Source organism: Oncorhynchus mykiss, chromosome 5, assembly GCF_013265735.2.
Source record: "Oncorhynchus mykiss isolate Arlee chromosome 5, USDA_OmykA_1.1, whole genome shotgun sequence".
NCBI lineage: Eukaryota > Metazoa > Chordata > Actinopteri > Salmoniformes > Salmonidae > Oncorhynchus > Oncorhynchus mykiss.
The window spans coordinates 99,048,808-99,120,896 of NC_048569.1; the positions used below are offsets into that span (position 1 = coordinate 99,048,808).

The following is a 72,089-nucleotide window of genomic DNA, read 5'->3' on the forward strand; positions in this document are numbered from 1 at the left end:
CCATTCTCTTGCCTACCCCTTTTGGATGTAATAAATATCAAAGACTCAAACACAGTACTGTACCTAAATATATATATATATATATATATATATATATATATATATATATATACTGTAGGGCTGCTGATTTCGGGCTGCTGATTATGGGCTTTATTCAATCTGATCCCCTTTAGTCGACGTCTGCACAGCAGTTGTTCTGACGGTGTCGGAGGTGAAACTGCCTTAGAGCTGTCAAATACACAAGCGGCTCCCGGCATTACACCTAAAGCGGACGTTGCCATTGGCTGCATGGAGTCGTATTAACAGAAATCTCATGCAGCCTTTTTTACACTGTTCCAACACTGTCATGTGAGATGTAATCCACACCTCGATTAGGATGCAAGAAATCCTTATTATTTAGTTGAATATTTTTTCAATTTGAGCCCAATTATTTCTATACAACCTATTGGTTCTGGTTCTGGTTCTGAACTTCTAACGGCGTCCGCAAGCTTCCCATCCGAAACACTTCGGAAGCGTATATACAGTTCCTTCTGAAAGGATTCAGACCCCTTGACTTTTCCCTCATTTCGTTACAGCCTTATTCTAAGATTGATTCAATTGTTGTTGTTTTTCACATCAATCTACACACAATGACTCATAATGACAAAGCAAAAAAAGCTTGGCACACCTGTATTTGGGGAGTTTCTCCCATTTCTTCTCTGCAGATCCTCTCAACCTCTGTCAGGTTGAACATTTTGTGTCGATTATCACTCCTATTGAATAGGTAATATAATGGGGACCTGGCCTAGATTATCACTCCTACTGAATAGGTAATATAATGGGCACCTAGCCTAGATTATCACTCCTACTGAATAGGTAATATAATGGGCACCTAGCCTAGATTATCACTCCTACTGAATAGGTAATATAATGGGGACCTGGCCTAGATTATCACTCCTACTGAATAGGTAATATAATGGGCACCTAGCCTAGATTATCACCCCTACTGAATAGGTAATATAATGGGCACCTGGCCTAGATTATCACTCCTACTGAATAGGTAATATAATGGGCACCTGGCCTAGATTATCACTCCTACTGAATAGGTAATATAATGGGCACCTGGCCTAGATTATCACTCCTACTGAATAGGTAATATAATGGGCACCTAGCCTGGATTATCACTCCTACTGAATAGGTAATATAATGGGCACCTGGCCTAGATTATCACTCCTACTGAATAGGTAATATAATGGGCACCTAGCCTAGATTATCACTCCTACTGAATAGGTAATATAATGGGCACCTAGCCTAGATTATCACTCCTACTGAATAGGTAATATAATGGGCACCTAGACTAGATTATCACCCCTACTGAATAGGTAATATAATGGGCACCTGGCCTAGATTATCACCGCTACTGAATAGGTAATATAATGGGCACCTAGCCTAGATTATCACTCCTACTGAATAGGTAATATAATGGGCACCTAGCCTAGATTATCACTCCTACTGAATAGGTAATATAATGGGCACCTAGCCTAGATTATCACTCCTACTGAATAGGTAATATAATGGGCACCTAGCCTAGATTATCACTCCTACTGAATAGGTAATATAATGGGCACCTGGCCTGGATTATCACTCCTACTGAATAGGTAATATAATGGGCACCTAGCCTAGATTATCACTTTTACTGAATAGGTAATATAATGGGCACCTAGCCTAGATTATCACTCATACTGAATAGGTAATATAATGGGCACCTGGCCTGGATTATCACTCCTACTGAATAGGTAATATAATGGGCACCTAGCCTAGATTATCACTCCTACTGAATAGGTAATATAATGGGGACCTAGCCTAGATTATCACTCCTACTGAATAGGTAATATAATGGGCACCTAGCCTAGATTATCACTCCTACTGAATAGGTAATACAATGGGCACCTAGCCTAGATTATCACTCCTACTGAATAGGTAATATAATGGGGACCTAGCCTAGATTATCACTCCTACTGAATAGGTAATATAATGGGCACCTAGCCTAGATTATCACTCCTACTGAATAGGTAATATAATGGGCACCTGGCCTAGATTATCACTCCTACTGAATAGGTAATATAATGGGCACCTGGCCTGGATTATCACTCCTACTGAATAGGTAATATAATGGGCACCTAGCCTAGATTATCACTCCTACTGAATAGGTAATATAATGGGCACCTAGCCTAGATTATCACTCCTACTGAATAGGTAATATAATGGGCACCTAGCCTAGATTATCACTCCTACTGAATAGGTAATATAATGGGCACCTAGCCTAGATTATCACCCCTACTGAATAGGTAATATAATGGGCACCTAGCCTAGATTATCACTCCTACTGAATAGGTAATATAATGGGCACCTAGCCTAGATTATCACTCCTACTGAATAGGTAATATAATGGGCACCTAGCCTAGATTATCACTCCTACTGAATAGGTAGTATAATGGGCACCTAGCCTAGATTATCACTCCTACTGAATAGGTAATATAATGGGCACCTAGCCTAGATTATCACTCCTACTGAATAGATAATATGCTGGGGACCTGGCCTAGATTATCACTCCTACTGAATAGGTAATATAATGGGCACCTAGCCTAGATTATCACTCCTACTGAATAGGTAATATAATGGGCACCTAGCCTAGATTATCACTCCTACTGAATAGGTAATATAATGGGCACCTAGCCTAGATTATCACTCCTACTGAATAGGTAATATAATGGGCACCTAGCCTAGATTATCACTCCTACTGAATAGGTAATATAATGGGCACCTAGCCTAGATTATCACTCATACTGAATAGGTAATATAATGGGCACCTAGCCTAGATTATCACTCATACTGAATAGATAATATAATGGGGACCTGGCCTAGATGATCACTTATACTGACCTGGAAATATGCTGGGGACCTGGCCTAGATATTCACTCCTAATGAATTGGTAGTATAATGGGGACCTGGCCTCGATTATCACTCCTACTAAATAGGTAATATGCTGATGACCTGACCTAGATTATCACTCCTACTGAATAGGTAATATAATGGGGACCTGGCCTAGATTATTACTCCTAATCAGTAGGTCATATAATGGGGACCTGGCCTAGATTATCACTCTACTGAAAGATAATATAATGGGGACCTGGCCTAGATTAACACTCCAATTTAATAGATTGTATGCTTGGGACCTGGCCTATATTGTCACTCCTACTAATTAGATAATATGCTGGGGACCTGGCCTAGATTATCACTCCTAATGAATAGGTAATATAATGGGTACCTGTCCTAGATTATCACACCTACTGAGACAGCTGATTTATGTCTGCTCTGGTCTCCTCAGGCGACCCACAGGGTTTAATGCTGATACCACTACACTACAATTCAGATCAAACTGTATTGAAACCAATTACGTGTGATCATTCACGGAATAAAATTTCAAAGCTGACATTTATTCACGAGTCCTCGGGGGACAGAGTGAGGTTGAGTTTGTCTAATGTCAGTGGATACAACCCTGTGATTCTATGAGACGACAGTGCCTCCCAGTGGCCATGTGGAGAACCGCAAGGTTTCTTTCTCACTGCTTATTAACACCATGATCATACAAAGGACAGAAAGAGGGGGGGGGGGTACCTTGTCAGTTGTACAACTGAATGCATTCAACCGAAAAGTGTCTTCCGCTTTTATCCCCTCCCCTCTGAATCAGAGAGGTGTGTCTTCCACATTTATCCCCTCCCCTCTGAATCAGAGAGATGTGTCTTCCACATTTAACCCCTCCGAATCAGAGAGATGTGTCTTCCACATTTATCCCCTCCCCTCTGAATCAGAGAGGTGTGTCTTCCACATTTATCCCAACCCCTCTGAATCAGAGAGATGTGTCTTCCACATTTATCCCAACCCCTCCGAATCAGAGAGGTGTATCTTCCACATTTATCCCAACCCCTCCGAATCAGAGAGGTGTGTCTTCCACATTTATCCCCTCCCCTCTGAATCAGAGAGGTGTGTCTTCCACATTTATCCCAACCCCTCTGAATCAGAGAGGTGTGTCTTCCACATTTAACCCCTCCCCTCTGAATCAGAGGAATTATGTTGTTACAGTTGATCCATTTATATTCATACTGTGTTTCAATGATTACCTCCTATTTTGATATGTTCTGTCCTTTCTCATTTTTGTCCTGCAGGGGTCAGTACTGGACCAGTACGTTTTACTGTATGCAACATTATCGGTTTGTCTGTAAAAAAAAAAAAAAATTTGACATGCACCTGTATATGGACAATACTGCTGTGTATTCTGTTGCCCGTACGGTTGACCCGGAACCTATGGTTGACCCGGAACCTATGGTTGACCCGGATCCTATGGTTGACCAGGATCCTATGGTTGACCCAGATCCTACGGTTGACCAGGATCCTATGGTTGACCCGGATCCTATGGTTGACCAGGATCCTATGGTTGACCCAGATCCTATGGTTGACCAGGATCCTATGGTTGACCCGGATCCTATGGTTGACCAGGATCCTATGGTTGACCCGGATCCTATGGTTGACCCGGATCCTATGGTTGACCAGGATCCTATGGTTGACCAGGATCCTATGGTTGACCCGGATCCTATGGTTGACCCGGATCCTATGGTTGACCAGGATCCTATGGTTGACCAGGATCCTATGGTTGACCCAGATCCTATGGTTGACCAGGATCCTATGGTTGACCAGGATCCTATGGTTGACCCGGATCCTATGGTTGACCCGGATCCTATGGTTGACCAGGATCCTATGGTTGACCCAGATCCTATGGTTGACCAGGATCCTATGGTTTACCCAGATCCTATGGTTGACCAGGATCCTACGGTTAACCAGGATCCTATGGTTGACCAGGATCTATCTGAACTACAGTCTGCTTTCATTGTTTTACAGACAACCTTTATTTTCCTTGGTATTGAACACAGGTATAACAACATCTATGTTGTTTTCTAGAGCGCGCACAAGAAAATGGCTAATGATTTAAGCGTACGTACCTTGAATGGTGCCCACATTGATCGTCTCCCTGCTTACAAATATCTGGGCATTTGGAGAGACAATAAACTGTCTTTTTTTAAAGTATATTGATGAGTTAACTAAGAATTTGTGCATAAAAATGGGCTTCCATAGAAACAGGTCATGCCTCTCACTAAATAGTAGAATGCAGATAATTCAGTCAACGTTCCTTCCTGTCCTAGATTAGGGCGGCATTGTCTACATGAATGCATTTGCCACTTCATTAAAGCTAGTAGATACAATTTACCATAGTGCAAATTAGTTTTATCACTGGCGACACCTCCCACATTACCTGACTTGTTCACTTACCTACAGTAGTAGGAGTCACCAGATCACAGGCTAATACTGTCTGCTGCTCCAGAAACAGCTTTTAGTTTCTTTGCACCCCATGTATGGAACAATCTGCAGAGTTCCCTAAAAATGTATGTATTAGTGCCTTCGGAGCAGTTCAGAGTGCTGATTGAGCACCTCTTCGCTGAGGAATCGTATTTCATGAGTTTTATTGATTTATTTGTGTATTTCTTTTTGTATTTTTTGTTTGTATGTGTAATTCGTTGTGTTTTCAGATTTTAAATATATATATATAAAGGTTCTATTGATGAACAAAAAGATGCTTCTGGAAACCAAGGTGCAGCGTGGTACATGTCCATATTTATTAAATGAACACGGAAATAACAAAATAACAACGAGAAAAGACCGAAAACAGAAAACAGTTCTGGCTGATGCAGACACACAACAGAAAACAGAAAACAATCACCCACGAAACACAATAGAAAACAGGCTCCCTAAATATGGTTCTCAATCGGGGACAACGATTGACAGCTGCCTCTGATTGAGAACCATACCAGGCCAAACACAGAAATAGCAAATCATAGAAAAACTAACATAGACAAGCCACCCAACTCACGCCCTGACCATACTGAAACAAAGACATAACCAAAGAACTAAGGTCAGAACATGACAAACCGGTCCCTGGATGGCTAGATGGCTGGATGGCTGGATGGCTAGATGGCTAGATGGCTGGATGGCTAGATGGCTAGATGGCTGGATGATTGGATGGCTAGATGGCTGGATGGCTGGATGGCTAGATGGCTGGATGGCTGGATGGCTGGATTGCTAGATGGCTGGATGGCTGGATGGCTGGATGGCTGGATGGCTAGATGGCTGGATTGCTAGATGGCTGGATGGCTAGATGGCTAGATGGCTGGATGGCTAGATGGCTGGATGGCTGGATGGCTAGATGGCTGGATGGCTGGATGGCTAGATGGCTGGATGGCTAGATGGCTGGATGGCTAGATGGCAACAATGAAATGAAACTGCTATGTGGTGGATCGTAAGTGGCTTGTTTGATCTTGTTCTTGATACCATAATGTAGGGTGTCCAATCAAAAACACATATTTTTCCCAATGGGTAAAATAATATGATACTTGTGTAGATAATCGTCTGTACAAACCTCTTGTCTCTTATCATAATCCCGAGTGGCACAGTGGTCTAAGGCACTGCATCTCACTGCTAGAGACATCACTGCAGACCCTGGTTCAATTCCAGGCTGTGATTGGCCAAGATTGGGAGTGCAGACCCTGGTTCGATTCCAGCCGTGATTGGGAGTCCCATAGTGCACAATTTTCCCAGGTTACAGTTTGGCCAGGGTAGTCTGTCATTGTAATTAAATATTTGTTCTTAAGTGACTTGCCTAGTTAAATAAAAAATGAAATGTATGTTTTCAATAAACATTGGAGATTAACTATAGTTTACAAGTTTACAGTTTACATTAGACTACATCTTAACTGTGCCCAAATACTATAGAATCCTATAGAATCCCCATGTAGTGTCAGAGCAGTGTGAAACATTAAACCTCTCTAGAGTCTAAAGGTCTGAGCAGAACATTAAACCTCTCTGGAGTCTAAAGGTCTGAGCAGAACATTAAACCTCCCTAGAGTCTAAAGGTCTGAGCAGAACATTAAACCTCTCTGGAGTCTAAAGGTCTGAGCAGAACATTAAACCTCTCTAGAGTCTAAAGGTCTGAGCAGAACATTAAACCTCTCTGGAGTCTAAAGGTCTGAGCAGAACATGAAACCTCTCTAGAGTCTAAAGGTCTGAGCAGAACATGAAACCTCTCTGGAGTCTAAAGGTCTGAGCAGAACATTAAACCTCTCTGGAGTCTAAAGGTCTGAGCAGAACATTAAACCTCTCTAGAGCCTAAAGGTCTGAGCAGAACATTAAACCTCTCTAGAGTCTAAAGGTCTGAGCAGAACATTAAACCTCTCTAGAGCCTAAAGGTCTGAGCAGAACATTAAACCTCTCTAGAGCCTAAAGGTCTGAGCAGAACATTAAACCTCTCTAGAGTCTAAAGGTCTGAGCAGAACATTAAACCTCTCTAGAGCCTAAAGGTCTGAGCAGAACATTAAACCTCTCTAGAGCCTAAAGGTCTGAGCAGAACAGTAAACCTCTCTAGAGTCTAAAGGTCTGAGCAGAACATGAAACATCTCTAGAGCCTAAAGGTCTGAGCAGAACATGAAACCTCTCTGGAGTCTAAAGGTCTGAGCAGAACATTAAACCTCTCTAGAGTCTAAAGGTCTGAGCAGAACATTAAACCTCTCTAGAGACTAAAGGTCTGAGCAGAACATTAAACCTCTCTGGAGTCTAAAGGTCTGAGCAGAACATTAAACCTCTCTAGAGTCTAAATGTCTGAGCAGAACATTAAACCTCTCTGGAGTCTAAAGGTCTGAGCAGAACATTAAGCCTCTCTGGAGTCTAAAGGTCTGAGCAGAACATGAAACTTCTCTAGAGTCTAAAGGTCTGAGCAGAACATTAAACCTCTAGAGTCTAAAGGTCTGAGCAGAACATTAAACCTCTCTAGAGTCTAAAGGTCTGAGCAGAACATTAAACCTCTCTAGAGCCTAAAGGTCTGAGCAGAACATTAAACCTCTCTAGAGTCTAAAGGTCTGAGCAGAACAGTAAACCTCTCTAGAGCCTAAAGGTCTGAGCAGAACATTAAACCTCTCTAGAGCTTAAAGGTCTGAGCAGAACAGTAAACCTCTCTAGAGTCTAAAGGTCTGAGCAGAACATGAAACCTCTCTAGAGCCTAAAGGTCTGAGCAGAACATGAAACCTCTCTGGAGTCTAAAGGTCTGAGCAGAACATTAAACCTCTCTAGAGTCTAAAGGTCTGAGCAGAACATTAAACCTCTCTAGAGCCTAAAGGTCTGAGCAGAACATTAAACCTCTCTGGAGTCTAAAGGTCTGAGCAGAACATTAAACCTCTCTAGAGTCTAAATGTCTGAGCAGAACATTAAACCTCTCTGGAGTCTAAAGGTCTGAGCAGAACATTAAACCTCTCTGGAGTCTAAAGGTCTGAGCAGAACATGAAACTTCTCTAGAGTCTAAAGGTCTGAGCAGAACATTAAACCTCTCTAGAGTCTAAAGGTCTGAGCAGAACATTAAACCTCTCTAGAGCCTAAAGGTCTGAGCAGAACATTAAACCTCTCTAGAGTCTAAAGGTCTGAGCAGAACATGAAACCTCTCTAGTCTAAAGGTATGAGCAGAACATTAAAGCTTTCTAGAGCCTAAAGGTCTGAGCAGAACATGAAACCTCTCTGGAGTCTAAAGGTCTGAGCAGAACATTAAACATCTCTAGAGTCTAAAGGTCTGAGCAGAACATTAAACCTCTCTAGAGCCTAAAGGTCTGAGCAGAACATTAAACCTCTCTAGAGTCTAAAGGTCTGAGCAGAACATTAAACCTCTCTAGAGCCTAAAGGTCTGAGCAGAACATTAAACCTCTCTAGAGTCTAAAGGTCTGAGCAGAACATTAAACCTCTCTAGAGCCTAAAGGTCTGAGCAGAACATTAAACCTCTCTAGAGTCTAAAGGTCTGAGCAGAACATGAAACCTCTCTAGAGTGTAAAGGTCTGAGCAGAACATTAAACCTCTCTGGAGTCTAAAGGTCTGAGCAGAACATTAAACCTCTCTGGAGTCTAAAGGTCTGAGCAGAACATTAAACCTCTCTAGAGTCTAAAGGTCTGAGCAGAACATTAAATATCTCTAGAGTCTAAAGGTCTGAGCAGAACATTAAACCTCTCTAGAGTTTTAAACCTCACAGAATTTGCACACTTGTGGAATAGTTTTCGTAGCCTAGGATCCCGAAAATGTGGCCTTTTATCAATTAATTTCATGCTGTTCTAAGTCATTTTACATGACTGGAGACTTTGGGCAGAATATTTTTTAGTACCGAACAAATTATGGAATTGACAGGCTACTTTGACACTTACAAACTGAGGATCTGCGATCAATAAAAAACACCTTGTCTTGATCCATCAACAGCCCAGGCCTTGATGTGTGTGGAGACGCATATTGTAGACTACAATATGAGGAGGAAATTATAGTCTGAAAAATGCTTTCCAGTTTCACTGACTCACCCAATTATGCGCAGCTCACTCGCCGGTGAAGGCCGATACAATTCCTGTCAAAAGCCTGTCTCAAAATAATTTATCGAATATGTTGGCAGCCTACAGCATAAGAATTCGACATGCCTTGTTATTGGGCTATACACAATCCACAGCTAAGCAAGAAGCTACTGAGCCTCTGGCTAAATTACAGGCCTTAGCTTCGACCATAGCCCTCATTGTTAAATATGCCGTCCTTAAAAGGCCATTCAAACTAATGTAGAGTCATAGAGAACCTGATAAATATAGCTGTCCTCTCGAACTGAAAGGTCAATGGTAGCATGTTTCAACATGCATTTTAAATAGGAGAGGAGGAGGAGGTGGGGGGTGGTTGATCTTTATTTATGTTGTTCTACAGCAGTAATCCTCATAACCTGATGGATTCCCCTCCAAAATAACTCAACACTCCCCTCCCAACTCCTTGTGTTTTCCTCTATTTGACCATAGTCTCGGAAGTCCAAAGTTCTCACACACCATGAGCGGAGCCTGGAAGCCGAGGCTAATTTGACCACAGCCCTTTTGAGGTTCTCTGTTTGACCAGACCTCCAGAAATTGATAGCAGAGCTGAGATCAATTGATTGCCAAGTTACTGTCACAGACCATGGTTCCTGTCCAAGTTACTGTCACAGACCATGGTTCCTGTCCAAGTTACTGTCACAGACCATGGTTCCTGTCCAAGTTACTGTCACAGACCATGGTTCCTGTCCAAGTTACTGTCACAGACCATGGTTCCTGTCCAAGTTACTGTCACAGACCATGGTTCCTGTCCAAGTTACTGTCACAGACCATGGTTCCTCATGGTTCCTGTCCAAGTTACTGTCACAGACCATGGTTCCTGTCCAAGTTACTGTCACAGACCATGGTTCCTGTCCAAGTTACTGTCACAGACCATGGTTCCTGTCCAAGTTACTGTCACAGACCATGATTCCTGTCCATTGTGGATGAGTGTAGGGACTGAGTTTACTGATGTAAAAGTCTAATTACTGTGGGATATGATTCCCTATATGAATCTCTGGGTTGGAATGAGATTTAGAAAATGTACAAAGTGAAATCTATTTCAATGACAACTGGAGCCATCTAAATGTTTTTTATTTATTTTGTTATTTTTTATTTAACCTTTATTTAACTAGGCAAGTCAGTTAATTAAGAACACATTCTTATTTACAATAAGATACTAATTATTTTAGCAAAAATGTTTATCTTTAATTTACAATCTGTAGAAATGAGAAATTATGAGAATAGAAAGGTTCAGTACTTTTGTGAAGCAGCACAGTTGAAAAATATATGGCCAATAGAAATCCAAAATGGATGGTGTTGAGAGATAGATGGGAGGGGTTGAATGAAGCTGAAGGTTGGGACTAATAACAAGATAACCAATGTAAAACATACGGGTCTGTGAAATGTATATTGGTTCAGAACCTTTGTGAAATAGCACAGTTACAAATATATGGCAAATAGAAATCAAACTGGATGGACATCAGAAATAGAGGAAGGGACTAAAAACAAACAAAATATAAGTACTGTGAAATAGATTGTCTGTAAAACGTGTATAGTATGTATAAGCTGGACGTAGAAGCCTGAGTGTTGTTGTTTATTAGTTTACTCCAATTGGGGGAGGGGTGGTAGGGTTTGGGGAATAATAAAGGTATATTCAAGAAAAGAAAGTATGTGTGTATATATATGGGTATGTGAATGTATGTATATACAGTATTTCAATTGACTGATTTCCTTATATGAACTGTAACTCAGTGAAATGTTTGAATTTGTGTATGTATATATATATATAGATATATTTACCCCAAAAATAAATGGGGGATTGGAAATGGCACAGACAATTACATTGATGGAAGCAACAATCTATCCTTAATATCAAAGCTGATCCACCCCCTAAAAAAATAAATATATATATATATGTATATATATATATATATATATATATATATGTATATATATTTTTTTTTAATGAAGAAAAACAAATATATGAATACATTTTTTAAATAAATAATAAAATCTTATTTATAATTACAGCCTAACCTGGACAACACTGGGCCAAGTGTGCGCAGCACAACGGGACTCCCAATCACGGCCGGTTGGGATTTAGCCTGGAATCGAACCAGGGTCTGTAGTGACACCTCTAGCAATGCGATGCAGTGCCTTCGACCGCTGCGCTACCCGGGAGCCCAGAGCATAGGCCTGTAACTGTGCTGCTGGCAACAATTTAATTCCGTATTTTTGCCAACGTTTACTGGTCATATTCAACAGGTGTTAAACGTTTGTAAATTCTTCAGTTATTCTGCTCTCTGGAAAACTCAGACCAGAATGCTCTGTAATCGGAATAGATAGCCAGAGTAAATTAACGACCGCAAACTAAAGTGCTGGGAAAGTAGTCAAAAATGACAAAAACAGCAGTATCATTAGATCTGTACAATATATTTCTGTTCCGAAATGCAGAGAAGTAGACGGAGATGTCATACCCTCTAATTTGTTGTGTAAGTGTTTGGCAAACTGGTCGAAAGTGATTTGTTACGGTGAACGGATGTTGGAAGTGATGATGTCACAACGGGGAGATTTAGAATGTCGCAACAACAACAAAAATCCCATTAAAGTGACTGAAGACAAAAATAGAGACAAACAAATGTATAGTTTAAAAAGTATAAATCACATGAAAAAAAAAGTTGTACTGCTAGCACACTATTCCAGATGAGTCTGCACGCTTTGAAATGTTGAATGGCATTTCTAGTTTACACAGTGTAAGAGCAGTAGCATGCAAAACAATAAGGAGAATAGTGCGTTGCAAGTCCCACCTAACTATGAAGTTGTCTAGTGTCCATTGACCACTTTACCTCATCTATTGATTGCATTGTTTGAACAGAGTCTTGGCAGTTAATTAAAAACATGAATGGAATCATTCTTCTAAAATTGTCTGGCTAGCTAACAAACACAAAGGTCAAATGCATTGTTATCACAAATGTTTTATCACAGCACTGGCAAATTAATGGTTGACCAACTCCCTGACCAAAATGGTTTACATCCTGTCATAACAAGGTTCATGACCCTTCTAGTATTCTAATTCCAAATGTTCTGTTTGGGGGATGACCATGCGCTGCATGCCGGGATACATCTCCGTGTTGACACAAAATGGTCGAGTATATTTTGTGACCTGGGAGTTTAGCAGGCCTAAAAGCCAATCTTGTATCGTATTATTTGGCACGCAGAACATCCATTGGAATAGTATATAGTAAGGGCCGAATATAGTGTTCTAGGAAGGACACGTGAGAGCAAGACTGTCGAAGGAAAGCTGATTTGGCCACAGACAGAAAGTCCGCCCCTGAATGACTCGGCTACCGCTCACAGGTCGGTAGTATACATTCTCTATCTAACGCTAGCTAGCTAACACCGGGGATACCGGGATTGGACTGCCATTTACTGTCCGAGGTGATTCCGTAAACAGCGTGAAAAACATCTCCAAAATATTCATACACGTTTGCAGTGATTTGACTTTTTTCTTCTTTTTTTAAAACTCAGTATCCACCCTCCAGTTGTTGACATGTCCAGTTTGACATAATATGGGTTTCACTTCGATTGAACTAGAATCATCTAGCGTCTTCTCAACTCGCTGCTGCTGTGGTGACAGTTCAGGGGCCCGTTTGATGTGAACTAACGTCCGACTAGCTTGTGTTTGTCAACAATGTAACAATGTCGCAACATTGTAATCATTACGCCGATACTGTTGCAACATGACATGTAACCAGGGGTGTAATCATTACGCCGATACCGTTGCAAAGCATTTTGGCAACAGAACCCGTTTACTCTAAATGGGAAACGCAAACGAGAGTTTCCATTGGACAAATTCCCCAGTAGGTCCCTCCCCGTGTCGTTCCGTTTGGTTCTTAAACGGTAAACGGTTTCCGTAATTAATACACCCCAACCTAAATAAAATAATGTTGCAACAATTGTAATGAGTTTGTTGACATCCGGGTGCTGTAGAATATTATCTTCCATGTCAGCACGAACCATATTCTGAATGACGAAGCAAGACTTACTATGTCGAAGGAAGCAAATTAATATGAGGTAGTTGAACTGTATACCTGTTTTATTTCTTGTCTTTTTCATGACTTATTATTCCCGAAACAGAAAGCCTAATATAAAGATGATCCTCAAAGGTTAGTTCTCTAACTTCCTCCCATCTCGTCCGTTTCAGAGTACAGTTACCTACATCACAGAGGACACTAAACCAAGCCGAATGTAAGTGACAGGTACAGGCATGTTACTACTACTAATGCCCCATATTCCCATGAGACACCTCATTTGGCACACAGTTTTTTGAAAACAATTGTTCTGCAATTCCTATTTGGACTGAACATGTCTTGTGAAATATCATTCTGATAAGACACTGTGGTGTAAGGATAGATAATATAATTCTGATATATAAGGATATATATTATCATTCTGATATGTAAGGATATATATTATCATTCTGATATGTAAGGATAGATATTACCATTCTGATATGTAAGGATAGATATTATCATTCTGATATGTAAGGATAGATATTATCATCCTGATATGTAAGGATAGATATTATCATTCTGATATGTAAGGATAGATATTATCATTCTGATATGTCATTGTGATGTAAGGATAGATATTATCATTCTGATATGTAAGGATATAGATTAGCATTCTGATATGTAAGGATAGATATTATCATCCTGATATGTAAGGATAGATATCATTCTGATATGTAAGGATAGATATTATCATTCTGATATGTAAGGATAGATATTATCATTCTGATATGTCATTGTGATGTAAGGATAGATATTATCATTCTGATATGTAAGGATAGATATTATCATTCTGATATGTAAGGATATATATTATCATTCTGATATGTAAGGATAGATATTATCATTCTGATATGACATTGTGATGTAAGGATAGATAATATCATTCTGATATGTAAGGATAGATATTATCATTCTGATATGTAAGGATATATATTATCATTCTGATATGTAAGGATATATATTATCATTCTGATATGTAAGGATAGATATTATCATTCTGATATGACATTGTGATGTAAGGATAGATATTATCATTCTGATATGTAAGGATAGATATTATCATTCTGATATGTAAGGATATATATTATCATTCTGATATGTAAGGATAGATATTATCATTCTGATATGACATTGTGATGTAAGGATAGATATTATCATTCTGATATGTAAGGATAGATATTATCATTCTGATATGTAAGGATATATATTATCATTCTGATATGTAAGGATATATATTATCATTCTGATATGTAAGGATATATATTATCATTCTGATATGTAAGGATAGATATTATCATTCTGATATGTAAGGATAGATATTATCATTCTGATATGTAAGGATAGATATTATCATTCTGATATGTCATTGTGATGTAAGGATAGATATTATCATTCTGATATGTAAGTATAGATATTATCATTCTGATATGTAAGGATAGATATCATCATTCTGATATGTAAGGATAGATATTATCAATCTGATATGTAAGGATATATATTATCATTCTGATATGACATTGTGATGTAAGGATAGATATTATCATTCTGATATGTAAGGATAGATGTTATCATTCTGATATCTAAGGATATATATTATCATTCTGATATGTAAGGATATATATTATCATTCTGATATGTAAGGATAGATATTATCATTCTGATATGTAAGGATATATATTATCATTCTGATATGTAAGGATAGATATTATCATTCTGATATGTAAGGATTGATATTATCATTCTGATATGTAAGGATAGATATTATCATTCTGATATGACATTGTGATGTAAGGATAGATATTATCATTCTGATATGTCATTGTGATGTAAGGATAGATATTATCATTCTGATATGTAAGGATAGATATTATCATTCTGATATGTAAGGATATATATTATCATTCTGATATGACATTGTGATGTAAGGATATATATTATCATTCTGATATGTAAGGATAGATATTATCGTTCTGATATGTAAGGATAGATATTATCATTCTGATATGTCATTGTGATGTAAGGATAGATATTATCATCCTGATATGTAAGGATAGATATTATCATCCTGATATGTAAGGATAGATATTATCATTCTGATATGACATTGTGATGTAAGGATAGATATTATCATTCTGATATGTCATTGTGATGTAAGGATAGATATTATCATTCTGATATGTAAGGATAGATATTATCATTCTGATATGTAAGGATATATATTATCATTCTGATATGTAAGGATAGATATTATCATTCTGATATGTAAGGATATATATTATCATTCTGATATGACATTGTGATGTAAGGATATATATTATCATTCTGATATGTAAGGATAGATATTATCGTTCTGATATGTAAGGATAGATATTATCATTCTGATATGTCATTGTGATGTAAGGATAGATATTATCATCCTGATATGTAAGGATAGATATTATCATCCTGATATGTAAGGATAGATATTATCATTCTGATATGTAAGGATATATAATTATCATTCTGATATGACATTGTGATGTAAGGATAGATATTATCATTCTGATATGTAAGGATAGATATTATCATTCTGATATGTCATTGTGATGTAAGGATAGATATTATCATTCTGATATGTAAGGATAGATATTATCATTCTGATATGTAAGGATATATATTATCATTCTGATATGTCATTGTGATGTAAGGATAGATATTATCATTCTGATATGTAAGGATAGATATTATCATTCTGATATGTAAGGATAGATATTATCATTCTGATATGTAAGGATAGATATTATCATTCTGATATGTAAGGATAGATATTATCATTCTGATATGTCATTGTGATGTAAGGATAGATATTATCATTCTGATATGTAAGGATAGATATTATCATTCTGATATGTAAGGATATATATTATCATTCTGATATGTCATTGTGATGTAAGGATAGATATTATCATTCTGATATGTAAGGATAGATATTATCATTCTGATATGTAAGGATAGATATTATCATTCTGATATGTAAGGATAGATATTATCATTCTGATATGTCATTGTGATGTAAGGATAGATATTATCATTCTGATATGTAAGGATATATATTATCATTCTGATATGTAAGGATAGATATTATCATTCTGATATGTAAGGATAGATATTATCATTCTGATATGTCATTGTGATGTAAGGATAGATATTATCATTCTGATATGTAAGGATAGATGTTATCATTCTGATATGTAAGGATATATATTATCATTCTGATATGTAAGGATAGATATTATCATTCTGATATGTAAGGATAGATATTATCATTCTGATATGTAAGGATAGATATTATCATTCTGATATGTAAGGATAGATATTATCATTCTGATATGTAAGGATTGATATTATCATTCTGATATGTAAGGATAGATATTATCATTCTGATATGACATTGTGATGTAAGGATAGATATTATCATTCTGATATGTCATTGTGATGTAAGGATAGATATTATCATTCTGATATGTAAGGATAGATATTATTATTCTGATATGACATTGTGATGTAAGGATAGATATTATCATTCTGATATGTAAGGATAGATATTATCATTCTGATATGTAAGGATAGATATTATCATTCTGATATGACATTGTGATGTAAGGATAGATATTATCATTCTGATATGTCATTGTGATGTAAGGATAGATATTATCATTCTGATATGTAAGGATAGATATTATCATTCTGATATGTAAGGATAGATATTATCATTCTGATATGACATTGTGATGTAAGGATAGATATTATCATTCTGATATGTCATTGTGATGTAAGGATAGATATTATCATTCTGATATGTAAGGATAGATATTATCATTCTGATATGTAAGGATAGATATTATCATTCTGATATGTAAGGATAGATATTATCATTCTGATATGTAAGGATAGATATTATCATTCTGATATGTCATTGTGATGTAAGGATAGATATTATCATTCTGATATATAAGGATAGATATTATTATTCTGATATGACATTGTGATGTAAGGATAGATATTATCATTCTGATATGTAAGGATAGATATTATCATTCTGATATGTAAGGATAGATATTATTATTCTGATATGACATTGTGATGTAAGGATAGATATTATCATTCTGATATGTAAGGATAGATATTATCATTCTGATATGTAAGGATAGATATTATCATTCTGATATGACATTGTGATGTAAGGATAGATATTATCATTCTGATATGTAAGGATAGATATTATCATTCTGATATGTAAGGATATATATTATCATTCTGATATGTAAGGATAGATATTATCATTCTGATATGTAAGGATAGATATTATCATTCTGATATGTCATTGTGATGTAAGGATAGATATTATCATTCTGATATGTAAGGATAGATATTATCATTCTGATATGTAAGGATAGATGTTATCATTCTGATATGTAAGGATAGATATTATCATTGGATAATATGGATCAATTTGCAACATTGGAGCCAAATCATAGTCCTGCTACATTTTCCTCCGAATGCATGCAATGCTGTGATTAACTTACGATTAGTACATTTAGCATAACTGTTGCATCGCTAGTTTATTCTGACTGTTTTGATTGTTTTTGTGCTTTTTAAATAACATTGTATCTTCCATGTGTGATTTGTTAGTCATGTGATGAGCAAGCTTCCTTTTCAATGGTCATCGTACTAAAACCTTGTCACTTCCTGTTTGAATGTCCTGTACAGGAAGAGAGCGGCTGCAAAGCATCTAATTGAGCGCTACTTTCGGCAGTTAACAGAGGGCTGTGGAAATGGGGCCTGCACGAATGAGTTCTGTGCTTCGTGTCTTGGTTTTCAACCGCTGGATCACAACGCGGCGGCTATCAGAGCCCTGGAGCTCTATAAAATGAATGCCAAACTGTGTGGTCGTCACTCTGCTGCCTTCCCTGACAACAGCAGTGCCAAAGAAACCCACCCTACCTTATTGGGCGATCGTCACGGGAAGATGCCAGACCACGAAGACAACCTGTTTCCTCCTAGGGAAGACTTCAGAGGTAAACACAATACTTTTCACAGTCCCAAAATGACACCCTGTATAGTGCACTGCCCTGTGTGACCTTTTTTCTCGAGAGAATCAAATGGTTGTTCATGCCTTCATTTTAGAGAGAATCAAATGGTTGTTCATGCCTTCATTTTAGAGAGAATCAAATGGTTGTTCATGCCTTCATTTTAGAGAGAATCAAATGGTTGTTCATGCCTTCATTTTAGAGAGAATCAAATGGTTGTTCATGCCTTCATTTTAGAGAGAATCAAATGGTTGTTCATGCCTTCATTTTAGAGAGAATCAAATGGTTGTTCATGCCTTCATTTTAGAGAAAATCAAATGGTTGTTCATGCCTTCATTTTAGAGAGAATCAAATGGTTGTTCATGCCTTCATTTTAGAGAAAATCAAATGGTTGCCCATGCATTCATTTTAGAGAGAATCAAATGGTGGTTCATGCATTCATTTTAGAGAGAATCAAATGGTTGTTCATGCCTTCATTTTAGAGAAAATCAAATGGTTGCCCATGCATTCATTTTAGAGAGAATCAAATGGTGGTTCATGCATTCATTTTTAGAGAGAATCAAATGGTGGTTCATGCATTCATTTTAGAGAGAATCAAATGGTTGCCCATGCATTCATTTTTAGAGAGAATCAAATGGTTCTTCATGCATTCATTTTAGAGAGAATCAAATGGTTGCCCATGCATTCATTTTAGAGAGAATCAAATGGTTGTTCATGCCTTCATTTTAGAGAGAATCACATGGTTGCCCATGCATTCATTTTAGAGAGAATCACATGGTGGTTCATGCATTCATTTTTAGAGAGAATCAAATGGTTGTTCATGCATTCATTTTCCCTGTGATCTCTCTGTGTCCAGAGGTGCATTACCTGACCGAGGAGAAGGTGTATGAGATCCTGAGTATCTGTGAGGGGAAGAAGGACTACTCTCCTCTGATCCGAGTCATCGGGAGGATCTTCTCCAACGCTGACGGGCTGGTGCAGAGCTTCAGGAAAGACAAGGAGCAACACCCCAACACCAAGGAGCAGCGTAAGACCCACCAGGCCAAAGATGAGGACAAGGACGAGGACGATAAGGAGAGAACCACCGCCATGGAGCAGGAATCGGAGGCCTCGGCGTCCGTGGAGGGAGCGACGGGAGCGACGGAGAACAGACTGGGTCCTGTGGAGGTCTCAGTGGACATAGAAGCTGTGAGGAGAGTGTATGACAGACTCCTCTCCAACGAGAAGATGGAATCGGCCTTCCTCAACGCCCTGGTCTACTTAACTCCCAACGTAGAGCTGGATCTAACCTATCTAGACGTGTACGACACCAACCCAGACTACCTAAACATCTTCATCATCGTGATGGAGAACAGCAGCCTCCACAGCCCAGAGTACCTGGAGATGGCCATGCCTCTGTTCTGTAAGTGTATGAGTAAACTCCCTCTGCCTGCCCTGGCCAAGCTGACGCGCCTGTGGTCTCAGTACAGTGTAGAGCACATCAGACGTATGATGGAGACCTTTCAGCAGCTCATCACCTACACGGTAATGTTACATTCTTTATTTGATTTTCAGCTTTTTATTTCATTCATGCTCGCAGTCGACCAGACTGAATTATACAGAATGCACAGTTACATGCTCAATATTCTCTATTCGTTTTTGTCATTTTCTACTTACCTAGAGTTTGATTCCTCCGTAATGAATAGTGCTAACTCGATCTAAACCAGAAGTCATTTGTCACATGCACAGGATACAGCAGGTGTAAACAGTACAGTGAAATACATAGCTGTTATACGCATTTTTAAATGTATTATTCTCATTTATTAAGGTAATCAGCAACGAGTACGACAGCGACAGTCTGGTCAACGATGACGAGTGTGTGGTGGCTGCAGCCAAGTGTCTGAAGGTACTGTTCTGATTTGATACTGCCTTGGTCAATCTGATCTGACGGACATGCTCGTTCCATACAAACTATTAGCAACACCTAGGAGTAGTAGAACCAAGGTCCATTAGCAATACCTAGGAGTAGAACCAAGGTCCATTAGCAATACCTAGGAGTAGAACCAAGGTCCATGGCTTGCAGCCAAGTGTCTGAAGGTACTGTTCTGATTTGAAACTGCCTTGGTCAATCTGATCTGACGGACATGCTCGTTCCATACAAACTATTAGCAACACCTAGGAGTAGAACCAAGGTCCATTAGCAATACCTAGGAGTAGAACCAAGGTCCATTAGCAATACCTAGGAGTAGAACCAAGGTCCATTAGCAATACCTAGGAGTAGAACCAAGGTCCATTAGCAATACCTAGGAGTAGAACCAAGGTCCATTAGCAATACCTAGGAGTAGAACCAAGGTTTATTAGCAATACCTAGGAGTAGAACCAAGGTTTATTAGCAATACCTAGGAGTAGAACCAAAGTCCATTAGCAATACCTAGGAGTAGAACCAAGGTTTATTAGCAATACTTAGGAGTAGAACCAAGATCCATTAGCAATACGTAGGAGTAGAATCAAGGTCCATTAGAAATACCTAGGAGTAGAACCAAGGTTTATTAGCAATACCTAGGAGTAGAACCAAGGTCCATTAGCAATACCTAGGAGTAGAACCAAGGTCCATTGGTATTATCTCAGAGTAGAACCAAGGCTGGGAGCAGAACACTCTCGCCCCACAGCTATGGAACGACTTGCCCTGTCAGGTAAGAGGTACAGACACAGTCAAGGTTTATGAAAAACACACCTTTTTAGCCTTTAAACAATGATGTTACTGTCCTTTTAATTAAAGATTTCTGTATTATTATTTTTTTTCGTATATTTATATTTTATTGTAGACTTTTTTAAAATTTGATTTAATTTGTATTTTCAAACAATAACAACCATATAAGAGACAATAAACAGACTACCACATCAATGACATCACACCTGCTCAGACCCACATGTTCTCTCTGCTACCGCGCACATCAATGACATCACACCTGCTCAGACCCACATGTTCTCTCTGCTACCGCGCACATCAATGACATCACACCTGCTCAGACCCACATGTTCTCTCTGCTACCGCGCACATCAATGACATCACACCTGCTCAGACCCACATGTTGTCACTGCTACCGCGCACATCAATGACATCACACCTGCTCAGACCCCACATGTTCTCACTGCTACCGCGCACATCAATGACATCACACCTGCTCAGACCCACATGTTCTCTCTGCTACCGCGCACATCAATGACATCACACCTGCTCAGACCCACATGTTCTCTCTGCTACCGCGCACATCAATGACATCACACCTGCTCAGACCCACATGTTGTCACTGCTACCGCGCACATCAATGACATCACACCTGCTCAGACCCACATGTTGTCACTGCTACCGCGCACATCAATGACATCACACCTGCTCAGACCCACATGTTCTCACTGCTACCGCGCACATCAATGACATCACACCTGCTCAGACCCACATGTTCTCTCTGCTACCGCGCACATCAATGACATCACACCTGCTCAGACCCACATGTTCTCTCTGCTACCGCGCACATCAATGACATCACACCTGCTCAGACCCACATGTTGTCACTGCTACCGCGCACATCAATGACATCACACCTGCTCAGACCCACATGTTCTCACTGCTACCGCGCACATCAATGACATCACACCTGCTCAGACCCACATGTTCTCACTGCTACCGTGCACATCAATGACATCACACCTGCTCAGACCCCACATGTTGTCACTGCTACCGCGCACATCAATGACATCACACCTGCTCAGACCCCACATGTTGTCACTGCTACCGCGCACATCAATGACATCACACCTGCTCAGACCCACATGTTGTCACTGCTACCGCGCACATCAATGACATCACACCTGCTCAGACCCACATGTTCTCACTGCTACCGCGCACATCAATGACATCACACCTGCTCAGACCCACGTGTTCTCACTGCTACCGCGCACATCAATGACATCACACCTGCTCAGACCCCACATGTTGTCACTGCTACCGCGCACATCAATGACATCACACCTGCTCAGACCCCACATGTTGTCACTGCTACCGCGCACATCAATGACATCACACCTGCTCAGACCCCACATGTTCTCACTGCTACCGCGCACATCAATGACATCACACCTGCTCAGACCCCACATGTTGTCACTGCTACCGCGCACATCAATGACATCACACCTGCTCAGACCCCACATGTTGTCACTGCTACCGCGCACATCAATGACATCACACCTGCTCAGACCCCACATGTTGTCACTGCTACCGCGCACATCAATGACATCACACCTGCTCAGACCCCACATGTTGTCACTGCTACCGCGCACATCAATGACATCACAACCACGCCCTCCTCATCCTTCATCCCCTGGATCTTTCCCGTGCTTGTACACCGTATGTAGTACTACTCTATGCCATATGGCTCATTGACTGTTCTATTCTCATTCGTAGCCCACACCTTTTCAATATTTAAATACAAGTATACACTTTTACACTACTGTTGTAGTTTATTTTATTTTATTTAAGGCAAGTAAGTTAAGAACAAATTATTATTTACAATGACGGCCTAGGTTAACTAGTGGGTTAACTGCCTTGTTCAGGGGCAGAACAACAGATTTGAAAGGTAACCTTGTCAGCTCGGGATTTGATCTTGCAACCTTTCGGTTACTAGCGAAACGCTCTATCCACTAGGCTACCTGCCTCTAACCACTAGGCTACCTGCCTCTAACCACTAGGCTACCTGCCTCTAACCACTAGGCTACGCTGCCGCCTCTACACTCTAACCACTATGCTACCTGCCGCCTCTACACTCTAACCACTAGGCTACGCTGCCGCCTCTACACTCTAACCACTAGGCTACGCTGTTGCCTCTACACTCTAACCACTAGGCTACGCTGTCGCCTCTACACTCTAACCACTAGGCTACGCTGCCGCCTCTACACTCTAACCACTAGCCTACGCTGCCGCCTCTACACTCTAACCACTAGGCTACGCTGCCGCCTCTACACTCTAGCCTACGCTGCCGCCTCTACACTCTAGCCTACGCTGCCGCCTCTACACTCTAGCCTACGCTGCCGCCTCTACACTCTAACCACTAGGCTACGCTGCCGCCTCTACACTCTAACCACTAGGCTACGCTGCCGCCTCTACACTCTAACCACTAGGCTACGCTGCCGCCTCTACACTCTAACCACTAGGCTACGCTGCCGCCTCTACACTCTAACCACTAGGCTACGCTGCCGCCTCTACACTCTAACCACTAGACTACCTGCCTCCTCTACACTCTAACCACTAGGCTACGCTGCCGCCTCTACACTCTAACCACTAGGCTACGCTGTCGCCTCTACACTCTAACCACTAGACTACCTGCCTCCTCTACACTCTAACCACTAGGCTACGCTGCCGCCTCTACACTCTAACCACTAGGCTACGCTGCTGCACGCGTAGTGATGGAGGATCATTTGCTTTCCAGTTTTTTTTCAAAATCCTTGATGAGAAAAGTGTGAGCCACCCAATTGGGTATCTGTCTTGTTTTACTCTAAAGCGTTTTGCATTGCATATTTTTTTTTAAATGCATGTTAAATAAAGTTTGATTGTTTTTGAAGCTGGTGTTCTACGCCAACGTCCTGGGAGGAGACCTGGATACGGGTCACAATGAGGAGGAGGAGCCTGCATCAGAGTCCAGCGAGCTCACCCTGCAGGAGCTCCTGGGGGAGGAGAGGAGTAACAAGAAGGGGCCCCGGGTCGACCCTTTGGAGAAGGTGAGACGACCTCAATGGAAATATATTGTTCTGGTTTCTGTGTTATCCACAATGATTTAAATACAATATATTTCAAACCAATTGAAAAGGAGCTGGGCGTCAGGACCCTGGACTGCAGACGACCCCTCATCCCCTTCGAGGAGTTTGTCAACGAGCCTCTGAACGACGTTCTAGAGATGGACAAGGACTTCACCTTCTTCAAGGTGGACTCGGAGAGTAAGTTCTCCTTCCAGAGCTGTCCCTTCATCCTCAACGCCTGCACCAAGAGCCTGGGACTGTACTACGACAACCGCATCAGCATGTACAGCGAGAGGAGGATCACAGCGCTCTACAGCCTGGTACAAGGACAGCAGCTCAACCCATACCTCAGGCTCAAAGTACGCCGAGACCACATCATCGACGACGCCCTCGTCAGGGTGAGTCACAAACAACACACACACACACACACACACACACACGCACACAGACACTTGTTGGTGTAATGTTGAAGGTGAACTGCACCTGCTGATTTGGCCTCGTTTTTTTTGGGGGGGGGGGGGCTTGCTCCTTATTAAGAAATGCTGGCGGCCATGACGGAAGCCAAACGCGAGTTGGCTTGGCGGTGTAGTTTGATGTGGTGTGTCCTTGCCACCACCAAGACACCCCATCTGTCAGAACCTGCAGGTTTAGTTCAGTAACTAGATGTACGGTGAGATGCCAGAGGAACTGTTTAATACGTCCGTCGTCTACAGACTAATATGAGAAGAATTCCCTAAATATATGTAGATATTATAATCTAAGTGTTTTGATAACTTTTAAATGTAGTAACAGGTCCATATAGAATAAACCATCCTTTATATAAAACCATAGAAGAAGTGTCAGTATCAAGCCTGTCTGTCAGAGTAAAACCATAGAAGAAGTGTCAGTATCAAGCCTATCTGTCAGAGTAAAACCATAGAAGCAGTGTTATCCTGTGTGATGCCCCGTATATAACAGGAGTTCCCTGATCCAGAACCATCCTTTACATAAAACCATAGAAGAAGTGTTATCCTGTGTGATGCCCCGTATATAACAGGAGTTCCCTGATCCAGAACCATCCTTTACATAAAACCATAGAAGAAGTGTTATCCTGTGTGATGCCCCGTATATAACAGGAGTTCCCTGATCCAGAACCATCCTTTACATAAAACCATAGAAGAAGTGTTCTTCCTGTGTGCTGTCCATTCAGAGACATCAGTATCTGTCTGTCAGAGTGCCAGGTCTCTGTCCATTCAGAGACATCAGTATCTGTCTGTCAGAGTGCCAGGTCTCTCTCCATTCAGAGACATCAGTATCAAGCCTGTCTGTCGGTGAGGACTCCATCACAGTTCACATGGAGACTTGTAAGATATCTAGCTAAAGAGAGGTGGTGGCTGATGACGTGGTAGGCACAGCTTGGTAGGCACAGCTTGGTAGGCACAGCTTGGTAGGCACAGCTTGCCCCATTATTGAATCATATAATTGAGGATTAGCTGATAACTGCCGGGAAACAAACATTCTTGATAATCTTGAACTATTTATTGATCAGCATTTTGATACGTTTGAAAAATAATCTGATTAATTGAGAGGCGAACGAGAGAAGACCTTTCCTCAGCGAGCAAAACAACTGAAGGGATACCGCCGTCTAAAATTCCAAATTTAACATTGGAGGGAGACATTTTATAACTATGAGAGAGCAGTTTAAAAAAAAACAGGATCTATTGCCTGGGCTGCTGGGGGAGGTTGAGGCCTTTAACAACAGGACTGGATTTCAGTAATAAAATGGAAGAAATATGAGCAGAAAATAAGATCTTGGAAACTAGGACTGATAGGACTATAACAGGATATAATGAGGACTACATGTCTCTCTGCTGATAGGACTATAACAGGATATAATGAGGACTACATGTCTCTGTTGATAGGACTATAACAGGATATAATGAGGACTACATGTCTCTCTGCTGATAGGACTATAACAGGATATAATGAGGACTACATGTCTCTCTGTTGATAGGACTATAACAGGATATAATGAGGACTACATGTCTCTCTGTTGATAGGACTATAACAGGACATAATGAGGACTACATGTCTCTCTGCGGATAGGACTATAACAGGATATAATGAGGACTACATGTCTCTCTGCTGATAGGGCTATAACAGGATATAATGAGGACTACATGTCTCTCTGCTGATAGGAATATAACAGGATATAATGAGGACTACATGTCTCTCTGCTGATAGGACTATAACAGGATATAATGAGGGGGGGGGGGGGGGGTACAGTCCTTGTTAGTGAGCCGTGATGGTGGCACTGTATTATCCTCAAAGTGGGCAAAGAAGGTGTTTAGTTTGTCTGGAAGCTTGATGTCGGTGTTCGTGACGTGGCTAGTTTTCTTTTTATAGTCCGTGATTTCCTGTAGACCTTTGCCACATGCGTCTTGTGTCTGAGCCGTTGAATTGCGACTCCACCTTGTCCCTGTACAAGGCATTTCGCGTGTTTGATTGCCTGCCATATGAGTTCTGTTATACTCACAGACATCATTAAAACAGTTTTAGAAACTTCAGAGTGTTTTCTATCCAATACTACTAATAATATGCATATATTAGCATCTGGGACAGAGTAGCAGGCAGTTTACTCTGGGCACCTTATTCATCCAAGCTACTCAATACTGCCCCCCTGTCACCAAGAAGTTAAGCACGTAGTCCGTAAAAATTGCCTCTCCTCAGTTGCAACACTCACTTCTGAGTTCCAAACTGCCTCTGGAATCAACGTCAGCAGGACGTTCAGCGGGAGCTTCATGAAATGGGTTTCCATGGCCAAGCAGCCACACACAAACATAAGATCACCATGTGCAAATGCCATGCATCAGCTGGAGGGGTGTAAAGCTAGCCACCATTGGACTATGGAGCAGTGGAAACGCGTTCTCTGGAGTGATGAATCACTCTTCAGCATCTGGCAGTCCAACGGAAGAATTTGGGTTTTGCGGATGCCAGGAGAACGCTACTTGCCCGAATGCATAGTGCCAACTGTAAAGTTTGGTGGAGGAGGAATAATGGTCTGTGGCTGTTTTTCATCGTTTGGACTAGGCCTCCCAGTGAAGGGAAATCTTAACACTACAGCATACAATTGCATTCTAGACGATTCTGTGCTTCCAACTTTGTTGCAACAGTTTGGGGAAGGACAGTTCCTGTTTCAGCATGACAATGCACCCGTGCACAAAGCGAGGTCCATACAGAAATGATTTGTTAAGATCGGTGTGGAAGAACTTGACTGGCCTGTTCAGAACCCTGACCTCATCAAACACCTTTGGGGTGAATTGGAACGCCGACTGCGAGCCAGGCCTAATCGCCCAACATCAGTGCCCGACCTCACTAATGCTCTTGTGGCTGAATGGAAGCAAGTCCCCCACAGCAATGTTCCAACATCTAGTGGAAAGCCTTCCCAGAAGAGTTTTGGCTGTTATAGCAGCAATGTTCCAACATCTAGTGGAAAGCCTTCCCAGAAGAGTTTTGGCTGTTATAGCAGCAATGTTCCAACATCTAGTGGAAAGCCTTCCCAGAAGAGTGGGGGCTGTTATAGCAGCAATGTTCCAACATCTAGTGGAAAGCCTTCCCAGAAGAGTTTAGGCTGTTATAGCAGCAATGTTCCAACATCTAGTGGAAAGCCTTCCCAGAAGAGTGGAGGCTGTTATAGCAGCAATGTTCCAACATCTAGTGGAAAGCCTTCCCAGAAGAGTTTAGGCTGTTATAGCAGCAATGTTCCAACATCTAGTGGAAAGCCTTCCCAGAAGAGTGGGGGCTGTTATGGCAGCAATGTTCCAACATCTAGTGGAAAGCTTTCCCAGAAGAATGGAGGCTGTTATAGCTGTAAAGGGGGGGACCAACTCCATATTAATGCCCATGATTTTGGGATGAGATGTTGGACGAGCAGGTGTTCCACATACATTTGGTCATGTCGTGTATCTTGCTGTTTCTCCTAACCTGCTTTTCTGCGTCCTACAGTTGGAGATGATCGCCATGGAGAACCCAGCGGACCTGAGAAAGCAGCTGTTTGTAGAGTTTGAAGGAGAGCAGGGCGTCGACGAGGGAGGAGTGTCTAAAGAGTTTTTCCAGCTTGTCCTCGAGGAGATGTTCAATCCTGATATTGGTAAGATACTCTTCTACTTTAAGATTTTTGAAGATTAGGACAAAACATGTTTATGACACGTCTTACTGATCACTCAGGTGTTTATTTGTATTATTTATTCATCAGAAAACTGTCCAACTGTCCTCGTGGTGTGTTTATGTTCTTAAAAAAAAAAGAAAAATTAGACTGTCACTGTAATATAGATTTTAATGGGTCCCAGGAGAGGAGAGGAGAGGAGAGGACGTTGGATTATTGAGGAGAGGAGAGGAGAGGAGAGGAGAGGAGAGGAGAGGGAGAGGGAGAGGGAGAGGGAGGAGAGGAGAGGAGAGGACGTTGGATTATTGAGGAGAGAAGGAAGACAGTAGCAAGTGTTACTGAGTGGACAATTTGTGGCTACATAAATAAAACATAATGAATTAATAAAATGTGTTCCTTCCTTCAGGCATGTTTACATATGATGATTCCACCAAGCTGTTCTGGTACAACCCGTCCTCTCTGGAGAACGAGGCCCAGTTCACCCTGATAGGCATCGTCTTGGGCCTGGCCATCTACAACAACTGTATCCTGGATGTTCACTTTCCCATGGTGGTCTACAGGAAACTGATGGGGAAGAAAGGCACCTATCTGGACCTGACAGACTCACACCCGGTACTGGAACATGTTTCAACTTGTTTCAATGTGAAATGTCGTTAATGTAACATGTTTAAACCTGTTATGATATGATATAGTAAGTAGGCTTGTGCCAGAACGGCTTCCGAGCTTCTCTCCTGTTTCTGTAGCAGTGGTGGAAATGGTGCCCAACTATCATACTTGAGTAAAGGTAGAAAACATACCTTCATAGAAAATGACTCGAGTAAAAGTCACCCAGTAAAACTTTACTTGAGTAACAGTATTTTGTTAAAACTATACTTAAGTATTAAAAGCAAATAATTTCAAATTCCTTATATTAAGCATACCAGATGGCACCATTTTAATTTTATTTATGGAAAGCCAAGGGCACACTCCCAACATTCGGACGTAATTTACAAACGAAGCATGTGTGTTTAGTGAGTGCGCCAGATCAGAGGCAGTAGGGATGACCAGGGATGTTCTCTGTTTACTGAGTCCTCCAGATCAGAGGCAGTAGGGATGACCAGGGATGTTCTCTGTTTAGTGAGTCCTCCAGATCAGAGGCAGTAGGGATGACCAGGGATGTTCTCTGTTTAGTGAGTCCTCCAGATCAGAGGCAGTAGGGATGACCAGGGATGTTCTCTGTTTAGTTAGTCCTCCAGATCAGAGGCAGTAGGGATGACCAAGGATGTTCTCTGTTTAGTGAGTCCTCCAGATCAGAGGCAGTAGGGGTGACCAGGGATGTTCTCTGTTTAGTGAGTCCTCCAGATCAGAGGCAGTAGGGATGACCAGGGATGTCCTCTGTTTAGTGAGTCCTCCAGATCAGAGGCAGTAGGGATGACCAGGGATGTTCTCTGTTTAGTGAGTCCTCCAGATCAGAGGCAGTAGGGCTGACCAGGGATGTTCTCTGTTTAGTGAGTGCGCCAGATCAGAGGCAGTAGGGATGACCAGGGATGTTCTCTGTTTACTGAGTCCTCCAGATCAGAGGCAGTAGGGATGACCAGGGATGTTCTCTGTTTAGTGAGTCCTCCAGATCAGAGGCAGTAGGGATGACCAGGGATGTTCTCTGTTTAGTGAGTCCTCCAGATCAGAGGCAGTAGGGATGACCAGGGATGTTCTCTGTTTAGTGAGTCCTCCAGATCAGAGGCAGTAGGGATGACCAGGGATGTTCTCTGTTTAGTGAGTCCTCCAGATCAGAGGCAGTAGGGCTGACCAGGGATGTTCTCTGTTTAGTGAGTCCTCCAGATCAGAGGCAGTAGGGATGACCAGGGATGTTCTCTGTTTAGTTAGTCCTCCAGATCAGAGGCAGTAGGGATGACCAGGGATGTTCTCTGTTTAGTGAGTCCTCCAGATCAGAGGCAGTAGGGGTGACCAGGGATGTTCTCTGTTTAGTGACTCCTCCAGATCAGAGGCAGTAGGGATGACCAGGGATGTTCTCTGTTTAGTGAGTCCTCCAGATCAGAGGCAGTAGGGATGACCAGGGATGTTCTCTGTTTAGTGACTCCTCCAGATCAGAGGCAGTAGGGATGACCAGGGATGTTCTCTGTTCAGTGAGTCCGCCAGATCAGAGGCAGTAGGGATGACCAGGGATGTTCTCTGTTTAGTGACTCCTCCAGATCAGAGGCAGTAGGGACGACCAGGGATGTTCTGTTTAGTGAGTCCTCCAGATCAGAGGCAGTAGGGATGACCAGGGATGTTCTCTGTTTAGTGACTCCTCCAGATCAGAGGCAGTAGGGATGACCAGGGATGTTCTCTGTTTAGTGAGTCCTCCAGATCAGAGGCAGTAGGGATGACCAGGGATGTTCTCTGTTTAGTGACTCCTCCAGATCAGAGGCAGTAGGGATGACCAGGGATGTTCTCTGTTTAGTGAGTCCTCCAGATCAGAGGCAGTAGGGATGACCAGGGATGTTCTCTGTTCAGTGAGTCCGCCAGATCAGAGGCAGTAGGGATGACCAGGGATGTTCTCTGTTCAGTGAGTCCGCCAGATCAGAGGCAGTAGGGATGACCAGGGATGTTCTCTGTTTAGTGAGTCCTCCAGATCAGAGGCAGTAGGGATGACCAGGGATGTTCTCTGTTTAGTGAGTCCTCCAGATCAGAGGCAGTAGGGATGACCAGGGATGTTTCGTTGATAAGTGCGTCAATTTGACTATTTTCCTGTCCTGCTAAGCATTCAAAATGTAACGAGTACTTTTGGGTGTCGGGGGAAATTGTATTTAGTAAAAAGTATAATATTTTCTCAAGGAAAGTAAAAGTAGTCAAAAATATAAATAGTAAAGTACAGATACCCCCCAAAGAACTACTGAAGTTGTACTTTAAGGTATTTTTTACTTAAGTACTTTACAGCACCAAGCGTGAGTAGCTTGGTACACAAGTATAACCCTTGGACGGGACACTAGTCTATCGCAGGGCCAATATGATATAGGCCGATGTAATTTTTTAATAGAGTTGCCCATAAGTTTTTTTTAAAGAGGGGAAAAAAAGGAAGTCACATTGGATAAAAAGGGTCTGCTAAATGTCATATAATATTATTATTATTATTATTATTATCATTATTATTATTATTATTATTATTATTAGGGATGGGCGTCTTTCCTTTTCAAAACGATTGGATACATGGGCTCCGATACGATACAGGAACCATACATTTAGTGATTCAGTTTGATTTAGAAGAACGAATCGATGCACTAACATTTCCATAAACGCATCCATTTTCTTTTCTAAATTCAAAGCTGCTGCTGATGGAAGTTCATGAGCTGGGCCTCTTTGAATTGGATCTCTCTGAGCTGACGTGTGTGTGTGAATTATACCACCCTACACTCAGTTAGGAAGAGCAACGTTACCTTTTTAACCCCCCCCCCCCCCCACACACACACACACACCTTTTAGATCTGAACACACCCACTAATATTTTTTGCAGATTTAAAGTGTTACAGCTGTATAATGTATCTTTAAAAATGAGCTATTATTATTTGACCAGCAGGGTCAGATAATAATGATGATGATAATAATAATAACAATAACAATAATTGTGAGCAAACATTTCATAACTGCAGATAGCAGTAAAGACATGTTCAAACACTCCACATGGCAGCACCCTTTCATTAGAAATAGTAGAAGAAGAACATGGACTACTTCAAAATGGAGATGCCCATGCTCTCGCAGACGCCACAACAGGACAGATACAACGTTGAGTCCTCTAACTATCTCTATGGTTCTCTGCCAGGTTCTGTACCAGAGTCTGAGGGAGCTGCTGGACTATGAGGGGGATGTGGAGGAGGACATGATGATCACCTTCCAGATCTCACAGACTGACCTGTTTGGAGACCCCATCACTTACGACCTGAAGGAAAACGGGGACAAGATACCTGTTAATGCGGACAATAGAAAAGTAAGATGCCTGTTGTTGTCTAGTCTATCACATGGCTACTGGCTGAAGTATCTAGTCTATAACAGGACCACTGAAGTATCTAGTCTATCACAGGACCACTGAATTATCTAGTCTATCACATGGCTACTGGCTGAAGTATCTAGTCTATCACAGGACCACTGAAGTATTTGGTCTATCACAGGACCACTGAAGTATCTAGTCTATCACAGGACCACTGAATTATCTAGTCTATCACAGGACCACTGAATTATCTAGTCTATCACATGGCTACTGGCTGAAGTATCTAGTCTATCACAGGACCACTGAAGTATCTAGTCTATCACAGGACCACTGAATTATCTAGTCTATAACAGGACCACTGAATTATCTAGTCTATCACATGGCTACTGGCTGAAGTATCTAGTCTATCACAGGACCACTGCATTATCTAGTCTATCACAGGACCACTGAAGTATCTAGTCTATCACAGGACCACTGAAGTATCTAGTCTATCACAGGACCACTGAATTATCTAGTCTATAACAGGACCACTGAAGTATCTAGTCTATCACAGGACCACTGAATTATCTAGTCTATCACATGGCTACTGGCTGAAGTATCTAGTCTATCACAGGACCACTGAAGTATCTAGTCTATCACAGGACCAATGAAGTATCTAGTCTATCACAGGACCACTGTCTGAAGTATCTAGTCTATAACAGGACCACTGAATTATCTAGTCTATCACAGGACCACTGAAGTATCTAAGTCTATCACAGGACCAATGAAGTATCTAGTCTATCACAGGACCACTGAAGTATCTAGTCTATCACAGGACCACTGAAGTATCTAGTCTATAACAGGACCACTGAAGTATCTAGTCTATCACAGGACCACTGAATTATCTAGTCTATCACATGGCTACTGGCTGAAGTATCTAGTCTATCACAGGACCACTGAAGTATCTAGTCTATCACATGGCTACTGGCTGAAGAATCTAGTCTATCACAGGACCACTGAAGTATCTAGTCTATCACAGGACCACTGAAGTATCTAGTCTATCACAGGACCACTGAAGTATCTAGTCTATCACAGGACCACTGAAGTATCTAGTCTATCACAGGACCACTGAAGTATCTAGTCTATCACAGGACCACTGGAGTATCTAGTCTATCACAGGACCACTGAAGTATCTAGTCTATCCCAGGACCACTGAAGTATCTAGTCTATCACAGGACCACTGGAGTATCTAGTCTGTAACAGGACCACTGAATTATCTAGTCTATCACATGGCTACTGGCTGAAGTATCTAGTCTATCACAGGACCACTGGAGTATCTAGTCTATCACAGGACCACTGAAGTATCTAGTCTATCCCAGGACCACTGAAGTATCTAGTCTATCACAGGACCACTGGAGTATCTAGTCTATAACAGGACCACTGAATTATCTAGTCTATCACATGGCTACTGGCTGAAGAATCTAGTCTATCACAGGACCACTGAAGTATCTAGTCTATCACAGGACCACTGAATTATCTAGTCTCTCACATGACCACTGAATTATCTAGTCTATCACATGGCTACTGGCTGAAGTATCTAGTCTATCACAGGACCACTGAATTATCTAGTCTATCACAGGACCACTGGAGTATCTAGTCTATCACAGGACCACTGAAGTATCTAGTCTATCACAGGACCACTGAAGTATCTAGTCTATCACAGGACCACTGAAGTATCTAGTCTATCACAGGACCACTGAAGTATCTAGTCTATCACAGGACCACTGAAGTATCTAGTCTATCACAGGACCACTGGAGTATCTAGTCTACCACAGGACCACTGAAGCATCTAGTCTATCACAGGACCACTGCATTATCTAGTCTATCACAGGACCACTGACTGAAGTATCTAGTCTATCACAGGACCACTGAATTATCTAGTCTATCACAGGACCACTGGAGTATCTAGTCTATCACAGGACCACTGAATTATCTAGTCTATCACAGGACCACTGAATTATCTAGTCTATCACAGGACCACTGAAGTATCTAGTCTATCACAGGACCACTGGAGTATCTAGTCTATCACAGGACCACTGAATTATCTAGTCTATCACATGGCTACTGGCTGAAGTATCTAGTCTATCACAGGACCACTGAAGTATCTAGTCTATCACAGGACCACTGGAGTATCTAGTCTATCACAGGACCACTGGAGTATCTAGTCTATCACAGGACCACTGAATTATCTAGTCTATCACAGGACCACTGGAGTATCTAGTCTATCACAGGACCACTGGAGTATCTAGTCTATCACAGGACCAATGGAGTATCTAGTCTATAACAGGACCACTGAATTATCTAGTCTATCACATGGCTACTGGCTGAAGTATCTAGTCTATCACAGGACCACTGAAGTATCTAGTCTATCACAGGACCACTGGAGTATCTAGTCTATCACAGGACCACTGGAGTATCTAGTCTATCACAGGACCACTGGAGTATCTAGTCTATCACAGGACCACTGAAGCATCTAGTCTATCACAGGACCACTTCATTATCTAGTCTATCACAGGGCCACTGACTGAAGTATCTAGTCTATCACAGGACCACTGGAGTATCTAGTCTATCACAGGACCACTGGAGTATCTAGTCTATCACAGGACCACTGAATTATCTAGTCTATCACAGGACCACTGAATTATCTAGTCTATCACATGACCACTGAAGTATCTAGTCTATCACAGGACCACTGAATTATCTAGTCTATCACAGGACCACTGAATTATCTAGTCTATCACATGACCACTGAAGTATCTAGTCTATCACAGGACCACTGGAGTATCTAGTCTATCACAGGACCACTGAATTATCTAGTCTATCACATGGCTACTGGCTGAAGTATCTAGTCTATCACAGGACCACTGAATTATCTAGTCTATCACATGGCTACTGGCTGAAGTATCTAGTCTATCACAGGACCACTGAAGTATCTAGTCTATCACAGGACCACTGGAGTATCTAGTCTATCACAGGACCAATGAAGTATCTAGTCTATCACAGGACCACTGCATTATCTAGTCTATCACAGGACCACTGAAGTATCTAGTCTATCACAGGACCACTGAAGTATCTAGTCTATCACAGGACCACTGAATTATCTAGTCTATCACAGGACCACTGGAGTATCTAGTCTATCACAGGACCACTGAAGTATCTAGTCTATCACAGGACCACTGAAGTATCTAGTCTATCACAGGACCACTGGAGTATCTAGTCTATCACAGGACCACTGAATTATCTAGTCTATAACAGGACCACTGAATTATCTAGTCTATCACATGGCTACTGGCTGAAGTATCTAGTCTATCACAGGACCACTGGAGTATCTAGTCTATCACAGGACCACTGAAGTATCTAGTCTATCACAGGACCACTGAATTATCTAGTCTATCACAGGACCACTGAAGTATCTAGTCTATCACAGGACCACTGAAGTATCTAGTCTATCACAGGACCACTGGAGTATCTAGTCTATCACAGGACCACTGGAGTATCTAGTCTATCACAGGACCACTGACTGAATTATCTAGTCTATCACAGGACCACTGAAGTTTCTAGTCTACCACTGAAGTGAATGATGACATTGTTTTGACTGTTTCCTATCTGTGATCTCCAGGAGTTTGTGTCTCTGTATGGTGATTACATACTTAATAAGAGTGTGGAGCGCCAGTTCAAAGCCTTCAGAAGGGGCTTCCAGATGGTCACCAACGAGTCGCCTCTCAAGTGTTTATTTAGACCTGAGGAAGTGGAGCTACTGATCTGTGGAAGCAGGGTAAGTAGGATTTTTCTTAGGAATTTCACTTTAAGCCTATGATTTATAAAAAACTGAAATAGGCATGAAGGCATGCAGTGCCTTCATAAAGTATTCTCACCCCTTGACTTTTTCCACATTTTGTTGTTACATCCTGAACATAAAATGGATTATTACTAAGATTTTTTTTTTATATTTAAAAAAATGTCACTGGCCTACACACAATACCCCATAATGTCAAAGTGGAATTATGTCTTGAGTCAATAAGTATTCAAACCCTTTGTTATGGCAAGCCTAAATAATTTCAGGGATTTTTGTTGCTTAACCCCCTTCCGGTTGATGCACGGAAATCAAAATTAGCATAATAATAAAATAATCCCCATAACAATCTGTCACTTTAACATCTAGCGACGAGCAATCCCGTATCCGGGAGCGTAATCATAGCCTCAAGCTCATTACCATAACGCAACGTTTCCTATTCATGAAAATCGCAAATGAAATGAAATAAATATATTGAAACACAAGCTTAGCCTTTTGTTAACAACACTGTCATCTCAGATTTTCTAAATATTTTTTTTATTTTTTTACCTTTATTTAACTAGGCAAGTCAGTTAAGAACAAATTCTTATTTTCAATGACGGCCTGGGAACAGTGGGTTAACTGCCTGTTCAAGGTAGGCCGTCATTGTAAATTTGTTCTGAACTGTCTTGCCTAGTTAAATAAAGGTTAAATAAAAACATTGTAGTTACTCCACACTACTAACCTAAATGACAGAGTGAAAAGGAAGCCTGTGCAGAATAATACAAATATTCCAAAACATGCATCCTGTTTGCAACAAGGCACTAAAGTAATACTGCAAAAACATTGGCAAAGCAATTCACTTTTTATCTTGAATACAACACATTACTTGAATACAACACATTACTGAGTGCCACTCTCCATGTGTTCAAGCATAGTGGTGGCTGCATCATGTTATGGGTATGCTTGTAATTGTTAAGGACTGGGGAGAAGAAAGCTAAGCTAAGCACAGGTACAATCCTAGAGGAAAACCTGGTTCAGTCTGCTTTCCACCAGACACTAGGAGATTAATTCACCTTTTCAGCGGGACACTAACCTAAAACACAAGGCCAAATCTAAACTGGAGTTGCTTACCAAGAAAACAGTGAATGTTCCTGAGTGTCCAAGATAGTTTTGACGTAAATCTGCTTGAAAATCTATAGCTAGACCTGATAAATGATTGTCTAGCAATGACGAACAACCAATTTGACAGAGCTTGAAGAATGTTGCGCAATTCAGGTGTGGAACGCTCTTAGAGACTTACCCAGAAAGACTCAGCACTATAATCACTGCCCAAGGTGATTCTAACATGTATTAACTTAGGGTGTTGAATACTTATCTAATCAAGATATATTAGGCTTTTTTAAAATTATTATTAATATTTTTTTTTACAAATGTTAGAATTTTTCTTCCACTCTGACAGAGTATGTTGTGTATATCGTCAATAAAATATGACAATTAAATCCATAGCTGCACTATTGTTTTCTATGCCACCTGATGTAGCTTGATCTAACTGTCTCTTGTGTTCCAACCTCCTCAGAATTTAGACTTTCAAGCCCTTGAAGAAACGACAGAGTATGACGGAGGCTACAGCAAGGATTGTCGCATTATTAAGTAAAAAAATATGTTTTTGATGTAATTTATTACCATGTTGTGACAATGATTTCTATATTTTTATACAACGATCTCTTTCAATTACTCTCTTGAATAATAGATCTGCATATATCACTTTCATTATATTTTATATATATATATATATATATATATATATATATATATACACACACACACATACACATACATATACATACACAGTGGGGAGAACATGTATTTGATACACTGCCAATTTTGCAGGTTTTCCTACTTACAAAGCATGTAGACGTCTGTAATTTTTATCATAGGTACACTTCAGCTGTGAGAGACGGAATCTAAAACAATAATCCAGAAAATCACATTGTAGGATTTTTTAAGTAATTAATTTACTTTTTTTACATATTTTTTTTTTTTATAAGGTACAGTGCCTTGCGAAAGTATTCGGCCCCCTTGAACTTTGCGACCTTTTGCCACATTTCAGGCTTCAAACATAAAGATATAAAACTGTATTTTTTTGTGAAGAATCAACAAGTGGGACACAATCATGAAGTGGAACGACATTTATTGGATATTTCAAACTTTTTTAACAAATCAAAAACTGAAAAATTGGGCGTGCAAAATTATTCATTCCCCCTTAAGTTAATACTTTGTAGCACCACCTTTTGCTGCGATTACATCTGTAAGTCGCTTGGGGTATGTCTCTATCAGTTTTGCACATCGAGAGACTGACATTTTTTCCCATTCCTCCTTGCAAAACAGCTCGAGCTCAGTGAGGTTGGATGGAGAGCATTTGTGAACAGCAGTTTTCAGTTCTTTCCACAGATTCTCGATTGGATTCAGGTCTGGACTATGACTTGGCCATTCTAACACCTGGATATGTTTATTTTTGAACCTTTCCATTGTAGATTTTGCTTTATGTTTTGGATCATTGTCTTGTTGGAAGACAAATCTCCATCCCAGTCTCAGGTCTTTTGCAGACTCCATCAGGTTTTCTTCCAGAATGGTCCTGTATTTGGCTCCATCCATCTTCCCATCAATTTTAACCATCTTCCCTGTCCCTGCTGAAGAAAAGCAGGCCCAAACCATGATGCTGCCACCACCATGTTTGACAGTGGGGATGGTGTGTTCAGGGTGATGAGCTGTGTTGCTTTTACGCCAAACATAACGTTTTGCATTGTTGCCAAAAAGTTCAATTTTGGTTTCATCTGACCAGAGCACCTTCTTCCACATGTTTGGTGTGTCTCCCAGGTGGCTTGTGGCAAACTTTAAACGACACTTTTTATGGATATCTTTAAGAAATGGCTTTCTTCTTGCCACTCTTCCATAAAGGCCAGATTTGTGCAATATACGACTGATTGTTGTCCTATGGACAGAGTCTCCCACCTCAGCTGTAGATCTCTGCAGTTCATCCAGAGTGATCATGGGCCTCTTGGCTGCATCTCTGATCAGTCTTCTCCTTGTTTGAGCTGAAAGTTTAGAGGGACGGCCAGGTCTTGGTAGATTTGCAGTGGTCTGATACTCCTTCCATTTCAATATTATCGCTTGCACAGTGCTCCTTGGGATGTTTAAAGCTTGGGAAATCTTTTTGTATCCAAATCCGGCTTTAAACTTCTTCACAACAGTATCTCGGACCTGCCTGGTGTGTTCCTTGTTCTTCATGATGCTCTCTGCGCTTTTAACGGACCTCTGAGACTATCACAGTGCAGGTGCATTTATACGGAGACTTGATTACACACAGGTGGATTGTATTTATCATCATTAGTCATTTAGGTCAACATTGGATCATTCAGAGATCCTCACTGAACTTCTGGAGAGAGTTTGCTGCACTGAAAGTAAAGGGGCTGAATAATTTTGTACGCCCAATTTTTCAGTTTTTGATTTGTTAAAAAAGTTTGAAATATCCAATAAATGTCGTTCCACTTCATGATTGTGTCCCACTTGTTGTTGATTCTTCACCAAAAAATACAGTTTTATATCTTTATGTTTGAAGCCTGAAATGTGGCAAAAGGTCGCAAAGTTCAAGGGGGCCGAATACTTTCGCAAGGCACTGTATCTGTGACCAACAGATGCATATCTTTATTCCCGGTCATGTCTAATCCATAGAGCCTAATTTATTTATTTCAATTGACTGATTTCCTCATATGAGCTGCAACTCTGTAAAATCTTTGAAATTGTTGCATGCTGCATTTATATTTTTGTTCCGTGTATATACACCACATGACCAAGAGTATGTGGACATCTGCTCGTCTAACATCTCATTCCAATATCATGGGCATTAATAAGGAGTTGGTTCCCCCTTTGCTGCTATAACAGCCTCCACTCTTCTGGGAAGGCTTTCCCCTAGATGTTGGAACATTGCTGCTATAACAGCCTCCACTCTTCTGGGAAGACTTTCCACTAGATGTTGGTACATTGCTGCTATAACAGCCTCCACTCTTCTAGGAAGGCTTTCCACTAGATGTTGGAACATTGCTGCTATAACAGCATCCACTCTTCTGGGAAGGCTTTCCACTAGATGTTGGAACATTGCTGCGGGGACTTGCTTCCATTCAGCCACAAGAGCATTAGTGAGGTCCGGCACTGATGTTTGGTGATTAGGCCAGTCGACGTTCCAATTCATCCCAAAAGTGTTCGATGGGGTTGGGGTCAGGGCTCTGTGGAGGCCAGTCAAGTTCTTCCACACCGATCTCGACAAACCATTTCTGTATGGATCTCACTTTGTGCACTGGGGCGTTGTCATGCTGAAACAGGAAAGGGCCTTCCCCAAACTGTTGCCACAAAGTTGAAAGCACAGAATCGTCTAGAATGTTGTTGTATGCTGTATCGTTAATACGCTATATATGGTATATCAGCCATGGTATATCAGCCGTGGTATATCAGCCGTGGTATATCAGCCGTGGTATATCAGCCGTGGTATATCAGCCGTGGTATATCAGCCGTGGTATATCAGCCGTGGTATATCAGCCGTGGTATATCAGCCATGGTATATCAGACCGAATTCCACTGGTATGACAAAACATGTTTTTTTACCGCTCTAATTATGTTGGTAACCAGTTTATAATAGCAATAAGGCATCTTGGGGGTTTGTGGTATATGGCCAATATACCACGGCTAAGGACTCCACGTTGCGTTGTGCGTAAGAACAGCCCCGTCGTGCATAAGAACAGCCCGGTTGTGCATAAGAACAGCCCCGTTGTGCATAAGAACAGCCCCGTCGTGCGTAAGAACAGCCCCGTCGTGCATAAGAACAGCCCCGTCGTGCGTAAGAACAGCCCCGTCGTGCGTAAGAACAGCCCCGTCGTGCGTAAGAACAGCCCCGTCGTGCGTAAGAACAGCCCCGTCGTGCGTAAGAACAGCCCCGTCGTGCGTAAGAACAGCCCCGTCGTGCGTAAGAACAGCCCCGTCGTGCGTAAGAACAGCCCCGTCGTGCGTAAGAACAGCCCCGTCGTGCGTAAGAACAGCCCCGTCGTGCGTAAGAACAGCCCCGTCGTGCGTAAGAACAGCCCCGTCGTGCGTAAGAACAGCCCCGTCGTGCGTAAGAACAGCCCCGTCGTGCGTAAGAACAGCCCCGTCGTGCATAAGAACAGCCCCGTCGTGCATAAGAACAGCCCCGTCGTGCATAAGAACAGCCCCGTCGTGCATAAGAACAGCCCCGTCGTGCATAAGAACAGCCCCGTCGTGCATAAGAACAGCCCCGTCGTGCATATACCTTCTCGGGCCTTATTACACACACACACACACTAAATGGTCAAAAGTATGTGGACATTCTTTCAAACTAATTTGAAGGGGTGTCCACATACTTTTGTGTGTGTGTGTGTGCTTTGTCACATACCGAAGCTACTGCTGTTTTTATTAGGAAAACATTTATTTCTCACTCATAGAGACTTCTGGGAGACGGTGCATTCGTTTGGTGAGGAGGATAAGAGACTGTTCCTCCAGTTTACTACGGGGACTGACAGAGCACCCGTAGGAGGCCTGGGCAAGTTAAAGATGATCATCGCCAAGAACGGCCCCGACACAGACAGGTGAGACCAGGCCTTGGGTGCCAAATGACATCATGGTCCCTATATGGTGCACGACTACTGACCAGAGTCCTGCTTTTGACCCAAACGGGTGTTTATTATGCCATTTGGGACATAGCTCAGACTTTATGCCTAATCCATACAGTGTATTCGAAAGTATTTATACCCCTTTTTCCACATTTAGTTTCGTTTCAGCTTTATTCTAAAATGTAGTATACAATAACCCACAATGACAAAGCAAAAACAGGTTTTATAATTTTTTTCACATTTATTACATTTTTTTTTTTCACTTTTTTTTTCACCTTTATTTAACCAGGTAGGCTAGTTGAGAACACCTTTATTTAACCAGGTAGGCTAGTTGAGAACACCTTTATTTAACCAGGTAGGCTAGTTGAGAACACCTTTATTTAACCAGGTAGGTCAGTTGAGAACACCTTTATTTAACCAGGTAGGCTAGTTGAGAACACCTTTATTTAACCAGGTAGGCTAGTTGAGAACACCTTTATTTAACCAGGTAGGCTAGTTGAGAACACCTTTATTTAACCAGGTAGGCTAGTTGAGAACACCTTTATTTAACCAGGTAGGCCAGTTGAGAACACCTTTATTTAACCAGGTAGGCTAGTTGAGAACACCTTTATTTAACCAGGTAGGCCAGTTGAGAACACCTTTATTTAACCAGGTAGGCTAGTTGAGAACACCTTTATTTAACCAGGTAGGCTAGTTGAGAACACCTTTATTTAACCAGGTAGGCTAGTTGAGAACACCTTTATTTAACCAGGTAGGCCAGTTGAGAACACCTTTATTTAACCAGGTAGGCTAGTTGAGAACACCTTTATTTAACCAGGTAGGCTAGTTGAGAACACCTTTATTTAACCAGGTAGGCTAGTTGAGAACACCTTTATTTAACCAGGTAGGCCAGTTGAGAACACCTTTATTTAACCAGGTAGGTCAGTTGAGAACACCTTTATTTAACCAGGTAGGTCAGTTGAGAACACCTTTATTTAACCAGGTAGGCCAGTTGAGAACACCTTTATTTAACCAGGTAGGCCAGTTGAGAACACCTTTATTTAACCAGGTAGACTAGTTGAGAACACCTTTATTTAACCAGGTAGGCCAGTTGAGAACACCTTTATTTAACCAGGTAGACTAGTTGAGAACACCTTTATTTAACCAGGTAGGCCAGTTGAGAACACCTTTATTTAACCAGGTAGGCCAGTTGAGAACACCTTTATTTAACCAGGTAGGCCAGTTGAGAACACCTTTATTTAACCAGGTAGACTAGTTGAGAACACCTTTATTTAACCAGGTAGGCCAGTTGAGAACACCTTTATTTAACCAGGTAGGCTAGTTGAGAACACCTTTATTAAACCAGGTAGGTCAGTTGAGAACACCTTTATTTAACCAGGTAGGCCAGTTGAGAACACCTTTATTTAACCAGGTAGGCCAGTTGAGAACACCTTTATTTAACCAGGTAGGCTAGTTGAGAACACCTTTATTTAACCAGGTAGGCTAGTTGAGAACACCTTTATTTAACCAGGTAGGCTAGTTGAGAACACCTTTATTTAACCAGGTAGGCCAGTTGAGAACACCTTTATTTAACCAGGTAGGCTAGTTGAGAACACCTTTATTTAACCAGGTAGGCTAGTTGAGAACACCTTTATTTAACCAGGTAGGTCAGTTGAGAACACCTTTATTTAACCAGGTAGGCCAGTTGAGAACACCTTTATTTAACCAGGTAGGCCAGTTGAGAACACCTTTATTTAACCAGGTAGACTAGTTGAGAACACCTTTATTTAACCAGGTAGGCCAGTTGAGAACACCTTTATTTAACCAGGTAGACTAGTTGAGAACACCTTTATTTAACCAGGTAGGCCAGTTGAGAACACCTTTATTTAACCAGGTAGGCCAGTTGAGAACACCTTTATTTAACCAGGTAGGCCAGTTGAGAACACCTTTATTTAACCAGGTAGACTAGTTGAGAACACCTTTATTTAACCAGGTAGGCCAGTTGAGAACACCTTTATTTAACCAGGTAGGCTAGTTGAGAACACCTTTATTTAACCAGGTAGGTCAGTTGAGAACACCTTTATTTAACCAGGTAGGCTAGTTGAGAACACCTTTATTTAACCAGGTAGGCCAGTTGAGAACACCTTTATTTAACCAGGTAGGCTAGTTGAGAACACCTTTATTTAACCAGGTAGGCTAGTTGAGAACACCTTTATTTAACCAGGTAGGCCAGTTGAGAACACCTTTATTTAACCAGGTAGGCTAGTTGAGAACACCTTTATTTAACCAGGTAGGCTAGTTGAGAACACCTTTATTTAACCAGGTAGGCTAGTTGAGAACACCTTTATTTAACCAGGTAGGCCAGTTGAGAACACCTTTATTTAACCAGGTAGGTCAGTTGAGAACACCTTTATTTAACCAGGTAGGTCAGTTGAGAACACCTTTATTTAACCAGGTAGGCCAGTTGAGAACACCTTTATTTAACCAGGTAGGCCAGTTGAGAACACCTTTATTTAACCAGGTAGACTAGTTGAGAACACCTTTATTTAACCAGGTAGGCCAGTTGAGAACACCTTTATTTAACCAGGTAGGCTAGTTGAGAACACCTTTATTTAACCAGGTAGGCTAGTTGAGAACACCTTTATTTAACCAGGTAGGCTAGTTGAGAACACCTTTATTTAACCAGGTAGGCTAGTTGAGAACACCTTTATTTAACCAGGTAGGCTAGTTGAGAACAAGTTCTCATTTACAACTGCGACCTGGCCAAGATAAAGCAAAGCAGTGTGACACAGACAACAACACAGAGTTACACATGGAGTAAACAATTAACAAGCCAATAACACAATAAACAAGTCAATGACACAGTAGAAAAAAAAGAAAGTCTATATTCATTGTGTGCAAAAGGCATGAGGAGGTATGGCAAAAAATAGGCCATAGGACTGAATAATTACAATTTAGCAGATTAACACTGGAGTGATAAATGAGCAGATGATGATGTGCAAGTAGAGATACTGGTGTGCAAAAGAGCAGAAAAGTAAATAAATAAAAACAGTATGGGGATGAGGTAGGTAGATTGGGTTTACAGATGGACTATGTACAGCTGCAGCGATCGGTTAGCTGCTCAGATAGTTGATGTTTAAAGTTGGTGAGGGAGATAAAAGTCTCCAACTTCAGCGATTTTTGCAATTCGTTCCAGTCACTGGCAGCAGAGAACTGGAAGGAAAGGCGGCCAAATGAGGTGTTGGCTTTGGGGATGATCAGTGAGATATACCTGCTGGAGCGCATGCTACGGTTGGGTGTTGTTATCGTTACCAGTGAGCTGAGATAAGGCGGAGCTTTACCTAGCAAAGACTTATAGATGACCTGGAGCCAGTGGGTCTGGCGACGAATATGTAGCGAGGGCCAGCCGACTAGAGCATACAGGTCGCAGTGAGTGGTGGGTGGTATAAGCTGATTTGGTAACAAAACGGATTGCACTGTGATAGACTGCATCCAGTTTGCTGATTAGAGAGCAGTTAAGAGCAGTTGGAGGCCACGGAAGGAGTGTTTTATGGCATTGAAGCTCGTTTGGAGGGTAGTTAGCACAGTGTCCAAGGAAGGGCCAGAAGTATACAGAATGGTGTCGTCTGCGTAGAGGTGGATCAGGGAATCGCCCGCAGCAAGAGCGACATCATTGATATATACAGAGAAAAGAGTCGGCCCGAGAATTGAACCCTGTGGTACCCACATAGACTGCCACAGAGGTCCGGACCACATGCCCTCCTATTTGACACACTGAACTCTGTCTGCAAAGTAGTTGGTGAACCAGGCGAGGCAGTCATTAGAGAAACCAAAGCTATAGAGTCTGCCGATAAGAATACGGTGATTGACAGTCGAAAGCCTTGGCCAGGTCGATGAAGACGGCTGCACACACAAATAAAACATACGGATCACATTACCATGAATATTCAGACTCTTTACTCTGTGCTTTGTTGAAGAACCTTTGGCAGTGATTTCAGCCTGGAGTCTTCTTGGGAATGACGCTACAAGCTTGGCACATCTGTATTTGGGGAGTTTCTCCCATTTTTCTCTGCAGATCCTCCCAAGCTCTGTCAGGTTGGATGGGGAGCGTCGCTGCACAGCTTTTTTCAGGTCTCTCCAGAGAGATGGGTTCGATCGGGTTCAAGTTCTGGCTGGGCCACTCAAGGACATTCAGAGACTTGTCCCAAAGCCACTCCTGCCTTCTCTTGGCCTTGTGCTTAGGGTTGTTGTCCTGTTGGAAGGTGAATCTTCTCCCCAGTCTGAGTTCCTGGGCTAGTTTTTCATCAAGGATCTCTCTGTACTTTGCTCTGTTAATCTTTCCCTCAATCCTGACTAGTCTCCCAGTCCCTGCTGCTGAAAAACATCCCCACAGCATGATGCTACCACCACCATGCTTCACCGTTGGAATTGTACCAGGTTTACTCCAGAAATAATGCTTGGCATTCAGGCCAAAGAGTTCAATATTGGTTTCATCAGACCAGAGAATCTTGTTTTTCATTGTCTGAGTGTCTTTGGGTGCCTTTTGGCAAACTCCAAGTGGGCTGTCATGTGCCTTTTACTGAGGAGTGGCTTCCGTCTGGCCATTCTACCAAAAAGGCCTGATTGGTGGAGTACTGCAGAGATGGTTGTCCTTCTGGAATGTTCTCCCATCTCCACAGAGGAACTCTGGAGCTCTGTCAGGTTGACCATTGGGTTCTTGGTCACCTCCCTGAACAAGGCCCTTCTCCCCCGATTGCTCAGTTTGGCCAGGTGGCCAACTCTAGAACGAGTCTTGGTGGTTCCAAACTTCTTCCCTTTAAGAATGATGGAGGCCACTGTGTTCTTGGGGACCTTCAATGCAGCAGAAATGTTTTCCCCAGATCTGTCTCTCGGCACAATCCTGTTTTGGAGCTCTACGGACAATTAATTAATTCGACATCTTGTCTTGGTTTTTGCTCTGACATGCACTGTCAACTGCGGGACCTTGTACAGACAGATGTGTGCCTTTCCAAATCATGTCCAATCAATTGAATTTACCACATGTGGACTCAAATCAAGTTGTACAAACATCTCAAGGATGATTAATGAAAACAGGATGCATCTGAGCTCAATTTCGAGTCTCATAGCAAAGGGTCTGAATACTTATGTAAATAAGGTATTTCTGTTTTTTATCATTTATAAATTTGAAAAAAATATTAACCTGTTTTCACTGTCAGTATTGGGTACTGTGTGTAGATTGTTTTTTTTATTTAATACATTTTAGAATAAGGCGGTAACGTAACAAAATGTGGAAAAAGTAAAGGGGTTTGAATACTTTCCGAATGCTCTGTAGATTAGAACAACTACAGCAGGGATCATCTGCTAGATTAGAGCAGGTATCAACAACTAGATTAGAACAACTAGGGCAGGGATCATCTACTAGATTAGAACAACTAGGGTAGGGATCATCTACTAGATTAGAACAACTAGAGCAGGGATCATCTACTAGATTAGAACAACTAGGGTAGGGATCATCTACTAGATTAGAACAACTAGAGCAGGGATCATCTACTAGATTAGAACAACTAGGGCAGGGATCATCTACTAGATTAGAACAACTACAGCAGGGATCATCTGCTAGATTAGAACAACTAGGGTAGGGATCATCTACTAGATTAGAACAACTAGAGCAGGGATCATCTACTAGATTAGAACAACTAGGGTAGGGATCATCTACTAGATTAGAGCAGGTATCAACAACTAGATTAGAACAACTAGGGCAGGGATCATCTACTAGATTAGAACAACTAGGGTAGGGATCATCTACTAGATTAGAACAACTAGAGCAGGGATCATCTACTAGATTAGAACAACTAGGGTAGGGATCATCTACTAGATTAGAGCAGGTATCAACAACTAGATTAGAACAACTAGGGCAGGGATCATCTACTAGATTAGAACAACTAGAGCAGGGATCATCTACTAGATTAGAACAACTAGGGTAGGGATCATCTACTAGATTAGAACAACTAGAGCAGGGATCATCTACTAGATTAGAACAACTAGGGTAGGGATCATCTACTAGATTAGAGCAGGTATCAACAACTAGATTAGAACAACTAGAGCAGAGATCATCTACTAGATTAGAACAACTAGGGTAGGGATCATCTACTAGATTGGAACAACTAGAGCAGGGATCATCTACTAGATTAGAACAATTAGGGTAGGGATCATCTACTAGATTAGAACAACTAGGGTAGGGATCGTCTACTAGATTAGAACAACTAGGGCAGGGATCAACTAGATTAGAACAACTAGAGCAGGGATCATCTACTTGATTAGAACAACTAGGGCAGGGATCAACTAGATTAGAGCAGGGATCAACTACTAGATTCAGCAGGGGACCATTTTTTTTCTTGTGCGGATGGTCGGGCCTGGAAAATAATTGCAAATAATTTGTAGTCTGCACATTCACTGCAAGAAGACCACTAAAACCTAATTCTTTCAAACCACGCTTACATTTGTATGTGTCTCTCTATTATGCGTGGGAAAACTTGGAATACAGATGTGTTAAATTAAAATCAGCCTATTTCCTGGTGTTTTTAGTCTTTTATGTCCAACAATGAAAATGTTAAAAGTATTTCTTTATTTCTTTGCTCAGAAAAGTTTGGGGGGCCCAAATAAAACCACCCTGGGGCCAAATTCAGCCCGCGGGCCGCCAGTTGGGGAACCCTGCAATAGGGTGTCATTTTGGACGCAGAATCATATCTTATACCTGACCTGTTTCATTGGGGCCTCCCAGATTACTTGGATAGATCTGTAACTTCTGTTGCTCTATACCCCTCTCTCTCTCTCTGTCCCTCTCTCTCTCTGTCCCCCTCTCTGTCTCGTCAGGTTACCTACTTCTCACACGTGTTTTAATGCTTTGCTGCTCCCTGAATACGATTCAAAGGAGAAACTGAAGGAGAGACTTCTCAAAGCCATCACTTATGCCAAAGGATTTGGAATGCTGTGAAACAAGCAAAAACTCTGCAAAAACAAAACAAAAACTTCCTGGCTTCAGTTCAATGGTTTTATGTTTTGTAATGGAGGAAGGAAGGAATTATACAATGATGCAACAGTTGAAATGAATGTGGCATTACGACAAGGAAGTGCTCCAGAGACTGTGTGCCTGAACAGCAAATAGACTCAATTTAGCAGACATTCGATCTAGCCCCCCTCAGATCCATTTAATATACGTAGAACCTCTCCTTACATTCTAGGTTATTCAAGCTGTTGAAATCAGTTATAATTCTTACTGGAGCTCGCTGGGGTTTATTTGATGTGTAAAAACTTTTAAGAAGAAGCAGGTTATCATTGATTGTTGTGAAAGTGCACTTAACTAGACCTTCTGAATGTTAGTGAATGGTATATACATTACTGTATACTGCCATCTTAGGACATTTTGTTAGTTTATGATATTCTTTAATGCCAGCAGTGTTGTCGGTAACACTTCCTAATATAATACCCTCTTCATAATGCATTGAAAAGTACATTTATGAGCTATGCATAATGCATTATAATGCCTTCCAGGTGTTTTATAGCTGCTCATAGACCTCTATAATGCTTTGTTTCAAGTTTTATTGTCACGTGCACAAGTACTGTGAAATACTTTTTCACTGTACTTGAAGGGGGGGGTGTTCATATGACGTGTTAGCGTGGTGTCGCGTAAGGCACAGGACTATTCTAACCAGTACACCAACACAGTGTTCCTGCTCTGCTGTAAGCTATGCAAGTGGGACCCTATTCCCTACATAGTGCACTACTTTTCACCAAGGGACCCTACATAGGGAATAGGGTGCCATTTGGGGCGCCTTGTGTATGATGGCGTTGCATCGTCGTCTGTACCTGCTGCCTCTTTGGCAAATCTCCCTGCTACTTTTTGCTGCGGTTCCTCTGCACTCTTTCTAATGTGTTGAATAGCTTGCTGTTCAATACGTGTATGTTTTTTGCAATGTTCATTTTGTATGCCAGACAGAACAGAGCACGCTCTCTTAGCCCTGACGGAGTGCTTTCAGTTTTTTTGTATTTTATTTTAATGCATGGTTACAGACACAAAGGAAGTAATTAGCTTTACAAAAGCTCCAGTGAATTGTCAGGTCATGTTAGTTCTTTGATAGCTGTACTCTCACTTACGGTTGCAAAAAAAAATGAGGGGGGAAATGCTTTACCCAGAAATCCCTTGGTTTTCCAGAAATCCCTTGGTTTTCCAGAAATCCCTTGGTTTTCCAGAAATCCCTTGTTTTTCCAGAAATCCCTTGGTTTTTCAGAAATCCCTGGGTTTTCCACAAATCCCTGGGTTTTTCACAAATCCCTGGGTTTTTCAGAAATCCCTTGGTTTTCCAGAAATCCCTTGTTTTTCCAGAAATCCCTTGGTTTTCCAGAAATCCCTCGATTTTCCAGAAATCCCTCGGTTTTTCAGAAATCCCTCGGTTTTTCAGAAATCCCTTGGTTTTCCAGAAATCCCTTGGTTTTCCAGAAATCCCTTGGTTTTCCAGAAATCCCTGGGTTTTCCAGAAATCCCTTGGTTTTCCAGAAATCCCTCGGTTTTTCAGAAATCCCTTGGTTTTCCAGAAATCCCTTGGTTTTCCAGAAATCCCTTGGTTTTCCAGAAATCCCTCGGTTTTTCAGAAATCCCGGTTGGAAGAGTCCCAGAATCGGGAGGGAATAAAGAGGAAATCCAGAATCTTCCAACCAGGAGTTTTGGAAAACCTGGGAACGTTAGCAGAATTCTGCAACCCTAATCTGACTTCACAGTTAATCTGACCCATATAATGTGAAATATTGACTTGGAGAAAAGTGTTTTATAATAATACCACTGAATTGATGTGCCACATCAATGCTCAGAACAGTGTGTTATTCTCCGAACTATTTTTTGGTTCGTTGGTGTTTGATTTGGTGTGACTGTGGTTTGGTTTTCATTATGCTATACACCTGAAAGCCTGCCAAGCCATGCAGAACATTTTGGTTTGATATCCTGTGATGTGTACAACAGTCTTGGCAGGAAGGGTTTAATGGTTTGATATCCTGTGATGTGTACAACAGTCTTGGCAGGAACGGTTTAATGGTTTGATATCCTGTGATGTGTACAACAGTCTTGGCGGGAAGGGTTTAATGGTTTGATATCCTGTGATGTGTACAACAGTCTTGGCGGGAAGGGTTTAATGGTTTGATATCCTGTGATGTGTACAACAGTCTTGGCAGGAAAGTTCATTCATAAAGGATTCATTCCCCATGTTGTTTTACTGCCTGAATTCAAAATAGATTCAATATGAATTATTTTTTCCCCACCCTTTTACATACAATACCCCACAATTTTATCAAATATATTACAGAAAATCGATGCAATTTACATCAGTATTCACACCCCTAAATCAATACATGTCAGAATCCCGTTTCTGAATAAGTCTATAAGAGATTTGCACACCTGGCTCGTACAATATTTGCACATTCTTTAAAAAATTGTTAAAGTTCTGTCAATTGGTTGTTGATAATTGCTAGACAGCCACTTGGACGTCTTGCCGTAGATTTTCAAGCAGATTTTAAGTCAAAACTGTAACTAGGTTACTCAGGAACCTTCAATGTCATCTTGGTAAGCAACTCCAGTATACATTTGGCCTTATGTTTTCGGTTATTCTCCTGCTGAAAGGTCAATTTGTCTCCCAGTGTCTGTTGGAAAGTAGACTGAACCAGGTTTTCTCTAGTCCTTCCTGATGACAAGCATACCCATAACATGATGCAACCGCCACTATGCATAACACATATTGATTATATGAAGATTAGTACTTACTTAGTGATGTGTTGAATTTGCCCCAAACATAACACTTTTTATTCAGGGTATAAAGTTCATTTCTTTGCCACATTTTTTGCAGTTTTACTTTTAGTGCCTTGTTGCAAACATGATCCATGTTTTGGAATATTTTTTATTCCGTACAGGCTTCCTTCTTTTCACTCTGTCATTTAGGTTATGCTGTTGATCCATCCACAGTTATCTCATATTCACAGCCATTCAACTCTGTAACTGTTTTAAAGTCACCATTGGCCTCATAGTGAAGAATCTCTTTCATCCATTTTCAATTCAGGCTGTAAGACAAAATGTGGATTAAGTCCAACGGCTGTGAATACTTTCTGAATGCGATTGTATTTAGTTGTTTGCTGCCTGGTTTATTTTGATATAATGGAAATTAAGGAAAGTACAAACATTTTAATTAAACACTTGATGTGTCAACATAATGCAAAATAAAATAATACATTTTTAACCCTGTCTCGGTGTAATCGTATCTGTGGACACTGTCATCGTATTAAACTCTACACTGTCATTCTCATCACATTAACATTCAACTCCATCTTCACTGACATTCTTATGACAAAATGCTTCACTTTAATTCCCCTTCTATGAATTATACACTGAGTATACCAAGCACTAGGAACACCTTCCTAATATTGAGTTCCACCCTTCCCTTTGCCCTCAGAACAGCCTCGATTTGTCGGGGCGTGGACTCTATAAAGTGTCGGAAGAGTGTCCCACAGGGATGCTGGCATGTTAACTCCGATTGCTTCCGACAGTTGTGTCAAGTTGGCTGATGTCCTTTGGGTGGTTGACATAAACCGGTGCGCTTGGCACCTACTACCATACCCTCTTCAAAGGCACTTAAGTCTTTGTCTTGCCCATTCACCCTCTGAATGGTACACATACACAAGCAATAACTCATTTGTCTCAAGATTTAAAAATCCTTCTATAACCTGTCTCCTCCCCTTCATCTACACGGATTGAAGTGGATTTAACAAGTTACATCAATAAGGGGGTCATAGCATTCAGCTGGAAAGAGCAGCTGTTGTGTTTAATGTTTTGTATACTAAGTGTAGTTTCAACTGCACAGTTGTAATGTTTTATAAATCCCAACCACTAACATGTGGCGTGTCTCCTTCCAGCTGCTGTAGATGTGTAGCAAATAGCACTCCTCAGCCTGAAGTATCCTCAGCCAATAGCTAGCTTTCTGCATGGCGCTGACTGGTAAGAACACTTCCTGAGGACCATCCTGGTCTCAGAGCATTGTGGATTATCCTGTACGTAAATCCGAGACACTCCATGTATTATGATATTGTTGTGTTGCATTTCCTTCTATAGTTAGAGGACTCCTGATATCTCCAGGAGTGATACATTTATTTTTTGCCTTCGTCTGTGGTCTAGTAGTCTTTTTGCTAGCTAGGGCCATCTACTTTAACTGCTGACTGTCTTCCCTGTAGCCTAGTTGGTGTTTGAACTGCTGACTGTCTTCCCTGTAGCCTAGTTGGTGTGTGAACTGCTGACTCTCTTCCCTGTAGCCTAGTTGGTGTGTGAACTGCTGACTGTCTTCCCTGTAGCCTAGTTGGTGTGTGAACTGCTGACTGTCTTCCCTGTAGCCTAGTTGGTGTGTGAACTGCTGACTGTCTTCCCTGTAGCCTAGTTGGTGTGTGAACTGCTGACTGTCTTCCCTGTAGCCTAGTTGGTGTGTGAACTGCTGACTGTCTTCCCTGTAGCCTAGTTGGTGTGTAAACTGCTGACTGTCTTCCCTGTAGCCTAGTTGGTGTGTGAACTGCTGACTGTCTTCCCTGTAGCCTAGTTGGTGTGTGAACTGCTGACTGTCTTCCCTGTAGCCTAGTTGGTGTTTGAACTGCTGACTGTCTTCCCTGTAGCCTAGTTGGTGTGTGAACTGCTGACTGTCTTCCCTGTAGCCTAGTTGGTGTGTGAACTGCTGACTGTCTTCCCTGTAGCCTAGTTGGTGTGTGAACTGCTGACTGCTCATAACTTGCTGATGATTGTTGACACATCAACCAGGATTTGGTAATCAGTGGCTGTATTGGAGAGGGAGTGGTTTCTCCTCTCCAAGACAATCAGCAATTAGTACAGAGAGGTTGTGCTCTTCAGTCTCCCCTGGTTTCTGAGCGGCAAGTTTAAGCGGTGGTCATGTCAGTGGTGGTCTCGTTGCCGAAACGGTTTCTCAACTATGTGTGTGTGTTTTCTATACCTGAACTGCCGATCTGCGGTCAAGAACTTTGAGTTCATTTCAGGCTATGCTGAAATTAAGGAGGACATTTCACTCCCGCCTCTCCGCCTTGTCGTTTGTCGTTATCCGACTGGTCAGTGTTGCCCGGGGCTCCCCCATCTGATTTCGTAGTTGAAGGAACACAGCAAGAGTAGCAAGACAATCAACGATGGTCACGAGCCGTGGAAGCCGAAGACAACGACCTACCCCAAAGCAGTCCACACTCCCAACAAGAGCCCTGGAGAGGATACAAACAACAAATAGTTTTGCTGTCCTGGAGCCTGATCTTCCTGTATCTTCGTCGCTGGGGGTGCCTGTGTCTGCGGCCGCAGTGCCTACTACTTCGAAGTCGACATCGACAACCTTCCGCCCCTGCTCTGAATCGAGCGGGGCTTCTCCATCTGTCAGAGGCCTGCCACAGGTGCCGCGAGCAACATGCTCAAGCTATCCTGCCTCTCACCCGTCCATAAAGGGTTCTCCGAATCCTGAGAAGCGTGGGAGTGGGCGGATTTCCTCGTCCTTCTCGCCAGCCGTGATTCTGGACAGCTCCATGGTAAGGAATGTGACCGTTCCTGGTGCAAAAACAATGTCTTTTCCCAGAGCTCGAGTAAATGACATCACTACACTGCTCCTGAATGTACAACGTCAGGACATCAATTCTATCCTAGTCCATGTGGGTCTTAATGACATTATGAAGGGCAGTTTGGAAAAGTTGAAACTGTATTTTAAAGAGCTTATTGACTCTCTGCTCGACACTAATAAAGACCCATCATATCTGGTCCTGTGCCATCTCTGAATCGAGACATTGAACGCTGTAGCAGGATTCTTTCTCCTCACAACTGGCTACGTGATTATTGCAGCTCAATGGATGTAACTTTTGTTGACAATTTCAATACTTTTTGCAAACAAAACACATTTCATAAGGAGGATGGGAACCACCCAAATAATTTGGGTTCCTGGATCCTTTCACAGCATTATCAGATTGCGTTGAGACAGTGACTTATCAATGACCCAAGCCCAGCTCAGCTAATCTCTACCATTGTGTCCCTGAGTCATCATAATGCTTCAGTAAATGTACACGATACCAGGGGTGTCAGTAGACACAATGTAACCTAATGTATGTCCCTCTACCTGCTCTGAATGCCTCTGCTGATCCTACAGCTCTATTGTATGCAGTAAACATGTGTCTATGCACCAGATTTATACTGTTAGCACTAAGCTGATGTTCCCTGGGAGTAGGTCCACTGTGAACAGCTCACCCTGCACTAACATAAAGAACATAAGCACATCTACTGCTGCTAAGCTTCCCTGTAAAGCAATGAAAGCAAGTAAGCATCTCAGAAGACAAGTGCTCAAAATAGCCCACGTTAATATATGTAGCTTAAGAAACAAGGTTCATGAAATCAATAATTTGCTAGTGTTACGGATACAGTTGTCCTGTGTGTTTGTATCCTGTGTTCTTTTCTCTCCTTCTCCCCTCACAGGTGAAAATCATCACTCACCAATCAATCATCAATCAGAAGACACACCTCCTCCTGTTTCCTACCCAATCACAGTTCCTTTCCCTTGGTTTAAAAACCCTGTCAGTTGTTTGCTCTAGAGCTCAATCTCTCTGTAAATGACATATGTCTGTAGATCGCTCCGTTTCACCCTCTCCTACTATGTCTCTCTATCGCTCTTTATGTATTGAGCTCTATTTTGTTTGAGTACCTCCATATCACTTTGTCCTCACCTGTGAGTATTGTTTTTGGTTATGGTGTTTGTGTTTGTTTGCTGGTGGGAAAAGGGGGAACCAAGACAAGTCGCCCATGGGCCTACACTACCCGTAGGTGAACTTTGTTAAATACACTAGTTAGAACTGGGTGGACCACCCGCTGTATTTTTGGTTAGTTAGTTAGCTGTTGTTAAAGTAGGCTAGTCTAGCTTAGGGGTGTTTTGGGATGCTTATTGTTTCTTTCCTTGGGTCCAGCTCAGCCCCTTTTCCTGCTTCCCCCATTACCGTGTGTTTACTAATAAACCATGTGTTTAGTTGTCTGGGGTTATTTCGTTCTCACTTTTACTTTTTCACTATTATAATTTGCATGAGTTGTGTTACGGGTCTCGTTACCATCTCCCCTAGACGGTCGGGCCAAAAGGGATTCGTAACAGATGACATTCATATTCTGACAGCAACCTCTCCCTCAACGTGATCAAGACAAAGGAGATGATTGTGGACTACAGGAAAAAGAGGACCGAGCACGCCCCCATTCTCATCGACGGGGCTGCAGTGGGGCAGGTTGAGAGCTTCAAGTTCCATGGTGTCCACATCACTAACATGGTTCAAGCACACCAAGACAGTCGTGAAGAGGGCACGACAAAACCTATTCCCCCTCATGAGACTGAAAAGATTTGGCATGTGTCCTCAGATCCTCAAAAGGTTCCACAGCTGCACCATCGAGAGCCACTGGTTGCATCACTGCCTGGTATGGCAACTGCTCGGCCTCCGACCACAAGGCACTTCAGAGGGTAGTGTGAACGGCTCAGTACATCACTGGGGCCAAGCTTGCCATCCATCCAGGACCTCTATACCAGGCAGTGTCAGAGGAAAGCCCAAAAAATTGTCAAAGACTCCAGCCACCCTAATCATAGACTGTTCTCTCTGCTACCTCACGGCAAGCGGTACCGGATCACCAAGTCTAGGTCCAAGAGACTTCTAAACAGCTTCTACCTCCAAGCCATAAGACTCTTGCATTCCCAGACTATTTGCACTGCACCCCCCCTTTTACATCACTGCTACTCTTTGTTTTCATCTATGCATAGTCACTTTAATAACTCTACCTTCAACACCCTGTATATAGCCTCCACATTGACTCTGTACCGTAATACCCTGTATATAGCCTCCACATTGACTCTGTACCGTAATACCCTGTATATAGCCTCCACATTGACTCTGTACCGTAACACCCTGTATATAGCCTCCACATTGACTCTGTACCGTAATACCCTGTATATAGCCTCCACATTGACTCTGTACTGGTACCCCCTGTATATAGCCTCCACATTGACTCTGTACCGGTACCCCCTGTATATAGCCTCCACATTGACTCTGTACCGTAACACCCCGTATATAGCCTCCACATTGACTCTGTACCGGTACCCCTTGTATATAGCCTCCACATTGACTCTGTACCGGTACCCCCTGTATATAGCCTCCACATTGACTCTGTACCGTAACACCCTGTATATAGCCTCCACATTGACTCTGTACCGTAATACCCTGTATATAGCCTCCACATTGACTCTGTACCGGTACCCCCTGTATATAGCCTCCACATTGACTCTGTACCGGTACCCCCTGTATATAGTCTCCACATTGACTCTGTACCGGTACCCCCTGTATATAGCCTCCACATTGACTCTGTACCGTAACACCCCGTATATAGCCTCCACATTGACTCTGTACCGGTACCCCTTGTATATAGCCTCCACATTGACTCTGTACCGGTACCCCCTGTATATAGCCTCCACATTGACTCTGTACCGTAACACCCTGTATATAGCCTCCACATTGACTCTGTACCGTAATACCCTGTATATAGCCTCCACATTGACTCTGTACCGGTACCCCCTGTATATAGCCTCCACATTGACTCTGTACCGGTACCCCCTGTATATAGTCTCCACATTGACTCTGTACCGGTACCCCCTGTATATAGCCTCCACATTGACTCTGTACCGGTACCCCCTGTATATAGCCTCCACACTGACTCTGTACCGGTACCCCCCTGTATATAGCCTCCACATTGACTCTGTACCGGTACCCCCTGTATGTAGCCTCCACATTGACTCTGTACCGGTACCCCCTGTATATAGCCTCCACATTGACTCTGTACCGGTACCCCCTGTATATAGCCTCCACATTGACTCTGTACCGGTACCTCCTGTATATAGCCTCCACATTGACTCTGTACTGGTACCCCCTGTATATAGCCTCCACATTGACTCTGTACCGGTACCCCCTGTATATAGCCTCCACATTGACTCTGTACCGGTACCCCCTGTATATAGCCTCCACATTGACTCTGTACCGTAACACCCCGTATATAGCCTCCACATTGACTCTGTACCGGTACCCCCTGTATATAGCCTCCACATTGACTCTGTACCGGTACCCCCTGTATATAGCCTCCACATTGACTCTGTACCGATACCCCCTGTATATAGCCTCCACATTGACTCTGTACCGGTACCCCCTGTATATAGCCTCCACATTGACTCTGTACCGTAACACCCCGTATATAGCCTCCACATTGACTCTGTATTGGTACCCCCTGTATATAGCCTCCACATTGACTCTGTACCGCTACCCCCTGTATATAGCCTCCACATTGACTCTGTACCGGTACCCCCTGTATATAGCCTCCACATTGACTCTGTACCGGTACCCCCTGTATATAGCCTCCACATTGACTCTGTACCAGTACCCCCTGTATATAGCCTCCACATTGACTCTGTACCGGTACCCCCTGTATATAGCCTCCACATTGACTCTGTACCGGTACCCCCTGTATATAGCCTCCACATTGACTCTGTACCGGTACCCCCTGTATATAGCCTCCACATTGACTCTGTACCGGTACCCCCTGTATATAGCCTCCACATTGACTCTGTACCGGTACACCCTGTATATAGCCTCCACATTGACTCTGTACCGTAACAGCCTGTATATAGCCTCCACATTGACTCTGTACCGGTAACAGCCTGTATATAGCCTCCACATTGACTCTGTACCGGTACCCCCTGTATATAGCCTCCACATTGACTCTGTACCGGTACCCCCCGTATATAGCCTCCACATTGACTCTGTACCGGTACCCCTTGTATATAGCCTCCACATTGACTCTGTACCGGTACCCCCTGTATATAGCCTCCACATTGACTCTGTACCGGTACACCCTGTATATAGCCTCCACATTGACTCTGTACCGTAACAGCCTGTATATAGCCTCCACATTGACTCTGTACCGGTACCCCCTGTATATAGCCTTCACATTGACTCTGTACCGGTACCCCCTGTATATAGCCTCCACATTGACTCTGTACCGTAACACCCCGTATATAGCCTCCACATTGACTCTGTATTGGTACCCCCTGTATATAGCCTCCACATTGACTCTGTACCGCTACCCCCTGTATATAGCCTCCACATTGACTCTGTACCGGTACCCCCTGTATATAGCCTCCACATTGACTTAGTAACGGTACCCCCTGTATATAGCCTCCACATTGACTCTGTACCGGTACCCCCTGTATATAGCCTCCACATTGACTCTGTACCGGTACCCCCTGTATATAGCCTCCACATTGACTCTGTACCGGTACCCCCTGTATATAGCCTCCACATTGACTCTGTATTGGTACCCCCTGTATATAGCCTCCACATTGACTCTGTACCGGTACCCCCTGTATATAGCCTCCACATTGACTCTGTACCGGTACCCCCTGTATATAGCCTCCACATTGACTCTGTACCGGTACCCCCTGTATATAGCCTCCACATTGACTCTGTATTGGTACCCCCTGTATATAGCCTCCACATTGACTCTGTATTGGTACCCCCTGTATATAGCCTCCACATTCACTCTGTACCGTAACACCCTGTATATAGCCTCCACATTGACTCTGTACCGTAATACCCTGTATATAGCCTCCACATTGACTCTGTACCGGTACCCCCTGTATATAGCCTCCACATTGACTCTGTATTGGTACCCCCTGTATATAGCCTCCACATTGACTCTGTACCGTAACACCCTGTATATAGCCTCCACATTGACTCTGTATTGGCACCCCCTGTATATAGCCTCCACATTGACTCTGTATTGGTACCCCCTGTATATAGCCTCCACATTGACTCTGTACCGTAACACCCTGTATATAGCCTCCACATTGACTCTGTACCGTAACACCCTGTATATAGCCTCCACATTGACTCTGTATTGGTACCCCGCTGTGTATGTGACTAATGAGATTTTATTTGATATCTTTGAAACTCACTTAGACAATACCTTTGATACGGTGGTAGCAATACAAGGTTATAACATTTACAGAGAATACAGGAATGACAAAGGTGGAGGTGCTGCTGTTTATATTCAGAACCACATTCCTGTAAAGCTTAGAGAGGATCTCATGTTAAATACTGTTGAAGTAATATGGCTACAGGTTCATCTGCCTCACCTAAAGCCCATTCTGGTGGGAAGCTGCTATAGGCAGTCAGTATCTGGATAATGTTAAATACTGTTGAAATAATATGGCTACAGGTTCACCTGCCTCACCTAAAGCCCATTCTGGTGGGAAGCTGCTATAGACAGTCAGTATCTGGATAATGTTAAATACTGTTGAAGTAATATGGCTACAGGTTCATCTGCCTCACCTAAAGCCCATTCTGGTGGGAAGCTGCTATAGACCACCAAGTGCTAACAGTCAGTATCTGGATAACGTGTGAAATGCTTGATAATGTATGTGATATCAATTGAGAGGTATATTTTCTGAGTGATTTAAATATTGACTGTTTTTCATCATCACTCAGGAAAAGGCTTCAACCAGTGCCTGCAACCAACTTACCAGGGTAGTTACAAACAGCACAGGAATGAAATAATCCACATGTATTGATCACATCTTTACTAATGCTGCAGATATTTGCTTGAAAGCAGCATCCAGATCCATCGGATGTAGTGATCACAATATAGTAGCCATATCTAGGAAAACCAAAGTTTCAAAGGCTGGGCCTAATAGAGTGTATAAGAGGTCATACAATAAGTTTTGTAGTGATTCATATGTGGTTGATTTTATTTTTTTACTATTTCTGTATGGACCTCAATTTGTGTACTTTTTAGTTAACCTTTATTTAACTAGGCAAGTCAATTAAGTACAAATTCTTATTTATAATGAAAGCCTACCAACAGGCCTCCTGCAGCGATGGGGTCTGGAATTAAAAATAAAAATATAGGACAAAACACACATCACAACAAGAGAGACATCACAACAAGAGAGACATCACAACAAGAGAGACACCACAACACTACATAAAGAGAGACACCACAACACTACATAAAGAGAGACACCACAACACTACATAAAGAGAGACACCACAACACTACATAAAGAGAGACACCACAACACTACATAAAGAGAGACACCACAACACTACATAAAGAGAGGCCTAAGACAACAACATAGCAAGGCAGCAACACATGACAACAACATGGTAGCAACACAACATGACAACAACATGGTAGAAACACAACATAACAACAACATGGTAGCAACATAACAACAACATGGTAGCAACACAACATAACAACAACATGGTAGCAACACAACATAACAACAACATGGCAGCAGCACAACATGGCAGCAGCACATGACAACAACGTGTTAGCAACACTACATGGTAGCAACACAACATAACAACGTGGTAGCAACACAACATAACAACAACATGGTAGCAACACATGACAACAACATGGTAGCAACACAACATAACAACGTGGTAGCAACACAACATAACAACAACATGGCAGCAGAACAACATGGTACAAACATTATTGGGCAGAGACAACAGCACAAAGGGCAAGAAGGTAGAGCAGCCACAACTGTCAATAAGAGTGTCCATGATAGAGTCTAGAATGAAGAGATGTATATTAAATGGTCCAGTTTGAGTGTTTGTTGCAGCTTGTTCCAGTCACCAGCTGCAGCGAACTGAAAAGTGACCCAGGGATGTGTGTGCTTTGGGGACCATTAACAGAAGGTGACTGGCAGAACGGGTGTTGTATGTGGAGGATGAGGGCTGCAGTAGATATCTCAGATAGGGGGGAGTGAGGCCTAAGAGGGTTTTATAAATAAGCATCAACCAGTGGGTCTTGCGACGGGTAAACAGAGATGACCAGTTTACAGAGGAGTATAGAGCGCAGTGATGTGTCCTGTAAGGAGCATTGGTGCCAAATCTGATGGCCGAATGGTTAAGAACATCTAGCCGCCAATCTATAAATTACTTCTCCGTAATCTAGCATGGGTAGGATGGTCATCTGAATCAGGGTTAGTTTGGCAGCTGAGGTGAAAGGGGAGCGATTACGATAGAGGAAACCATGTCTAGATTTAACCTTAGCCTGTAGCTTTGATATGTGCTGAGAGAAGGACAGTGTACCGTCTAGCCATACTCCCAAGTACTTGTATGAGGTGACTACCTCAAGCTCTAAACCCTCAGAGGAAGTAATCACACTTGTGGGGAGAGGGGCATTCTTCTTACCAAACCACATGACCTTTGCTTTGGAGGTGTTCAGAACAAGGTTAAGGGTAGAGAAAGCTTGTTGGATACTAAGAAAGCTTTGTTGTAGAACGTTTAACACAAAATCCGGGGAGGGGCCAGCTGGGTATAAGACTGTATGATCTGTATATAAATGGATGAGAGAGCTTCCTACTGCCTGAGATATGTTGTTAATGTAAATTGAGAAGAGTGTGGGGCCTAGGATCAAGCCTTGGGGTACTCCCTTGGTGAGAGTCAGTGGCTGAGACAGCAGATGTTCTGACTTTATAAACTACACTCCTTGAGAGAGGTAGTTAGCAAACCAGACCAAAGGCATCAAGAAAGCCAGTCAGTTGATTATTGACAAGTTTTTCCAACACTTTTGATAAACAGAGCAAAATAGAACAATTCCTATAACAGTTAAATACAGCTTGATCTCCCCGTTTAAATCCCCATGGATGCCTTCCAAGCAATGGGAACCTCCCCAGAGAGGAGAGGTTAAAAAGGTTAGAGATAGGCTTGGCGATGATGGGGGCAGCAAGAAGAAAGGGTCTAAACCATCTGACCCAGATAATGGGGTCAAGTTTAAGGAGCTACCCTTAGCACCTCGGACTCAGTGACCGCCTGCAGGGAGACATTTTGTAGCGGGGAAATAAAGGGAGGCGCATCGGGGATAATAGACATAAGAAGGGGTGGGAGATGAGGAAATGTTGGACATGGGAAGCTGTGAGGAGGAAGGTTTATTCTCCAGGTCGTTAACCATTTTCCAGAACTTCTTGGGGTTAGAGCCACAGAGACAGAACTGCTCCTTAAAGTAACTAACCTTGGCCTTCCAGCCTTCTTATTTCTAATTTGCCTGAACGAGAGCCAGTCAGCCTGAATATGCGTGTGCAGAGCGATTTGCCAAGCGCTGGAGTAACTCTATCAGATCATGGGCGAACCAGGGGCTGAACCTGTTTTAAATTTTTATTTTCTTCACGGGCACGTATTTGTTGACGATATCACTGAAAATATCAAAAAAGAAGCTCCAAGCGTCTTCAACAGAGGGGATCAAGCTGATTCTATACCATTTTACAGAGGCCAGTTCATGAAGGAAGCCTTGCTCATTAAAGTTTTTTTAGCAAGCGTCTATGACTAATCAGGACAGGTTGTTTCACTGAGCAGCCATTACAAACACAGGCTGTAAAACAGTGATCACTAAGGTCATTACAGAAAACACCAGACTGATACCTATCAGGATTATTTGTAAGGATAACATAAAGGAGAGTAGCCTGTTCTGGGTGTTTGGAGTCATATTTTTGGGGATTGAGAAATATTTAGGGAATCCCATTGCTTTAGGACTTGGTCTGGTGGTTTAAGCATGTCCCAGTTTAGGTCACCTAGCAGGACAAATTCAGACTTAGTGAAAGGGGCCAGTAGAGAGCTTAGGGCATTTACGGTACAGGCCGATGCTGATGATGGGTGATAACACCCAGCAACAGCCAACAAAGAGTTATTTGAAAATTGTATGCTTAAAACCAGCAAATCAAATTGGTTGGGGACAGACTTGGTGGAGACAACTGAGCACTGAAGGTGATCCTTGGTAAAGATTGCCACTCCACCACATTTGGAAGATCTGTCTGGCTGAAAAATATTATAACCAGAAAGGTTAACATCAATATTCAGAACTCTCTTTCTGAACCACGTCTCAGTAATGACCAACACATCTGGATTGGAGCTGTGAACCCACACTTTCAATAGATTTTAGGTATAAAAAGCTTATAGTGTTAACGTGCAGAAAACCCAGGCTTTTACGAGCATGAAGCAGATATCAGAGCACAAATCAGAATTGGGGCTAGCAACAGTAGATAGGCCAGGGTGTACATGCACATTTCCAGATATAATCAGCAGAAATACAATTAGGGTATGGCAGAGGACAGGGAGAGCTATAACATTTGAATTTGCATTCGATGGCAACAAGATCACATTGTACAGCAATTTCATCACATGAATACAAAGCCGGCGAGAGGTGGTTAGAATAGGATGGGAGGCCAAGAGTCTGTGTCACCAATAGAGAGTCAGAGTGTCGAGTGTGGGAACAAACATAATCTGTTTACGTTGGGTAAACAAGCAAGTTCATAGTTAACAAAGCAACCAGGAGTCATGAGGCAAAAAGCATAAAGATATAATAACTTGGGGATAGCCATTGTAAGTTCAGAGTCATTTGCCCCAACAGTACGTGTGTGCTGGAGGTGAGAGAAAGCTCGGGAGAGAGGGGGGAGTGTGGCGGGGGTACCTGTACCAGCCAGGGGGAGACAGGCCGGTGAACAGATTGCCAGGTGGAATCCAAGCAGCCTGTGCAGCAAGCAACAGGAGTAGGTGTCACACCTACTTGGGAGAAGCTTTTTCTCTGGAGGCAGATTCCTTGTGGAAAACCCCAGCTAACTAGCTAACGTAGCTAGCAAGTCTTTGTACACTATCTTTTCCATGTGGAAAAGGAGGTTGTTAGCTAGCTATATCTTTTCAGTTTCGGCGAATGGTCCTTTACGACTTCCTAACAAAGTTGTCCTGTGGCTGTTGTATTTTGGATATTCTGAGGATGATATCTGATGTGATCAAAGAAACAATGTTGCTGGTAAAGGATATGAGACACTGGAGTATTGCAATACGGACATGAATAATAGACTTCATATGAATATCAATTCCCTATTTATTTACTAATCGACTATATCTTGTGACTTGTTGACTGCCAGAGCCATACTGAAATTGATCAGCGAACAAACATCCACTCAATCTGCTGCCAGTCAAGTCAATGGCACAATCTCTTAACTTTAGAAACTAGAAAGATGTGAATGGGATTAAGCTAGCTAGCCAGCTAGCTAAACATACAAAATATGAAATGTAAATGGCTATAGCTAGCTAACAATCTATTGTATTTACTTTTATTTAACTAGGCAAGTCAGAACAAATTCTTACAATGATAGCCTACCAGGGAACAGTGGGCAAACTGCCTTGTTCAGGGGCAGAATGACAGATTTTTACCTTGTCAGCTCTGGGATTCGATCCAGCAACCTTATGGTTAGCCTAATGGTTAGAGCATTGGGCTACTATCTGCCAACCCAAATGTGGAGAATGTGGCTTGGTAGCTAGGTAATTTAGCCAGTTTGTCCCATTGACTTTACATGGAATTGCTAATCGATTAGCATGCATCCCACCGTGGATACTTTTGTTAGTTAAACATAACAAAATTAACACAGTATGCATGTATTAGCGTATCATGATCAAATATTGCAGTGAGGAAACATTTCACTTCAGAACAGGAGTTAATTTTCTTTCACTTCAGCTCAAAAACTTACAACATGTTTTCCAAAATAGTTTAGAATGGCAGACTGATCACATGACCAATATCTGCGCTCTGATTGGAGGATAAAAAAAAATGTCTGCTAGGTGGCACTGCCAATCAAAACTCCCCCAGAGTTTTGATTGGAGAGCCTGTAAGGCATTTCTGGAGAATGTGTTTGTTTTCTATAATTGTGTTTCGCTTTTCATGTATTGATTGATGTGTATATTTTTTTACATGCTCATCATTCTTAAAAGAGACATTGATCTCAGAATGGCTCCCTGTCAATATAAAGGTTCAATAGAAAAAGTCTCTCGGTAAATACGTTGCATTGTGGGACTAAGGAGTCTTGTTATCGGCCACCACCTCAGATATATCCTCGGGCCGGACTGACTTGACTGTTGACTCTATGTTGGTGATCCTCTGTTTGATCTTGCTCTGGCTGGATGTGAACTCAGCCATGATCTTGGCCAACTTAGTCTTGATGATTTCAATATTACTCTCCAACCTTTGGATCTTTTCCTCCATGTCCCTAGGGTCGGCACCCGCGTTAGCGACGTCCTCATCGATCATGTTGTCTTTCATCAGCATAGCCTTTCCCTTTTCTTCCAGAGCCTTCTTGGCATCGGGGTACTCAGTGAGGGACTCCATGAGATCGTCTTTCGACAGGGCGAAGAGGTCAGAGTAACCTATGCTCCTGATGTTGGCCGTTCTCCTGTTGCCAGCCTTGGAACCCTTGATGCCCAGGATACTGATCTCTCCGAAGTACGCTCCATCGCTGAGCACCACGAACTGTGTCACCCCGTCGTCTGCCACCACAGCCAGCTTCCCTTCCTTAATGATGTACATCTCTCTGCCGATGTCTCCCTTCTTACAGATGTAATCTCCTGGGGAGAACACCTGAGGCTGCAGCTTCAGCACCAACTCAATCAGAAGACCAGCCTCACAGTCCTGGAAGATACGCACCTTCTTCAGGGTGTCTAGATGGACGTTGATGGCGATCTCGGCCTTCAGCTTGTCTGGCAGGTTCTTCAGCACCTCCTTCTCATCGCAGGTCTTCTTCTCCGTCCAGAGGTAGTCGAACCACTTGATGACCCTGACCTCCAGATCCTTGGAGACCTTACGGAACTGCATGTATTGCTTGATGGAGTCGATCTTAGCCTGGAATTCCGCACGGGTTTTGTTCATGTTTGAGATCATGGCACCAACGTTACCAACGATGGTGGCGAAAATCAGCACACCGATGAGGAAGTCGACGACCACAAAGAGGTACTCAAAGTCTCTAACTGGTGGCGGGGTTTCTCCGATGGTGGTCAGGGTCAGGGTCGACCAATAGAGACAGTAGATGTACTTCCTGGCAAGGCGGCCGTGCTCAGGATGACTGATGTTTGGGTACACCCAGGTGTCGGACCCGAACCCGATGGTCTTGGAGATGGCGAAGAAGATGCAGGCGTTCCAGTGGATGATGATCAGGATGTAAAGTACCAGGTTACTGATTCGGAAAACGTTGGGGAAGCTGGTTCTGGTTTCAGTGCGGTCAAAGAACTCAAAGAGACGGTTCATCTTTGCGAGTCGGTTCAGTCGGAGCTCGGGGTAGTTTAAACCCACTTTCAGAAACAGCAGGTCTGTGGGTATCATTGAAATCATGTCCCATTTGAACTGTGGCGTTGATTTGTATTTGTCTCTAAGCTTCTTGTCGTCTTTCACAAGCAGTCCCTGTTCCAGAAAACCTGTTGAAATAATTCAAGAGAAATGAGTGATACCAAATAAGGGACAGTTCTACATTTACTGGGGTGGGGGCTAAAATAGGGGAGGGTTGTCTAACTTTACTTTTTGCTTTCGGGAGGGCTGTGCTTTTTTATTGGGCACAGGGGAGGGTAGTGAAATTTCTCCCTGGTTTAAATTCCCTCTTTTGCAGGTTTTACTATGTCATTTCTTCCATCCTAGCCAAATTGTCTCATCTGCTTGCATGCGCACCTCCCCTATAATCAAGGTGTTTTGGTACATTCCTTATGCACTGTGCTTTTTCTGCACTCTAACTTGTACTACATACCAAAGGTCAATATAGTCTACCAATCTAACTGTCTATCCTGCCTTCTATCCACCATCCATAGTGACAATAGTGGTAGGTGGATCGTTTGTACAGATCTGCAATAGGCGAACTAGCAATCATACCACACATAAAAGCATTCAAGCTGCATCAATTGTCAATATGAATCCACAAGAACCAATAGGAATAGCTGATAGGCAGAGGAGAAGCCAGGTGCATCATTGCGTATGAAAGAACAGTGAAGACAATAGGACACGCTGTTCAAAAAACTCCCCTATTGATCTTGTTAAGGAACAATACAATGATCCTGCCAAGACTAGCCTACAATACCACAAGGCAATGAATAACTGCATTATTATTTTCTAATGAGTACAACATTCTACTCTAGGCTGTAAACTGCAGTGAAAATGTCATTTGAATAATGGCGCAAAAGCCCTGTGATTTGAATGTTTCATTCCATTTGGAAAGGTTGTGGGTCTACTCTCTACTGTGTATAAGGATCAGTAGTAGGTCTACTCTGGACAGTGTATAAGGATCAGTAGTGGGTCTACTCTGGACAGTTGATAAGGATCAGTAGTGGGTCTACTCTGGACAGTTTATAAGGATCAGTAGTGGGTCTACTCTGGACAGTTGATAAGAATCAGTAGTGGGTCTACTCTGGACAGTTGATAAGGATCAGTAGTGGGTCTACTCTGGACAGTTTATAAGGATCAGTAGTGGGTCTACTCTGGACAGTTGATAAGGATCAGTAGTGGGTCTACTCTCTACAGTTTATAAGGATCAGTAGTGGGTCTACTCTGGACAGTTTATAAGGATCAGTAGTGGGTCTACTCTGGACAGTTGATAAGGATCAGTAGTGGGTCTACTCTGGACAGTTTATAAGGATCAGTAGTGGGTCTACTCTGGACAGTTGATAAGGATCAGTAGTGGGTCTACTCTGGACAGTTGATAAGGATCAGTAGTGGGTCTACTCTGGACAGTTGATAAGGATCAGTAGTGGGTCTACTCTGGACAGTTGATAAGGATCAGTAGTGGGTCTACTCTGGACAGTTGATAAGGATCGGTAGTGGGTCTACTCTGGACATTTTACAAGGATCAGTATTGGGTCTACTCTCCACAGTTAATAAGGATCAGTAGTGGGTCTACTCTCTACAGTTTATAAGGATCAGTAGTGGGTCTACTCTCCACAGTTTATAAGGATCAGTAGTGGGTCTACTCTCCACAGTTTACAAGGATCAGTATTGGGTCTACTCTCCACAGTTTACAAGGATCAGTAGTGGGTCTACTCTCTACAGTTAATAAGGATCAGTATTGGGTCTACTCTCCACAGTTGATAAGGATCAGTATTGGGTCTACTCTCTACAGTTTATAAGGATCAGTAGTGGGTCTACTCTCTACAGTTTAAAAGGATCAGTAGTGGGTCTACTCTGGACAGTTGATAAGGATCCGTAGTGGGTCTACTCTCCACAGTTTTTCAGGATCAGTAGTGGGTCTACTCTCCACAGTTTACAAGGATCAGTATTGGGTCTACTCTCCACAGTTTACAAGGATCAGTAGTGGGTCTACTCTCTACAGTTAATAAGGATCAGTATTGGGTCTACTCTCTACAGTTTATAAGGATCAGTAGTGGGTCTACTCTCTACAGTTTATAAGGATCAGTAGTGGGTCTACTCTCTACAGTTTTTCAGGATCAGTAGTGGGTCTACTCTCTACAGTGTATAAGGATCAGTAGTGGGTCTACTCTGGACAGTTTATAAGGATCAGTAGTGGGTCTACTCTGGACAGTTTACAAGGATCAGTAGTGGGTCTACACTAGACAGTTTATAAGGATCAGTATTGGGTCTACTCTGGACAGTTTACAAGGATCAGTAGTGGGTCTACTCTCTACAGTTGATAAGGATCAGTAGTGGGTCTACTCTGGACAGTTGATAAGGATCAGTAGTGGGTCTACTCTGGACAGTTGATAAGGATCAGTAGTGAGTCTACTCTGGACAGTTTATAAGGATCAGTAGTGGGTCTACACTAGACAGTTTATAAGGATCAGTAGTGAGTCTACTCTGGACAGTTTACAAGGATCAGTAGTGGGTCTACACTAGACAGTTTATAAGGATCAGTAGTGGGTCTACTCTGGACAGTTGATAAGGATCAGTAGTGGGTCTACTCTCTACAGTTTATAAGGATCAGTAGTGGGTCTACTCTGGACAGTTTATAAGGATCAGTAGTGGGTCTACTCTGGACAGTTGATAAGGATCAGTAGTGGGTCTACTCTGGACAGTTTATAAGGATCAGTAGTGGGTCTACTCTGGACAGTTGATAAGGATCAGTAGTGGGTCTACTCTGGACAGTTTATAAGGATCAGTAGTGGGTCTACTCTGGACAGTTGATAAGGATCAGTAGTGGGTCTACTCTGGACAGTTTACAAGGATCAGTAGTGGGTCTACTCTGGACAGTTGATAAGGATCAGTAGTGGGTCTACTCTGGACAGTTGATAAGGATCAGTAGTGGGTCTACTCTGGACAGTTTACAAGGATCAGTAGTGGGTCTACTCTGGACAGTTTTTCAGGATCAGTAGTGGGTCTACTCTGGACAGTTGAGTTGTTGGAGGAACAGTAGGAGGCACTCTTTCTTCTGGTCCCAACAAATATTAGGGACATTTCCCTGTGTAGGCTGTTGGGATGGCACTTATTGTTTACTCTGCTCTCATGGCTAAATTCCTAATCTTCCAGCAGTATCTGGGTCTAGCATCATGGTCACCTAATCATCCCCAGCTTACAATTGGCTCATTTATCTCCCCTGTAACTATTATGCTGTCCAGTGTCTGTGTTCTTTTGCCCATCTTAATATTTTATTTTTATTGGCCAGTCTGAGATATGGCTTTTTCTTTGCAACTCTGCCTAGAAGGCCAGCATCCCGGAGTCGCCTCTTCACTGTTGACATTGAGACTGGTGTTGTGTGGGTACTATTTAATGAAGCTGCCAGTTGAGGACTTGTGAGGCGTCTGTTTCTCAAACCAGACACACTCTAATGTACTTGTCATCGTGCTCAGTTGTGCACCGGGGCCTCCCACTCCTCTTTCTATTCTGGTTAGAGCAGGTTTGCGCTGTTCTGTGTAGGGAGTAGTACATAGCGTTGTAAGAGATCTTCAGTTTCTTGGCAACTACTCGCATGGAATAGCCTTAATTTTTTAGAACAAGAATAGACTGACAAGTTTCAGAAGAATGTCCTTTGTTTCTGGTCATTTTGAGCCTGTAATCAAACCCTCAAATTCTGATGCTCCAGATACTCAACTAGTCTGAAGAAGGACAGTTTTATGGATTTTTTAATGAGCTCAACAGTTTTCAGCTGTGCTAACATAATTGCAAAAGGGTTTTCTAATGATCAATTAGCCTTTTAAAATTATAAACTTGGATTAGCTAACACAACGTGCCATTGGAACACGGGAGTGATGGCTGTTGTTATTAATGGGCCTCTGTACGCCTATGTAGATATTCCATTAATAAAATCAGCCGTTTCTCGCTAGGTTTCTCGAACAATTTTTATGTTCTTTTAATGGACAAAGAAATGTGCTTTTCTTTCAAAAACTAGGCCATTTCAAAGTGACCCCAAACTTTTGTTATTCACATCTAAAGGAATTACCACAAAATTACCACAATCAATTTCAATAGAAAGTTAGTAAAAATAGATAAGATTCTGCAACCATGGTAAATACCATGGTAAATATTATCTATTTATGGAAAATCACACTGATGAACTCTTTGGTCCTTATCACAGTTTACCTACTTGGCGCTAAGCCAGACAAAATTAAACATGCCTATTAATATAATGGACATGAGTTAGGGGGGCTAAAATTATTAAATATTAAAGCTTTAAACCTCTCACTAAAAGCTTCCCTCATACATAAATTATACTGAAACCCAAAATGGTTCTCCAGTAGATTAAAAAAGGCTCATCCTTTAAATGGCTTTTTGCCTTCATACAGCTTCTCATTTCCAACATTTTGTTTAAAGTATCGCCCTTTCTTAAACAATACAATTTCAGTTTTATCCTCCAGAAAAGATAGAACAATTATAACAACAAATTTTATGGTTAAACTCAAATATATTGATTCATTAAAAAAAAACAATATTTATGTATTATTATTATTTTTTCATTGTATTTTATTTAGTGATTTTTTTTTTCTTTCCTTTTTTTAATTTCACCTTTATTTAACCAGGTAGGCCAGTTGAGAACACCTTTATTTAACCAGGTAGACCAGTTGAGAACACCTTTATTTAACCAGGTAGGCCAGTTGAGAACACCTTTATTTAACCAGGTAGGCCAGTTGAGAACACCTTTATTTAACCAGGTAGGCCAGTTGAGAACACCTTTATTTAACCAGGTAGGCCAGTTGAGAACACCTTTATTTAACCAG

The 72,089-nt window shown here is 42.0% G+C and overlaps 2 protein-coding genes across 9 annotated transcripts in view; one reads left to right on the forward strand and one right to left on the reverse strand.

Annotated features, from left to right (window-relative positions):
* Window positions 1-12,569: 12,569 nt before the first annotated feature.
* Window positions 12,570-52,263, forward strand: LOC110523047 (ubiquitin-protein ligase E3A). Of its 6 annotated transcripts, none has more exons than XM_036978988.1 (14): window positions 12,570-12,848; window positions 13,696-13,739; window positions 18,314-18,621; window positions 19,490-20,157; window positions 20,441-20,518; window positions 24,232-24,387; window positions 24,477-24,803; window positions 28,390-28,534; window positions 28,956-29,161; window positions 32,346-32,510; window positions 36,169-36,324; window positions 37,901-37,974; window positions 41,835-41,978; window positions 48,855-52,263. In XM_036978988.1, coding segments are annotated over exons 2-14 (2,550 nt in total). In that variant the 5' UTR covers window positions 12,570-12,848; window positions 13,696-13,737; the 3' UTR covers window positions 48,976-52,263. The 6 variants fall into 6 exon arrangements, with proteins under 6 accessions (XP_036834883.1, XP_036834885.1, XP_036834887.1 ...); XM_036978990.1 differs by having other exon boundaries at window positions 12,571-12,848; window positions 13,696-13,750; XM_036978992.1 differs by having other exon boundaries at window positions 12,571-12,848; window positions 18,524-18,621.
* Window positions 52,264-65,339: 13,076 nt separating this feature from the next.
* The window catches only part of cnga3a (cyclic nucleotide gated channel subunit alpha 3a), a 19,530-nt gene continuing 12,780 nt past the window's right edge, over window positions 65,340-72,089 (reverse strand). For 2 of the 3 annotated variants that reach the window (XM_036976518.1, XM_036976517.1), the window contains one exon: window positions 65,340-67,358. In XM_036976518.1, coding sequence (XP_036832413.1) covers window positions 65,968-67,358 — 1,391 coding nt within the window. In that variant the 3' untranslated portion in view covers window positions 65,340-65,967. 3 annotated transcript variants of the gene reach the window in all.

Excerpts from the sequence above, each read along its gene's own strand:
- LOC110523047 (XM_036978988.1), top strand. Across the intron at positions 24,388-24,476 it reads GGGTCGACCCTTTGGAGAAG|GAGCTGGGCGTCAGGACCCT; the intron begins GTGAGACGACCT and ends CCAATTGAAAAG. Across the intron at positions 29,162-32,345 it reads ACCTGACAGACTCACACCCG|GTTCTGTACCAGAGTCTGAG; the intron begins GTACTGGAACAT and ends GTTCTCTGCCAG.